General features: G+C 41.5%; 1 protein-coding gene across 2 annotated transcripts; it reads right to left on the reverse strand.

Moving 5' to 3' along the window:
- Positions 1–5,081: 5,081 nt before the first annotated feature.
- MMD (monocyte to macrophage differentiation associated) lies at positions 5,082–32,633 on the reverse strand. 2 transcript variants are annotated; one of them, XM_079905708.1, is made up of 7 exons: positions 32,230–32,633; positions 24,719–24,800; positions 20,468–20,628; positions 16,683–16,757; positions 14,956–15,057; positions 12,703–12,772; positions 5,082–6,986 (listed from the first exon to the last, which is right to left on the reverse strand). In XM_079905708.1, the coding sequence occupies exons 1-7, from the start codon at positions 32,253–32,255 to the stop codon at positions 6,786–6,788; spliced, it is 717 nt and encodes a 238-aa protein (XP_079761834.1). In that variant the 5' UTR covers positions 32,256–32,633; the 3' UTR covers positions 5,082–6,785. The 2 variants fall into 2 exon arrangements, with proteins under 2 accessions (XP_079761834.1, XP_079761835.1); XM_079905709.1 differs by lacking the exon at positions 16,683–16,757.
- Between the last annotated feature and the right edge of the window lie 39,456 nt (positions 32,634–72,089).

Here is a 72,089-nt window from a genome sequence, read left to right on the forward strand (position 1 = left end):
AGGCACCCTGACACACTTGAACTTATGAGCTTCTGGGGTGCAGGGTGGCTCGCTCCCGCTCAGGGATCACACATCTGAGGGCAGAGTTCACACAGGGTTCCTCTAAAGCATAAGCTGCTTTCAGTGCTCTTCCAAAGCAAGAACTGATTTTCAGACAGGGAATTCGAACCCGGCCCAGCAGATGCAAACCTATTGAACCAAGCAAGGCACCCCTGTTGAAAAGCTAGTTAAACCAGCATCACTTTCTACTTGCCTGTTCACACTGTCGTGTTCACTGGCTACATTCATCTGGAAAGTGCCAAAAACAGGTCAGCAAAACCTCACCAAGGCCTCGGAACCAGAGGAGGGAGTGGAGCCAGGGGATCATCTGGCCTGAGTGACAGGCAGGGGTTTTGTCTTTTTATAGCATCCCCAGTGGTGGATCAGTCCCTAGCATAGACTTGACACCCATTAAACATTTGATGAATGAATGTGCAACTTCACTGGGAAAGAAACAAGATGGAGGAGATATTGTACCACTGTAGTTAGAAGTAATTCTTTAACAAGCCAACAAAGGTGCACCTGGTAGGTAAGCCTACCAAGTGGCACGCTCAGGTAACAACAGACAGTGACCAAATTGCTGTCCAAGAGTGTGGGCCCAGTTAACTAGAGGCTTTGTGTTGACTAAGTGGAGGAAGCATCCTCTCTGTGCACAGAAGTAGAACTACCCAGCCTTCCTTGCCCATCCTTTGTCCACATAGCGCTCAGCGTCTGTTTCAAGAAATATTGAATATTGAAAGAACATTTGTTACAGAGGGCACACAATCATTAGAAAGCCAGGGGTGACCACATGCCTCCGTTTAGCTTTGGCCACACTTCCATATATTTTTAAGAGCTAAAAACTGCGCAAGACTTTTTAAGAGTGCCACTAACTGTTCCTTCAGGTTGCTTCTGCATGTAAATCTCTGCAGGGGGGCTACAATCATTTTAAAAGCTCAGCCATATGGGAAGGAAGCTAACATTTGTCTAGTGCCAGTCACATGCCAGAATACATGAACTAGACACTTTGGGGGTATTATTTCATCCTAGGGCTGCACCACGAGGGACGTGCTGGACCCCTTCTGCAGGTAGGAATGGAGGCTCCAAGGTCACGAGGGACTTGCCTAAGTTCACCGGCCAATCTGTCCCAGGCTGGCTGATTCCACGCCGACTCAACACACAGCTCGCAGATGAGATCAGAAAACACTCGTGATTTTAAGAGAACCAAATCTTTTTGATGGATAAAGTTTCCTGACCCTTTCGGTGGCTGACACATTCGTTTGGGTGTACTAAGTTTGGCCTGGCACAGAACAGCAAGGGGACCTGTGACCTCTCCCAGGAGATAAGGTAAGGCTGAAAGCATGTTTCCCAAGCCCGCCTGAAGCCTAGCCAGTGTTTTGACTTAGTCTGAGGGACAGTGAACTGTGTAGGAGAATGAGAATGTGCTGTTGTGTTGAACAGGCCCCTGAAGGGAATAAACTCTCTTTGCAAATGGCTACACTGCACAGTGGTACTGTTTCTTGAAAAAAATCACCCATCACTGGGATGTAGGAAGATGCACAGAATGTACGAACAGGTTGGCACTGTCTGTTCCAACCAGCAAAAGCAGCAGAAAGACATGAATGCAGTAATTCTAACCTTGTTAAACTAAAGACATTCCTTGTGTCCTCTTGGGCCACTTTATTTTGCTTCCCAAGGAGGGAGGTGAATCGGCTTCCTCGAGGTCAGTTTCATTTGGATATTTTCTTCTTCCACTCTCCATTTAATTGGCACATGAGAGGAGCAGACATAACCTGAAGATGCCAAGTAAAAATCTGGAGGTTTGGAATGAGTTTTATGTTTAAAAGGTCTTCCTTTGGGTAAACCCATTAATAAAACTTTGACCCAGGGATTACACGCCTGAGAATGAAAACACTAAGACTCCAGGCTTTCTGGGTTTTATCAGGCGCTAACACTTACCCTGGACAAGGAAATTCATTCATCTGTGCTTGTCTCCTAATCTGTAAAATGGAGATAATAAAATTATCTACCCTTAAGGTTTTCTGTAAAGAGTGAGATAATCCATGTAACTAGCACAGTACCAGTCCCCCAAACATAGGAAGCACTCAATTGTTTCTTATTATTAACTTAAAAATTGTTTCTTATTATTACCTTAAAGACCCAGTCACAAACATGGACAAAGCTTTATGCAAAGTTTTTCATGCAGCACTGTTTACAATAATGAAACATCTGAATCTAAAAACCCCAAATTAGGTGAATGACTAAGCAAAACTGGCTGCATGTCTGGTCTGGAAAGACGATGGAGCCATTAAAAATTCTGGCTATGGAAACTATATAATAGGGACTTCCCTGGTGGTGCAGTGGTTAAGAATCCACCTGCCAATGCAGGGGACACGGGTTCAATCCCTGATCCAGGAAGACCCCACAGGCTGTGTAGCAACTAACCCTGTGCTCCACAACTCTGAGCCTGCATGCCACAACTACTGAAGCCCGTGAGCCTAGAGCCCATGCTCCGCAACAAAAGAAGCTACCCCAATGAGAAGCCTGTGCACCGCAACGAACAGTAGCCCCCGCTCGCCGCAACTAGAGAAAGCCTTGTGTGCAGCAATGAAGACTCAATGCAGCCAAAAATAAAAAAAATTTAGAAAACTAAATAATAATTTTTAAAGTGTTTATAATGTAATAAGTGGGAAAAAGCAGTGTAATAATTGCAAATGCGGCATACTTACAACTGTATAAAACAAAAACCAAATCCCATAAATGGGGGGGAAAGAAAAATGGCAGGAAATACATGAACATGCATTAGGATGAGTGAACTCTATGTAATTTTTAGTTTTCTGAGATTAAAAATATACAAAATAATATGTAGAATTATGCTAAAGTTGTTGCTTTCTCAGTGCAGTCTGCACCGAGGTTCAAGGGTTGCAGAACTGAGTGCTATTTCAGTTTATTATTATGTTCAGAGAAGAGGACCAGAGGGATGCAGGGTAGGCAAAATCGTTTTTCAGACTTTTAAATGATGGATAGTTGGTCCTCTGGACTCTTCAGTAAACAAGCTTGGATTTTTCCTTATTTAGGACACACTGTCTAATGTTTCCACGCCAATTTCTCATCAACTCTGCTGTGGTTGCTACAAATGTTCTAGCTGGCCCTTGGTCAGGGAAGCCAGTGAGGCCAAGGAACTGAAAGTCAGGCTTCAGCCAGTCAGTGAGAGCCACCTTGACTTGCATGGACCAGATCAACAGGATGAAAATCAAGTCCACCCTAAAAACACTTTATTTTCAGTCTCTCTCTTCCGTGACACCATCCTCCAGCCCACCTCTCCCTCTCTTCTTTCATTCCCAAGCCCTCTTTCCACTCCTACTGTGAGCCCAGAGCTCTGCTGGGGACAGAGGTGGACGAGACTCAGCTCCTGCCATGAGAGAGGGCAATCCCCAGCCACAGAGGGAGCAGACAAGCAAATGCATCCCAGTGCAACATGACAGGGGCCACGAAGGAGCGTCAGTGCTGCAGCGTCAAAGAGGCCTGGGCCTGGCTGGCATCGGTGGAGGTTTGGACCCAGCAAATGTTTCAGGGTAGGGAAAGGGCTGGGGTAAAGGCATTCCAGGCCGAGGAACAGCAGGTACGAAAGCACGGTTACAAAAACACCATGAGGGCAAGGTGTTGTCGTGGTACTGGTCTGTGGGGTTCAGCAGGGAAGAGGTTCAGGACAAGTTAGCATGTGAAGAGGCCACGAGAAAGAGACTGGCTTGAGTCATATAGACTCATAGTCAACGGCAGTTTTGAAGCAGGGGAGAGACATGCTCAGATTCTTTCAGGAAGATAATGCTGGTAAGTGTGGAGGATGAGCCTGTCTGATAGGTGTGACCAGGGCAGGGGTACAAATGAGGTGGCTACAGTAGTCTGAAGACAGCTAACTAGGGCTTTTTAGGGCCCTGCAGTGGGAAGGGGGTGAGAAACCAGATCAGGGAGCTGGGCCTAAAGTGGAGGTGACAGTTCTGGCTGACTGGTTGGATGTGGGGGGTGAGAGAAATCAAGGATATAGATGGCGATGGCCATGCCATTAACCAGGATAGGACGCTTCAGATAAATGGGTTTGGTGGGGGAATAAAGAAAGATAATGCACTCAGTTTGGGACAGGGTGAGTAAAATGTTCCGGAGGTGGGGAAGGGGGGCATCTGGGAAGTTGATTAGAGAGGTCTGGCCTTCAGAAAAGTTTTAGGCTGGAGATACTGATAAGGAAGATGATAGCACAGAAGTGAGGGCAGATGCTCTAGAGAGAGATGAGGTTACCCTGGTGGACTAGAGGACAGAATTCTTGGGAATAATAGCGCTTCAAGACACTCAATCTTCAAAATTATGCTCGATGGAGGTTTCCCCGAGGGTTTTTTTAGGCTCTAGACTGCGTGACTATTTGTTTTCTTTTCCATGTGCATGCCTGATGAATTTTCAGTTCAATTTTTTTGATTCATTTGTTTTTGCTGACTTTGACGAATTTTCAGTTCAAATTTTTCGATTCACTTGTTTTTGCTGTGGTGTAAAGTGAATAGGAGGCTTCAGAGCTGGAGAGACCTGGGTTCCTGTCTCAGCTACCTAAGCATGAAGCAGTCAGAGCAGCTCTGACTCTGTTTCCCACACTGTAGAAGAGGGAGAATGAAATCTAACAAACACAGAGTTGTTACGTTTGCAATATGTGTGTCTGCTTGGTAACAAAAAAGCGTGTAACCTCAGTCCTACGGCATATTATATAAACTAAACCAAAAGTCTTCTCTGGGATGAAGATACATCATTTATAAAATTTATAATCTTTAGGCCCAGACTAGTATATTTTAAACTGAAAATGTGGTTTGATTTTAACGTTTGCACTGGTTCTGGCAATTCAATTATTAAAAAGTGGACTAGAAAATTCTAGATGTCAGGGTACATTTGTTTTTCTTCCCATCCTGACTTTTCAAAAAAAAAGGCTACTATACGTATTACATATGTTAGATGAGCTCAGGCTTTCAAAAATGCATTATCATTTTCACAGTCATCTAATTTAGAGACAGTGGAACAAATCCAAGTAACAATTTTATTTTAGTCTACAGCACAATTTTTTAACATACATTTTAGTGGTTTTGACAGTGGTACTTTTGAGCAGACTTTAAATGGATCCACAAAAGTTAATACATTTAAAATAAAATATACACAATAAAACGAGAGGCATCCAGATGTTCAGAATCATGCAGAAGGGGTGGTCTGGTCGGTGTTATCACTGGATACCTTGCCTATTTAAGAATTCACCAGCAAGAGGCCATTCTTCTGTTCTTCATTTCCACATAATTTAACAAAGTCAAAGAGTTCTAAACATACACACACAATATAAACCCTCATTTAAAAGCTACGTCAGTACAAAATTTCAATGAATTGAATTCAATGTATTGTCAAACCAACAATTCAATGATCAAACCCATCACTAGAAAACAGGCAATAACAGCACCTGATCTAAAGGCAAGGTTATCTCATTTATTAAAACACCAACAGGAGATTAACCAACAAAGCAACTAATATGTTAATATAAGACACTGAAGGAAAACCAAAAACAATATATTAAATACCACTCCACTGAGCCAGGATATAACCCATGGACGACAGACACATGAGTTTATCTGTCAATCAGTGCTTTAAATACTTTTCCATGAAAAAGAGGAAAGTGTATCAGAAGATGCAAAGAAAAGGTAGAAATGTGAATTTATGCATCTAGTTCCATAATTTAAAATGACTATCAAACTGATAATACAAAGCTAAGTGACAATGACTTAACCATTGGGCACCAAACAGGCATGACCACTATTCGCTGTAATCCATAACGCTCTTCAGGAGTTTTCAGTGGATGGCCAACCCAACAATACTCCCTTAGTACAGACTAGATACTCATCCGCTGTTGAAAAAGACCCTGAAGAAGACATGGCAAAGGCATAGAGAAAAAGTTGAACCTTTTGAAAAAGTTAATGATATCAAAATACTTTTCCATTGCTGGGAAACCAAACTAGGTCAAGTATACAGCCCAAAGCAACATGGAATTCAGAGTCAGAGGCTGGCAGAAGAGTTTTGGAAAACTTGTAGTTTTTAAAAATTGGCAATTTCTCCATGCTTAATAAAACTATCAGAAGAGGTATAATGTTTGTTCATTTGTGGAATGTTGACAGCTTGCTGCAAAAATTCACATGAATGAGGAACTGCAGAAATGCGCTTCAATGAAGTATTTTTTAAAAATTTACAAAAAACTGAAGTTTCTATTTAAAAAATAACCATGTTATGCCAAGATGAAACATGGTAAAAAGTAGTGTAAATTCTGTCCACGATTCTTCACACAGCTAATGGGAAAGTGATAGAAACCATTTTCTCTTAAAAAGGAAGTTTTGTTATTGCACTGACTTTTACAGCCTGACCTAGTAATTTAGAAAAATTATGTAGTAAAATCTGTAAAATTAAAATACAAAATTCTGGTTTGTAAACATCAGTTGGCCAAGTCTATCCAGAGTACTTAGTGATAGCGGAATGGAATGAATAATTAATTCACTACCTTATTTATCTGCTGTGAGGGGGAAAATTCCAGAACACAGCTTTTATACTTTCACAGTAATTATATTCAAAAGTTATAAAGTCAGTACAGCTGTCTTCTTCTTCTTTTTTTTTTTTTTCCCTCTGTGCAGTTTTCAGCTCTTACCCCGCTCCTAAGTGCCATAATTGAAATAATACTGGTTTGGAGACCTAGTAAAGATTGGTCATAAATGTCGCATAAAGTCTGTAGGACTTCGGTAAAGATATTTCCAAATGGCATAGTAATGCACTGCAGCTGCCGTGGCCACGAACAGGTGCCAGATGGCATGGGCAAATGGAATGATGCCATCGCTCTTGAAGAACACAACGCCCAGGCAATAAATTAAGCCCCCACAGGCAAGTTCCTGAAGTCCATCGGTGTTACTCTGTCAACAGAGGAAAAAAATTAAAGGGTTTGGATGTTATTCTGATATGACAAGCTAAAGAGATCACTGCAATTTCCCCTAAGTCTCCTGATTTTCTAGACAATGAAGGAGCTCTGAACAGATAGAATCCTCATCTGTAAACACGAATTACACTTAAATTGACCTGGGTTACCCTCTGAATCGGCCGTCTTGATTTGACCAAGCAGTCAGGTTACAGGTCCCATGGGAAAAAGAAGCACCTTCTGCTCGTTTATACCATGTTTAAGCAGACTGCAATCGCATCTAAAATGAACAACAGCTCATTTTAATAAAGCACAATCCTTGGCTTTCATCTTCCTCTTTAGGAGCTTTCTTCCCTACACCCATGCCACTCCATTTATAATCCACATCTCAGCCTGGTTTTCACTCCCTTTGTCCTCCTCAAACACTGTTCTACACTAATCGCTTTTCCCAGACTCTTCACCTGCTTCTGTGAGCTTATGGCTTCCTTATGGCTGACACGAGAAAATCATAGCTAGGAGTGACCTCTGAGATCTGAGACCATGTAGCACAATATATTTCCTAACATTCTAGATGTTGCCAGGCCTTTTTGTCTTTGTGCCTGGGAGTTTCTTAGCTTAGGAGGAAATTAACAGTCAGGTGTGCTTTAGCACAAAAAGGAATATTTATAGGCTACTCTTGGTTTTCAAAGACCTCGACCCATCTACAAGATTAGACTGGGCTGTATGAATGAGAGGGGAAGAGAACAGAGGCAGAGCTTAAGAAGCTGACAGAGAAACAAGTCAGGATTTCTGGGGACCAGGAATAGAAAGGTCTCAGGTTCTGCAAGGTGAGTGGAAACCTAAGTCAAGTCGTGGCAAGGCCTGGGAAGGGGACAGGTGTGTGGGTGTCCCAGAGGCCTGGGCACTGATGGCTGTAACCCTGTTAGCCTTGGAGCAGGTCCTGGTGGCCAAGTCCAACAAGGAACATGGGGAAGCTCCAGTGCAGCCACCTACTTGAATGGCCCCATTGGCCTCGGCCAGAGCAGTGGCAGCAACAGACACGAGCTAAGAACCAAGCATGAGGATCCAGGGCCAGGGGTGAGGATTAGCCCTATTTTCAAAGTTCACATAAGCACCGTGGTTTTCGTAAGATCAAAAGATGAGGAAGGAGCCAATCCAAACTGACTGATACTGGACTTCTTAACCTTGGTAAGATGGCACATCAGTCAGATTTTGTTTTATTTAAAAAGTAAAACATAGCAAAACAAAACACCAGCTACATTTATTAGTTCCTAGAGGTTATAAAGCAATTAGTATCCATTAATTATACAAAATTCTCTGTTGTATGTGTTATTAGAGGCATTTTCCTAGAGAGGATTGAGGTTTTCATGGGATTCTCACAGGGGCATCTGACTCCCTAGTGAAGACTCACTCATCCAACACAACCTCCTTAATTTAGAGATCAAGAGGCTAAGGCCAGAGAAATAAGTAGCCTGAACAAAGTAACACAGCTGGTTGCTGCCCCGAAAGACACCACTCCTTCTTCTTCCATTAAAACAATAAACAAGAGACCAAACCAAGCACACAGGTTGGTTTTGACATACATTCTGTTAATAGGTAGTTCCTCAAGATACCACATCTGCTTATCAACTTTCAAAGAACCAGAACATAGTTAATCCTAAAACAAACAAAACCAGGTATGTTTTCTTCATTATCAATGTTATTACTATGTTTCTATGTACCAGGACTTGTTTGAAGCACTCATTTAATCTTCACAACCCTAACTTAGGTACTATTTTTATCCAAACTTTACAGACGAGAAAACTAGAATACCTAGAGGTTAAATAATCTACCAAGGTCACGTAACTTTTAAGTGTCAGAATCAGGATTTGAACCAAGAACTGAACTTATATGCCTTTTTTGGGGGGAGGGGGATTTTTAAAAATTGATGATTAATTTACATAGTGTAATGCATAGATATTAAGTGAACAATAAGGTTTGCCCTTCCACTAAGGCAACCACTGTTCTTATTGCTATTACCACAGACTAAGCCTCTCTGTTCTAGAACCTCACATAAATGGAATTAAACTGTATGTACATTTTTGTGTCTGGCTTCCTTTTTGCTCAATATAATGTTTTTGAGATTCATGCATGTGCTACTGTATATCAGTTATTCATTCCTTTCTATTACTTAGCATTCCATTGAATTATTTAACATAATTTGTTTATCCTTTCCATTTTGGGGCTATCATGAATAAAATTAACATTTATATTGTTTTACAAGTCCTTTTGTAGATACATGTTTTCACTTTTGTTGTCATAAATTTATGCTTAATTTTATAATAAACTGCTAAACAAATTTCCAAAGTGGTTATACCATTTTATACTCTCCCCAACAATGAATTAGGGTTCTAGTTATTTCACATCCTTGCTGGATTTTGGTGGCATCAGTCTTTTTAATTTAACTTTAACTATTCTATAGGGTGTGTAGTGGTGGCATGTTGAGGTTTTAGTTTTCATTTCCCTGATTTCTCTGATGACTAGTTACACTGAGCAGTTTTTCAAGGGCTTACTGGATACTTGTATCTCTTTCTCTTTGTAAAGTGTCTGTTCAAGTGTTTTACCCATTTTTATAGGATTGGCTTTTTATTATTGACTTAGAGTGCTACAATATTTGATATACACCCTTTGTCAGATACTTATAGAGAAAGCAAATATTTTCTCCCAGTCTGAGGCCTGACTATTTATTTTCAAGTTCATTGATCTTTTCTTCTGCAGTATCCCATCTGTTGTTAAACCCCTCCAAATAAAATTTTTTCTTAACATATAGTTTTCAGATCTAGAATTTCCATTTGGCCCTTCTTGCTTGTCTAGTAGTATTTGTCTGGATAATGGATGCTGAGTTGTTAAAGAGGATAGATTTTGTTGCCTTCCTCGAAGGAATGTGGAGTTTGTTCCAGTAGGCAGTTTATTTACCAAAGGATCAATTTTATCCTTTCGAGGTTTCTGGGCTTTGTTATGGCAGTGCCAGAGCTGCCCTCACTCCAGGGCCAGAGTAGCTCTTATCCTGAGGTGTGGTCTTGCTAGGGTCAATGGAATAGCTAAGTTGTTCAGCATGGTATCCCCGCTCTGGCTGGCTGGAACTCTGGTATCTCCCAGTACTAGGCTCCTTCTGGAATCTCCATTGATCTCACAGCCTTCCAACAGCTATCCTCAGCCAGGGCACAAATGCAGCTTAGTATTCAGGCAAGGACTCAAGGAAACCCCTTGTAGATTTCTGGAGACTCTTCTCTGTGAAGTTCCCTCCTCTCCAGTACCCTGCCCCAAAACTGCAGCTGGCTCGGGAGGTGAAATGCTGATTTGTTTCCTCCACCCAGACTGCTGCTCTTGGACTCCATTTTCTTTCGCAGTTTGGAAAGCATTCCAGGGAGAAAACTGCAGTGCGTATGAAGTTCATCTTTTGGTTTCTCTCCCCGCAAGGATCATAGTCCTATATGTCTGTGTCCAACGCCAAAAAATAGTTGTTTCACATACTTTTCCCACTTTTATAAGTTCTTTATGGTAGAAGGGTAATTCCGATACCCATTATTCTGACCAGAACACCAAAGGTTTGAGTCTTCATCACTTGTACCGTTCCTTTGTTCCTTCAGATGGCCTGTGTGGTTCTTTTTGATCTGGTCTCTGTCTAGCTCACCAGTTTTATCACGAGACTTGTGCTACCTGCATAATTACACCCCCTCATGCATACATGCATATTCAGATGCTCGTGCTCTCCGCATCTCTGGGGCTTCCTTCATGCTGTATCCTTTTCCTGTACCACCTGCATCACTCCTTCCATCTCTTGGCTCCTATTTGTCTTTCTGAATCAGCTTAAATAGCATTTCCTCTGGTAAATCTATCATGTGCTCCCATAGCAGGCTGTACTTTCCCCAATCAAAGACACTGTAAAACTTTACGGTAATTTCTTATTTTATATGAATTGTATTTTTCTGCTTGATTCTAAGTTCTATCTGGGCAAGTGTGGGGATTTTCCTGTTTGATTAACATAAACATTAGTCACTTGCTATTGTTCTTGAAAATGTCAATGAAAGATATAGGCTAGTAAAAATACTGGATAAACTTGCTCTTATGGATACCCAGAGGGAATTTACTTGAATTTACACTCTAATGATTAGTGACCCATCAACACAGACCTTGCTCTGGGTGTCTTCAATCGCCCTCTACCTATATGGCCTTCAAGGAAGATCTTCTCATTTCTGACTTTCACCTCCCTCCCCTCACTATTCCCTGTTGCCTTTACCAACTAAAGTGTATGTATTTTTGCTACGAGGTAATTATTAAAGCTATTATAAATCTCATATCTCAAAGAACATATCTTGATACATTCTCATAAGACATACCCTCTAAAAAAACATAAGCAAACCTATAAATCCTAAACCTTTTACAGGTGTTTTTGTGACCAGGGCAAGAACTATACATGGCAAAATTACATTCTTATAACTTGCCTATGAGCTCAGGAGGAAATTATAGGTACAATTCTGACCCTTGTAGCCTGAGAAGAGAGTTCAAACTAAACACACAGTGGCTGGTGCCCCAAAATGCAGAGTGTAGGACTGGGAAAACATAAGCTAAAGGCACAAGTGACCAGTAGATGGGATCGTGAGGTTGTTATGTTATTGTTTTAAATTGACGGATAAACTGATGTCTCAACAGTAATCAGTCTGAATGGGAGTACAAAACACATAAGTGCAAATGCCTACTACAGGTAATGAATGCTACACTTTCACCCATCAAAGTCCCCAAAAGAAAATTTCAAGCAAAGTTTAAAAAAAAAGCACTTTCCTGAGAAAGAAATAATAGGACTTAAAACCAAGTGAAAGGAAAAGTAAGAGTGAAGAAATTTGACAAATATCCAATAAAATGTTGAGCCAAATGACCTTTTGAGGTCCTTCCAATTCTTAAGTTTTAAGAAGTCATGGGACTTCCCTGATGGCACAGTGGTTAAGAATATGCTTGCCAATGCAGGGGACATGGGTTCAAGCCATGGTCTGGGAAGATCCCACATGCTGTGGAGCAACTAAGCCTGTGCGCCACAACTACTGAGCCTGCGTGCCACAACTACTGAAGCCCGCACGCCTAGAGCCAGTGCTCTGCAACAAGAGAAGCCACCACAATGAGGAGCCCACACACTGCAATGAAGAGTAGCCCCCGCTCGCCGCAACTAGAGAAAGTCCGCTTGCAGCAACGAAGACCAACGCAGCCAGAAATAAATTAATTAAGAAAAAAAAATTTCTGCTCTAAAAAAAAGAAGTCACTAATTTATATTTTCTTCATTGTAAGAAACCTCAAAATTTACCCTCACCATGGATTTAGGGTTAAGACACTAAGTAATCCAAGTAGAAATTTCCACCTTCAAATAATCTCACAATTCTTTGGGAAAAGGGTGGGAGTGGAGGTGGGGTGAACAGAAGGGTTATCCCAAAGAACAAATGCAGCAGATTATCATATGGAAGGAGTCACACTTAGATGTATAGCTTTTCCAAACTACAGACAGTAGGTAGTACAAGTTGTGGCACTTTGTAATTTATATATTTTTTCTTTTGAATCTCTAGTTATTGGACATGTCATAACTTCAGAAAGAAAAGCTTCAGATCGTATCTATAGACATATTAAGAGTCACAGTGATTTAAAAGAAAATAAAGTGAAATAACTTAAATTATGAAGTAACTTCTTACCATTGATGTCACCACCAAGGCTGGAGAAAACCCCATTGTGAGATAGAAAAAGAGCTCAACCACCTTATACCTGCAGAATAGAAATGTGTTAATTTAATTTAAGTTAATTTAATATATCTATTCCTACAACACTCAGACTATTTCCTTACCAGTTTTTCCCTTTTTCTTTTGAAAAACAAATGTAAACTCTTGACTATTCAAATGAAATGTATTTTCCCTGTAGGAGACCATTAGGGCTCTAACTGAAATACTGTAGTTGAGTAACAATGAAATAGCATTTCTTTCAGGACTGATAAGGCATCAAATTCCACATACTACATGCAAAACGTTCTCTGCCAAAAGCTGTCATTGAATCCAATTCACATGCATTTTCCGTTTCTAATCCCAGAGTGTTTGCCTTCATCACCATTCCAATCCATGGTTATAAGACACTGAAATTATGAAGCTGCACAGGGAATAGCTTGGAGCAGTTTATCAGTGGCAAAGAGATGGGAGCCCTAAGGAACTAAGGGCATGTGTTTTTTGTTGTTATTGTTTTTTTTTTTTAACTTTTTTTTTGGTATTTTTTTATTTTTTGAGGGCATGTGTTTTTGATTGTCTCTTAATTTTGTATCTGTACAAACTCCAGTTTGTAAGGCTCATCACCTTAGGTGCAGAAGTCTGAAAATGCTAAAAAACATACTGTACTGAAATTCAACTTATATTTATGCCTAATCAAACTAGACTCTAAGTTCCTCGAAGGCAGGGACCAAGTTCTGTTTATGTTTGGGTCTGCAGGGTCTAGAACAGTATAGTGGCACCATTTAGGTTCTCTGTAACACCTGCCAAACCAAATGGCCAAGTGTGACTCGCATCTCATTCTTAGTGTTTTATACTCAAAGTCCACCATGAAGTAATCATATCAGGGAACTGGGGATGAATGTGGGTTTGGTTTATATTAGAAAGCCTTGAATAGGAGAAAAGATAGTTGTCTTACTTTACTTCCTAATTTATCCAAGGATATAAATTAGGGGTTTGAGCCTGAGAAGCAAACTGTTCCTTTGGATATATATATAACGCATAATACCACTCAGAATTGCTAATTATGGTCAAAAATGCATTTAAGTGAATTTCAAAGTCAGAGAGAAGTTAGTTAAAACTACCACTTTCTTCTGAAAAGAGAAAACAATTTATTACTTTGTGACAAACACAAGTTATGTTTAATTCTGAGGGCCATTCTGCCAAAAACAATAGATAAATAATTTAATAAACTGTATCCAATGACAATTATTTCATGGTTGTGAGTTTCTCAAGTTCAGGCATGTGAAATAATGAAAAGAGCCATGGAACAGGAACTAGGACACATGGGTCCTAATTCCAGATGAGTCACTATTTGATGCATGTACTAAACATTCTCATTTTTTTTTTTTTTTTTTTGTGGTACGTGGGCCTCTCACTATTGTGGACTGTCCCGTTGCGTAGCGCAGGCTCAGCGGCCATGGCTCATGGGGCCAGCCGCTCCGCGGCATGTGGGATCTTCCCGGACCGGGGCACGAACCCGTGTCCCCTGCATCGGCAGGCGGACTCTCAACCACTGCGCCACCAGGGAAGCCCAACATTCTCATTTTTTAAACATGAAGCACAAATAGGTGACCTTGAAGGTCTCCTCTAGAACTAAGCTGCTAAATTTCAATACGTTTTCTTTTTATATTGCTTCACACTTAAGACTAGGAGATATGAATAACGGGTTAAAAAAGGCGTGTCCCATGGTGAGGATACTAAGGGTTTAGATGCCCTTCCAAATGTCCCCTTTCTCAGGGAGTCCTAGGTTGGAACATCCTCTGGGTTTCTAACTAGGTGCTCTGTGGGGGCTTAATAGCTATTATCTTCAACCTTCAAAGAAACTTAGAAAAGCAGTTATTTTTCTCATGTGGTAACTGTAAGTCATAGAGGATAAGGCTAGTTTGCTAAGACTAGCCTGCCTGAGGATGTGAAATGAGGTCTGACTGACTCCAAAACTGTCGTTTTAGATGAGGGACAAGTGCACCTTGTCCTTCAACTATATCATATATCACACAGGCACCATTCATTTCTGTCTGAGTAATCTGTAGACCAATGATGAATATCAAATGGTTCTAAAGATTTGTTAAAACAATATATATTCTATTTATCTATTTCTACTATTTTGAACTGCAAATATAAATTATACTGTAATGTAGATAAAATTTAGGAAGTTAATTTTAAAGCTATCAAATGTAAATTATTTTCTCTTACTTTTCATGGTAGAGAAATACATAAATGGTTCCTCCAGCTGCCATGAGCCAGATAAACCAACGCATATGAGATGCCAGGGGTCCAAGTTCACGGAGATTTAACCTAAAAATGTAAACAAGATAAAAAAGAACGGAAGTGATAAATGAAGGGAATTCATACAACCTGTGTTTTCCTCTGCTCTTGAAAACTGGGAGAGAAGGTACCAGGACAAGACCAGAAAGAAAAAGCAGTCAACATGCGGTTGGAAGTATTTGGGCAACTGGGATAAAATTAATAACTCAAGGATAAAATTGTCATTCAAGCTTTAAGACTAAGAATTAGTTCCAATGTGGTTTAAAAATAGAACCAGCTAAAAGGAGACATGTAGAAGTAAGTCCCAGCACATCTGTGATGCCCGACTTTCCTTATTAGGCAGACTGCTGTAAAGGCTACTTGCCTTATTGTTCCTGACTACGTATTTGGGAGCAGATTGTTTACAAAGCTGACTGAGAATGCAACAAAACCCTGAACCAGGTCACATACACACAGTGGATACCTAATACACAGACCAAGTGTCTCCATTATCAATTTCTCCACCGAGAGAGAACATGAGAAGGTCTAGCCTAATACATGTTATGGAAGATACTCTGTAGGTTAGAATTTAACCATGGACTCTTGTGAGGCCTGAATTTAAAATGCTGCAAATTCATCTGTACTAAATTCAGATTAAGAATAGATATGAAAATAAAATGTTCTGAATGGCTATTACTACAAGATTAATATTTCCAAATGGAAAAGGTTCCACCTGCATATCGAAGACTACATGCGAACAAACTGCCTACTGTAATATTTGATTCCTCAGTCTACATTTAAAATTTTTATTTACTTATATTAAATTGAGGTATACTTCACAAAAGCCTTTAAGTATTCTCGTTCCAATATGATTCAGACCTATAATTTAGTAACAGTTACTGGGGAGAGACAGCACTTACTTTTTACTCCAACAGATAATTAGGTTTCTTTTGAATGATGGATGCTGCATTAGTCAGAATCTAGAGGCCTGCTGTTTCTAATGATATATAGTCGATGGCATAATATGAATTTCTGAGTGGTTAAAACTGGACCATATCTTGATAGAGGAAAATCAATGTTTCTTTAATTATGGGTTACAGAGCAGCAAAAGACACTATCTGATCTATACCAAAAAGGCAGGAAGAACAAGGACACTGAACTGAATAGTAGGTATTTTAAACAGCTAACTAATTAGGCTACTTCTCTTATTCATATAGCTAAAGAAATGAGAAATGCACTCCATACATAGTAGCTACTGTGCTGTGAAGACCAACAGTATAAATTTCAAAAGTGACCTTGTTTTCTTTGTACGTATTTACAGTATTTCTACTTAAACAATTAGGTGTCCAGGTATTCTGAGCAGCAGCAGAAGCATATAGAAAGAATATGGAAGGCAAAGGTAATATATTTCAAAGGTGAGCGTGCTGCCTACCTACAACTTAGCAGCACTTCTCTCAAACAATCCAGTGCCACATAGGTATTCTGAATGGCAGTAACATTCTCCCCTTCAAATCTGCAATCTGACCCAAGTAAATCAAAATGGGAAAGAAAAAAAAGCATGTATGTGTGTTGGGATGGGGGAACCGGGGAGCAGGGATAGGAAGGAGGAAGGGAAGGAGGACCGAGAATTCTCTCATAAAAACACTATCTTCAAAAATATAAAGACTGTATCTTACCATGGGGCGTAAGATGCAGCAATGAAGAAATAGATAACCATTCTATCACACATGTGAAAGCAATGCTCCACTGTCCTGTGGGGGGGGGGGGAACAAGTTAGAGTTTTCAGAAAATTTTACAACTGAAAGTAGGGGTTATCACTCCACTATGTCACAACTGCCACTCTTGTTCTTGGTTCTCATGGCATTTGTAACTTGGCCTTCAAAGTTGCACAGCTATTTTTAATAATATGGAGCCACAAGTAAAAGCTCTATATTATTTTTAAGATCGCATATACCATAGCTCCTCTCCATGTAAGAACCCCACAATAATCAGGAACTCAAAATCTGTCTTTTCTGATACTTTCTATTTTTTTTAGATCCTATCTAATAGGAAAATGAAATTCCTTGAGGGTAGACCACCTCTCAACCCCTATCATAGTGCAGGGCACAAAATCATGAAGGCTCAGTAAATACTCCCCAAAGCCACATTCTTTTTAGAATGTCTTAGAAGCAGCTTTTACTCCAAATCTTAGTGTAGACAGTAAGCTGCAATAAAGCAAATTTAGAAACTAATTTAGGAACAGCAATAACACAAACCAGAAAAAAAGAAAACAAAACGCTCATTTGCTGTCAAGAGGGTAGCCACCTGGGCTGCTGCTTCTTTTTTTGTTTTAACAAACTTATTTATTTCTGGCTGCACTGGGCTTTTGTTGCTGCATGCAGACTTTCTCTAGTTGCAGTGAGCGGGGGCTACTCTTCGTTGTGGTGCACAGGTTTCTCACTGCAGTGGCTTTTCGTTGTGGAGCACGGGCTCTAGGTGCACAAGGCTTAGTAGTTGTGGCTCACGGGCTCTAGAGCCCAGGCTCAGTAGTTGTGGCACACGGGCTTAGTTGCTCCGTGGCATGTGGGATCTTCCCGGACCAGGGATCGAACCCATGTCCCCTGCATTGGCAGGCGGATTCTTATCCACTGTGCCAACAGGGAAGCCCGCGACCTGGGCTTCTAACCAAGTTTTTCCTTCTAAAACTGAAGAGTCAGGAAATGTACAAAGATTTGGCTCATTGAGGTCTATTCACAAAACGGATTAGACAGAATCCGCCCTTTACTGAGGTTATTTATTTATTTATAAATTTTTGGCCACACCGTACAGCGTGTGGGATCTTAGCTCCCTGACCAGGGATCAAACCTGCGCCCCCTGCAGTGGAAGCGCAGAGTGTTAACCACTGGACTGCTAGGGAAGTTCCTGAGGTAATTTAAAAGTACAAATGCATTGCATTGTCTTGAATCCATTTTCAGTCCAAGGGGTAGTAGCTGTGGTTTGGTGGCGCACAAGTATTAGATTTTGCCTCATCACACACTCTGTGTCGACCAAAGCAGGCTGAGGATGTTTTAGTCACTGTTAGTGCTAGTCACATGTTAGTGAAGAAGTGAAAATAATTTAGGTGTAAAAAAGCAAACACTAGATTAATGTTTCTCAAACTTGACTGCCTTGCAGAATCGCCTGGGGAGCTTATAAAATACAGGCGCAAACTCCAGTCCAGAAGATCCTGATTTAAAAGGGCTAGAAGATGTGGTAGAAGATGCAGGGAAGAGAAGAATAACTCCTTGGATGACTGTGATTCCAAGCCAGGTCTGGGGTCTTTCTAATTCTGCTTTCTAGACTGTTATGCACTGTTGCAGCAGGTAAAGTCAAACGTGCAGTTTCATTCAAGACCCACCACCCATCTCTGACCCTCACTCTCCCCAAGGGTGAAGCAGTAGTAATATCATCTGTATCACAGAGTGCGTGTGAACATTAAATGAGACGATGTAGCCATGCATTTAGCACAGCACCTAGCACACAGTAGGTACTCAATAAATGCTTGTTCCCTTCCCTCTTTTACTTAAATTAAGGCTATACTTAGGATATTTTAAAGAATTAATGCAGAGCAAAAATCCACATGTGGCTTATGATTCTAGCAGTGCTATTTCAAGGTTCAAGAGAGACTGATTTCTATTACATCGTCTCAGGCCCTGGCAGGGAGGCCCTGAATAACGAAGCAGGCACCTACAACTCTTTGATTCAGATATCTAGACAGCAAAGCCAAGTCAGCCAAGGGAACCACAAGCACTGGATCGTGCCAAGAAGATAATGAAGTGCTCCTGCCTCTGGGCTCTGCAACAGTGCACCCTGAAGAGCCAGGACAAGTACTTCTGAGGCTTGCTTTTGAGTGTGTACCAGAGCTCCCTCGTGATTCAATGCTGTGGTTTTATGTTAAACCCTGGGAACTGTCAGCTTATAGGCAAAGGTAGCAAACTGCCAACTAGAAGCAATATTGTAAAGGGTGCAGTGGAAATAAACCTCGGGACTGGGAGTCAGAGATCCTGGGATGATGATCAGATTCTGCTGGAATCACTGAGTCTCAGTTTCCCCAGGAGAAAATTATGGGGTTTGGATCAGAGGTTCCCTAAGGATCCTTCTAGCTCTAAAAGTCTGATTTTACATATGAGGAAACCAGTAATCATCATATGAATCCCAAATCCTGCTCTTAAATAAAGCATATCTTTTTAATATTAGATTGTTTGAATAACGAGATTTTTTTGAACATTCTATCTATAAAACCAAAAGTTACCTTGTTTTTTAATTTTATTTATTTATTTTTTGTCTGTGTTGGGTCTTCGTTGCTGCGCACAGGCTTTTCTCTAGTTGCAGTGAGCGGGGGCTACTCTTCGTTGTGGTGCGTGGGCTTCTCATTGCGGTGGCTTCTCTTGTTGCGCAGCACGGGCTCTAGGCGCGTGGGCTTCAGTAGTTGTGGCTCATGGGCTCTAGAGCACAGGCTCAGTAGTTGTGGTGCACGGGCTTAGTTGCTCTGCGGCATGTGGGATCTTCCTGGACCAGGGCTCGAACCTGTGTCCCCTGCATTGGCAGGCAGGATTCTTAACCACTGCACCACCAGGGCAGCCCCCAGAAGTTATCTTCTAATATTACATTAAATCACTCTAAGTCTGTTCTGAGTCCTCCTTTTTGAGAAGAAACTTTGTCCTTTTGGGTTGTGCAGAATCCGTTTCATAAGCAACTAGATGGTGCACTGCTACCTTTGTATCACCCAAATTAACCCTTCACTCAAAGGATGAATGCTTTTAAGTCCTCACTGGGAGACTAGGGATCACAATATTGTTTGGAAAGTGCTTGACAGCTAACTGTAGCAACATATGTGAATTTTGTTTGAGTAGATGCACGGGACCTAATTCTGAAAGCTGAACTTTGCAAAACAGTAAACCCGAGCTGTGATATATCTGTAGTACAGCTGTAGTGATTTGTAATTTTCCAATCATTCTCACATGCATCATCTCATTCACCTATCACAACAGCCCGCCAGTCGGGCATTACCATTCTCATTTTAGTGATGAAGAAACTGAGGCTACACAAGACTAAGTGGCAGGGCTTGGACTCAAGGCCCAACTGGTGACTGCAAGTCCAGAGTACTGGTCATCACCCTGCAGCTTAGGATGAGCCATGCTCATCCTTAGTGTGCTGACACACTGGAAAACAGGTGTCAGGACTGTACATTGTAAGTCCTGGGGAAGCAATGTGGTTTTGTTCGGTTTCCGAGTAAAGACCTGCTTTCTTAAGACACAGATAGGGGTGCTCAAATTCTGTCCAATCCATAGGAAATTTCCTGAGTGTTGGGACAGCATTAGACTCTACCAGGCAGGAAAATGTGCACTCTTTGCCTCACCTGACCAAAGCATGCCAGCGTGAGAGGCTAACCCGAGCCAACTATTGTGAGTGACCTGTTGAAACAGCGTACCATCCACTGTACCTTAAGTGGCTCTTTTTCCATGATACGATGTGAAATACTGTGGAAACAATGAAGAGGGCACAGAGGCCCATTCCATAAATCCATGCTGTTATCTTTTCCCAGCAGTCATCAGACAGCCGGTGGAGGAGGGCACTGCCCACAATGGCTGGAACAATGAGGAACTGAGAGAAAGGGAAAGAAAAGTAAATATTCAGCAAAACACTGAATTGAGAACTTTATTAAATATACATAGGTTTACCAGGGGCAATTTTAGGAAGATCATTTTAAAACAAACATTTGCCTTTCCTGGATAATCATAACGAGAGCCAGATGAAGTTGTCCGTTTATGGCACTGAAAACAAGTACTGCTGTTTAGGGCCCAGGACCTGTGTCCACCAATGGGTACACAGTCAAGCAGTAAGAATGAAACATTACTCAATTGTTGCAAAACAAATGTCCTCTATCCTAATTTCGTTAGTTAAGAACATGTTTCATCCTATTCTCTAATGTGATTTAAGGTAGGCACTTAAAATATTCAAATGGCAAGCATGTACCCAGATTTCCCAGGGAGGTCTTGATCTTTAAATATTCTTTCCTGTTTCCCCCATGTGCTACTGAAATCCCAATATTTCAGCAAAGGGTAACTAAATGAATCAAGTCAGTAACTATTATGTACATACCACACTCAAATAAATCATTTGTTCAAATCATATGTCCTGATTTCTAGTTCGGATGTCTACATTCCACCAATTTCCGAGCTACTGCAGAGTGAAAGGGTTATTTCATTTTTAATAGCACCTTTCATGTAGGCAAGAGTAATACACTCCTACTTATTCAAATAATTTTAAGAGACTAGAATCTTAGAGAGAACTTTGCTTTCTGCACCACATTTTACACTACATATTGACACAAATTTCAATGTCTAGTCATATCAGTGTGACTAGTAAACATTTAATAATAACAGAAATCATCAGAAGAAATAAACTACTTTATTAGATAGTGGAATAAACATACCTGGCAAAGAACACAAACTTTAGCAATCTTATCTTTTTTTATCTCCAACACCTTCTATTTCCCTCTTGAAACAGAATATTAAATCTCCCAGATGAGATGAGCACTGAATTTCAAATGCTGAAGTATTCAATGGCCCAGAACAGAAAGAAAATTAAGGACAACAAAGTTTTTCATAAAACAATTTAATTTTGAGATTATGTCCTTTCTACTTTTTTCATGTTAAAGTATCTTCTCTTTAATGAAATATGACATTAGATGGAAGTTTCTTGTTTTGTCAGTTTTAGAAATTTTACTGCTCTCTGAAATCCAAAAATCAGGGATACAGTTTAGTAAGTTTAATAAGATAACATTTTCTGTTCTGAAAAATTAATGTGGATGTTTTGTCGGTTTTTCCTTAACTTTGGTTTCTATAAGTGTTCCTTGTGACAATCCAGAAGAGATAAACTAAGGGATTATTCAGGTCTATCTCAAGCAAATATTCTTCTTAAAGGTGAGCTGTGCATCTCAACAGCCAAACCATTATATTTAAATACTCAACATTATGCTAAGTAATAAGCATTTCATTGGTTGCTTTATTTATTTATTTTTATTTTAAATTTATTATTTATTTATTTATTTTGGCTGCGCTGGGTCTTCACTGCAGCGCGAAGACTTTAGTTGTGGTATATGGGATCTTAGTTCCCCGACCAGGGATTAAACCTGGGCCCCCTGCATTGGGAGTGTAGCGTCTTAACCAATGGACCACCAGGGAAGTCCCTCATTGGTTGCTTTTATTGGTCAGTATTACAAAAACTATCAGAGCACTATTTTCATAACTTTTACCAGTGTTCTGCAGTTGGTAAAGGCATATCCATAAAATGGTGGATGTACATTGGAACAATAAGTGAAGGAACAGGACATATAAACTGTTATTCAAACTTTTATATTCTTTATATCCTAATGCTGACCTAGATTTAAATACACACACCCCTACATTTTCTTAGGGGCCTGTGGACAATTAACTTCAGAAGTAACTTTAATCTCTGTTAAATTCATCAGACATTTAGTTAAGAATAAAAGATGGAAACAAACCAAATGCCCATCAACAGATGAATGGATATATATATTACACACACACACACACACACACACACACACACACACACACACACACAATGGACTATTACTCAGCCTAAAAAAGCATGAAATATTGACAATTTGCAGCAACGTGGATAGACCTAGAGATTATCATACTAAGTGAAGTAAGTCAGACAAAGACAAATACATGATATCACTTATACGTGAAATCTAAAAAATAATATAAATGAATCTATATACAAAACAGAAACAGACACAGATATAGAAACTTATGGTTCCCAAAGGGGAAAGGGAGTGGGGGATAAATGAGCAGTATGGGATTAACAAATACATACTACTATATATAAAATAGATAAGCAGCAAGCACTCACTGTATAGCACAGGGAACTATATTCAATATTTTGTAATAACCTATAATGGAAAACAAGCTGAAAAATGTGTGTGTGTGTGTAAATATATATATAAAAAACTGAATCACTTTGCTGTACACCTAAAACTGACATAATATTGTAAATATTATATTTATACTTCAATTAAAAAAAAAGAATAAAAGATGGATATCCAGGCAAGTATAGTTGACAATCAAATTAGGCTGTTTTTTCTTTAAAACCAAGTTTGGACTCTAAACATTTTGACCCTCTGGTGTTGTGAAGCTCACTTCACAAAGCGTTCACTAATGCAAAGACAGGGGTCAGCTCAAGGCTAGAGAATTCCACTAAATCCTTCCTGCCCTGAGAATCCAAACCATGGGTCCAGGGAGACTGTCCACTAGTGAGGTTACTCCAAATTTCATTATTGAAGCCCTTTTATGGAATCCAGGGCAGGCATGTCAGGTACAAACTTTCTTCTAAAGAAAAAACATTTAGTAAGATTTCAGCATATTAATTATTTAAATAAAAATCTTTTGAGCACCTAAAGAAAAAGGACAGTGATGAGAATAACGTTTCAGTATTACCAAGTAGTATTTGAATTCCACTATTACAATACATAAAACTGATACCTTATAAAGTTTGATTTCTGCTAAGTAATGACTAAACAGCATTGTTCTATTAGATTACAAAGAAATCCACCAAAAACTAGCTTATTTCAGGTTTATTTGGTATCATGACCTCTTTATAGAAATACTGACTATTCTTTGAAGAAGGGTTCAAGAAATGAAAAGGCACAACTTGAATTCAAGCAAGTTTTATTCTAATAACATATGTATATAACCTACACATTGTACTAACACTGTCTAAAATAATTAATTAGCCTGTTCTAACACTTCACTAAAGGAATAAATTGGTCTCCTTCTCTATTTCTTGTCTTCAGACTATATACCAGCCACCACTTTCCCCTCAAAAGTCTCACTAAATACAACTTTCAAAGGGAATAATGAAATCATAGATAAAAGGAAATTTATATGACACAAGAAAATGCCAATAAAATGAACTTAATAGGAAAACTATGAAAATACACACATATTTACAAACACCACAGACAAAAAGAAGAAATGCATCCAAGTGTTAGCAATTTATTTCTAGGTAGTTCTGTTTTTCTCATATATTCTTCAGTATTTTCTATGTTTCTTATAATGAATATGTTTTGTTTTTATAAGGAAGAAAAAAATTAGGAATTTAGGGATTAAATCAGCTTTTTCTTCTACTATCAAAAAAATTAAGAATTTAGGGATTAAATCGAACTTTTCTTCTACAATATGGACTAACATCTGCTCTGAGAAGCAAGGACCACAGTGGAGATGGAGAGGATGTGGCTACCTGTTTTAGGGGATCACTCAGGGAAAAAAACCACCTTTGTCAACAAATGGTGAATTCTTCTTGCCAATAAACACTCTGACTGTCTTGAAAAGGTGATTCATTTCATTCCAGGGGCGACAGTCTTCATAGTTTTCTTTGTCTTTTTTTTTTATAACTAAGGTACTTACTATTATTATTCTTTCAAAGACAATCTTGTCTGAGAAAGCAAGTCCAGGATAGACAGAGCTGACTGTAGTCGGAGCACTCAAAGTGTCTGACATGCTCACAGTTTCTGGTGACATGACCTAGCACTGACACTTTGGCAGGTAAGGTCACAGAGGTGGGTACACCCGACTAACGGGGCTGAGGTTAACAGAGATGATTGCCCCTTCCTCCCACCAAAGCCCTTTGGGAAGGATGGAAAAGGCAGAAAACTCATACTCACTGCATGTGTGTAACAGTTAGCAGCATGTTCATAACAAGTTGGTTTGTAGCGGCCATTGGCTGGGGCCCGGTGGTTCATGAACCTGTAGAGACAAAGACATCACGTGAGAAAAGCTCAGAGCGTGTAAAGAACAATGGTGAAGCTTGTCAGTGGTTGTTTGGTCTATTCTAACTGAAGAGGTGACTGCTGGAAATACCTAGTTACGGGATCAAAACCAAAGCCACTAAACAGGTGTAAACTGAACCAACAGCCATAATCCTAAAGCGAATGCCCTAGTTTACTGGATTAAGTATTCTTTCAGTTCATTTAGAAGAAAAACTTTCTACCTACCAAAAACAAACAAAAACCATATCCACAACTGGTACCCCCACAGTAAAAAAAATTAAAAATAAAAAAATGGTACAACCAAATCTTAAATCTTAACAGAAAAAAAAAAAAACAAGGTCATTTTTCTAAAGTTAACAAATACCAGAAACCACCATTTAATGCAAATTCAGTGTATTTGAAAGGTTTCTATTTCTTCTCTCAAAATGTATAAAGCTTATATATGTAGATCTTTAAAGCCTCCATCCCATGACTGGCAGGCCTGTTGAACTAGTTTCCGTCTATTGCATTACTTGTTCTGGCACCAGACAGCTTAAATAAATGATACCTGGCTGCCTCCTGGCACCTGAAACAAGAGGTACGTTTTCACCTGCATTCTTCCTGAACTAAAAGTTTCCTTCAAAATCTAAATATGTGACTAGCACCAGATACACTGGCTATAAAATTCATAAACACATGTGTATGTATCTGTTACACATATAGACATACACCCATATTCCATATCCCCTCTGGGCTAATTTTGTGGCAACCAGCAAAGCAGTGAAAAGCACAAATACCATCGGACATGAAGAGATAAACAGCCTTCTTCTATTTCAGTGTGTGGGTGAGGATCCCCCCAGCCCCAATTCATACCCATGCCATGTTTCATGAGGGATTCTGGTTTAGTCTGTGTGTTCTTTAGAAGGAGGGAGATGTAAACTCAGGAAGATAAAAAGGCAGCTGCCTGAAAGAAGCAGATGCAGAGAAATAATGGAGGTAAGACAGCCATGATGGCATTCAGGTCTCAGCATTCAAGCAGCATTCCTGTGCTTGGGGCATGCAAGATGTCAACAGGCTTTGCACAATAAAGTAGCTTTTTGCTTGAGCTAGGTTAAGGGGGTAGGGGGAGGAGATTCCGTCACTAGTCAGTAGTCACACCTTATTAATTAACATGATGAAAAAATGGTACCAGGCTAAACCAAATGGCACAGCCAGGTTGCCAAAAACTGACTAAAACACATGGTCAAGCGATTCCAAACAGTGCTCACTTTAAGAAAAGACTAGCCAACACTTTCTCCCTGAATTAAGAAGGGCCGGTTATCCCTAGAGCAAATAAATAAAGTGGCAGTCCCTGCTAACCCAACATAGAGAGTTCAAGTGGCAGATCCACTAGGAAATGGATTTGGGACCTTTAAGATACCTTACTTGGACCACCAATGGGTAGCTATCTAACTAGCATGCAAAATATACACATATGGAATGGAATTCACCAGATGGCTTGGAAACTGTTTAAGAGAAATGTGCAGTTAACAGCTTCAGAATTATTCCAAGCTATTCTCACACATAGATAAATAAATCTTTTCTCCCCTGACAATCCTTTAAATAATTTTACTAAATTTCCTAAGGAACGAGAGTGTTGCTATACGGCAGTTATTAGTAAAAAGGAAAATAATTACACTCTTGGGAAGGATGATTTAAAAGTGTCCCTAGCATTCAAGGATCTACCAAATCATTAGCCTGAGACATAACGACAGGGCTATAAGTAGCATATCCTATTAGGAATTGTAAAGGGTAAAGAGCAAGGCTCCGGGATGGTTGAAGGTAGATTAAACTGTGAGCACTCTGTGCAGGGTACAGTAGGTAGGGTTTGACTACCCACCACAGGCTGCAAACTAAAATAGCAATTTATATCTCTGGCAGCCCAATCTAAAAATAGTCAGGCTATTACACAGTGACAGGGATAGACTTTCAAATTTTCTCCTAAAAGCAGAGAAACTCGGTGGCCATGTTTGTGACAGCTTAGTTCCTGCCCACCTGGAATCACTCAGGTTAAAAATAAACTCAGAAGTTGCAGAGAAAAATATCCCACCCATGTGACTTAAGGTAGTTTCTCCTTAAGGGCAGGGCCAAGATTCCTGCAATACAGAAAGGGAAGAGCAAGTATTCCAGGCACAGATCACTGCCTGGGGCCCCATGGGACAGCACATGGTTCTGCCGGGAAATTTACAATGCATTTTTCCATTTCTCTCTGATCTGCCAGGGTACAATCAAGCCTCCAACAAGGCCTCCTGCAGAAATCACTATGAAGAAATTAGTCGCCCAAGACCTAAATGGAAAAGCAGATGTAAAATGCAAATAAACTCCCACACACTGAGCCTATTCTCTTCCCCCCAAAAAGAATGAGGAAGGTTATCAAGAGTTATGGGAAATAGCACCCACTTATGGAAGACACCTTTACTTAAAGCAAAGCCACCCTAATGGTTATCCAGTGCTAGAAGACAGCATCCAGCCAGCTTCAGAGGGTTTGAGGGAAGGCGATTAAAGTTTTTAGTTGACGAGGTTTTGTTCATTCATCCCCTCACTTTCTCTTTCAACACTCTCTCCACTTCCCCTGGCCCAGTGTCCTCATGCTCTCCCGGTGATAGAATTTCAAAACTATGGAGAGAGGGACCTGGGGACACTCCTTAGCACACTTTTAATTTAGCCCAAAGCAGTGGCCTTCGGAAGGTAAATCTGCAACCCGCCAGCAGATCTCAGAGGCCTAAGATCAAATCTCAGAAGTTGTCCTTGATTCCTCTGTGTTCCCCATACTCCACATGCAAGCGCCATCAATGTTACCTTCAAAATATATTCCAAATCAGTTCCGCTCTCTACAGTTCCAAAGACCCTACCTTAAATCCAGACACCGACACCTCTGGTCTGTAAACATACAAAGTCTCTGGTCTCCCTGCCTGCCCACACATGGGCTCTCTTCTTTACTCAGCAGCCACAAGTCTATCAGCACCAGATCACATCAAACACTAAGCAGAGCTTAAAATCTGTCTGGCTTCCCAAAGTGCTTGGGATAACACTGCATCCTCCGCAGGCCACAAGCCCTCACCCACTTCTCCAGCCCGGTGCTACCTTCCTCTCACTCTCTGCCTCCAACCAACCGCATCCTTTCTGCTCCTCAAACCACCCAGGTCTTATCTGCCTCAGGGTGTCTGTGTTTGCTGTTTACTTCTAACTAGAACATTCTTCTCCAGAATGCCCAGCTCTCCTCTCACCGGTCAAACTCATCTCAAATGTAACCTCCTTAGAGAGGTTTCCCTGACCATCCTACCTAAAGTATCACTTCAGCCCTCCTCACTCCACCAGAGCCCTTATCATAATTAGTAAGAATTGGACTTTTTGAACTTGTTTATTTTTTATTTCATTTTCTCCCACTGTAATGTGAATTCCATGAAGGCCATCTTGTCCACCATTTCATTTCCAGTTCCAAACACAAGGCCCAGCTTATTGCTGGAGCTTAATAAATAAGTGCTGAATGAATGAATAGAAAGACAGACATTCTGCCTGCTGCTGAAGTATTTTATCCTACCCGAGAAAGATCCACTCGTCAATTAGTTTCACTGGGGATTCTGTATGCAACAAAGAAAAACAGGCAGTCTTAGGGCAAAGAGAATCCTCAATCTCGTGAAAATAAAATTCTCAAAGGCCAATACCATGGACATTCCAAGGGCTCCTTCAACATCACTTGATGGGGCAACATAAGCTGACCCCTGTGCACAACCTTACTAATTAGCGTCCCTATATGAATAAGCATGATGTTTAGGAAAAGTGTCTGCTGCCAGAGGTAGTGATAGTGGTGGGATACATTTAACTTAAATAAGGGAAATGGCACATATAAGGAGACTACCCCATGCCTATGATTCAATGCTCTGAGAACACGCCAAAAAACAAACAAACAAACAAAAAAAGGCAATAGGCAGTCCTGGAAGACTTCTAATGCTTTAGAATTATATGCTTTGCCACATATTCAATTTGAAGCTAACCAGTGGTCATGAGGCTGGGGTTAAGGAAAGGAGCATCCTTTTCCTTGGATTTTTGGTTGCCAGGCTGGAGAAATGAGCATGCACCAGTAAGATACCAATAAGATACATTAGAAGCTCTGGGTCCTAGGCCTCTGCGCTGTCACACAGATGTTGTGATGTGGGCGGGGAGACAGAGGTGAATGGCTGCATGGGTGGTGGAGAGGGACATGATATTGAACCCTTCAGTGTGCCCCTTCCTTGCTGTGTGATGATGGCAAGCTCACTTTTATTCTCTAACCCTATTTGTTCTTCTATTAAATGGGTATAAAATTTGCCTCCTAGGGTTACAGTTGAGGATGAGATGAGTAATCTACAAATACCCAGCTACTGCCTGGCACCAGTAGGTACTTAATAAATGCCAGCAGGTATTCTAATCAGTCAGAGATGCTGTGAAAGGGAGAGAATGACTCTGTGTGGAGGGGTGGTGGAATCAAGTGTGGAAGGGTTAAAGCACAAAAGATAAAAGGTGTCCCACTGGGGTTTTTCACATCCTAAGCTTTTTGAGAAGCCATGCCTGCATAAAGCCCTCCACTTATTACACTGGGCTAGGCATCCCTACAGCCCTCCTCCACAGATACGTCAGAACTCTGGAAGTTGATCCAAAGCCACAGTGACCGCCAAGTTTCCATTATGAACAAACCAGCAAGGTGTTCAGGTTTTCTTATAATTTAGACATAGCCACAAACTATGGCCTAATGAAATGTTTTTATTGCAGTCAAATGCTCGTCAATGGAGTCCTGGTAAATCTACCAGAAGGAACACGTGGGTTCAAAGATAGTGTATTCCTCTTTCTAGTTCCTCTGTCATTTACCTACTTGTATCTCTCCTGAATGCTCAAAAGATGTATAATAAACACAGTTTTTAAGAGATGCAGAACAGTACTCTCAACATGTCAATGTATGAACCACAAAAACCATGATTTTTTTTGTTATATTACTTTTTATTGGCAGGCTTTATTTCTAAGTTCAAATTGACTCTTAGAAATATCTTTCCATTTTAGCCTATAATACAGAAAAACAAGAAATTATGGGATCATTCATTGTTCAAAGAAAATCGGGGTAGTTCTAGATGTCATCAAGAAAATAACTGTTAAATATCCATTGATATTGTGCAGCCGCTGAGAAAATTACAATGTCTATGCTGCACTAAAAGAAAACGCCTGTAGGTTTTCATTTTTAAATGAATGAAGTAGAGTGCAAAATCACCTTACAACTGTGATAATAAGGACTGGATAGATTAGCGTCCAGCAAAAAGAAAAGTTCAGGGCTTCCCTGGTGGCACAGTGGTTAAGAATCCACTTGCCAATGCAGGGGACACGGGCTGTAGCCCTGGTCCAGGAAGATCCCACATGCCACAGAGCAACAAAGCCCATGTGCCACAACTACTGAGCCTGTGCTCTAGAGCCCGTGAGCCACAACTACTGAGCTCACGTGCCACAACTACTGAAGCCCGCATGCCTAGAGCCCATGCTCTCCAACAAGAGAAGCCACCACAACGAGAAGCCCGTGCACCACAATGAAGAGTAGCCCCCGCTCGCTGCAACTAGAGAAAGCCCACGCGGATCAACGAAGACCCTACGCAGCCAAAAATAAATACACAAATAAATTTATTAAAAAAAAAAGTTCCATCAGCTGAAATGGTAGTGTCCTAAATAAGGTTTGTTTGTTTTTCATTTCTCTTAACACTTTTAATGTTTGTGCGACAACCAATAAAACGGGTTCCTTTTCTTTTTCTTCTTTCTAGAGAAGAACTGAAAGGATAGAAAAGAAATACAACTCTTAATCTAACAAAAACCAGTAATTTCACAGAATATTGCCACTGTTCTCTGAAAACAGGAAGAGCAGAGATGTGCAGAGAAGTAAGACCAAATCAAACAAACCACATGCACAGAGCTTTGCCAACCATTACTGAACCTGTGTTACATCCTCCCTTAAAGCCCCTCCAGTCCTCATGGCTGACTTCATGTTCTCAAGCCAGAACACCATGGTTTCGTTTTGCCTTTAGAAGTACTGATATGATATCCCACTAGGGGAATACTGCCAGGCATTCAACACCCTGAGTGATGAGCAATATTCGGAAGTTAATCCAAGTCTTCAAACTGATCACCCTTCTGATGGCACAATCCACCACAACCCTCCCTGTGAATATTTCACTCCTTACCCTGTGGGACTGGAGGAGGAATAAGATCAGAATGGGAGAGGGGGCGTCAAGGGATTAGGAAGTTGGAAAGAAAAAAAAAGTGCACTTTAAAATCTTGAAATAAAAAGCAGTGCCTAAAAACTCAACAATAACCTCCTTGGAAGACTTCATGCATTCTTTGTCTTTTTTCAAATTCCCCCTGTCACTGCACACTAAGCTAGCCTGCTCAGGGTGAAGGTCTGGGAATGGGGACGGCTGCCTGATTCAGACAAAGGGATGGAGAGTTACCACAACACAGGAGAGGTGAACTTTCACCCGCTTAAACGAAGGCGATTAGAAAAAAAAGCCCAGAGCTTCCTCTCGGAACTATCGCCAGCCTCCATCCATTGCTAGATGGCAGACACCCGGGGTCGGGATTAAGGCCACGGTACCTCCCCAGGCCGGCGTTACCATCGGCTCTCCAGCGAAAGGGCAGCCGGCCAGCCTTCCGGTGGTGCCTCCTCGGTTCCTCCTCCTCGTTTCCTAACACCGGCTCCTCAACAGCAGGTCTCACCACCCGGACGCTAACTTGCCCCTTCGCGGCGCCCCCAAATAGCACGCCCAGGGACTCTAAGCCTGAGTACCCTCAGGGCCCGGACTTGGCCAGGCAAGACTAAACCAGCAGAGCCTGCCTCAGTTTCCCCGTTGCTACGGCCGTTCAAAGACAAAGCACCTAAAACGGCCAGCACCCCCGCTTTACCACAACTCTCGCTGCAGGGCGCAGCAACGAATGGGCCCCGGTTCCGCCCGCACCGGGAGCCCTCCAAGCTCCCGGTAAGGGATGGAGGGCAAAGCTGGGGTCGGAAGACTCGGGGGCAGCGCCTGCGGCTGGGCTTCGGGTCCTCAGATCAACCAGGAGCCCCGCCTGGATGGGGTGAAGCCGGGTGAGCAATGGGATACCGCGGGAGAAGGGCAGGCTCGTGGTCCGAGGTCTGGGAATCCGAGGTTCGCAGATCGCGAGGGGGACCCGGGACAGGCACGAGATCCTGGTCTTTGGAGGAAGGGGATCACCCAGGGACAGCAGGGAGGGGAATCCCCCGGGAGCCGGTCCCCGGCCGAGGCGCGGGATCCACAGTGGATGGACCCAAGTGAGGAGCCGGGACCCACGCGGGAGGAGGCGGGATCCAGGACCCGGTCCCGGCACGGGCGGCGGGGCGGGGGCGCCATCCCTCTCACCGCTGGAATCGGTTCTGGAACCGCATTGATCCTCTGCTCCTCCTCGTGGGCCAGGAGCTCGGTATCGTCAGCGCCGGCGGCCGGGCGCGCGGCCCTCATGGGCTTGGGCTGCTCCGGAGGCCGCCGCGTGCCCGGCGGACCACTCGGCCAGGCAGGGTCGGAGTGGGCCAGGCCGGGGGTCGGGACAGGGCCGGAGCCAGACCTGGCGGCTGGGGGCGGGAGGGAAGCCGCTTAAACGGCCCCGGTGCCTCCCGCCTCCAGCCTCCCGGCTCCTCCACCCACTGTCGCCCGCGCCCCGCCCCGCAGCGGAGCCCGGCTCCGCCCCCGTCCGCCCCGCCCGCCTGCGTGCTCCCGCGGCCGTCGGCGCGTCACCGCGCCGGGCGGCCAATCAGCGCCCAGAGCGGAGCAGCGGCAACTCTGCCATTCATCCCGCAGCGCCCGGGCGGAGGGGAGGGGCCTCGCGGCGGAGGGGCGGAGCGCGGGGAGGGGCGGAGAGCTAGAAGGGCGGCTCACTTGTAGAAGGGGTGGAGTTGGAGCGAGAAAATAGAAGAGCCAGAGGACAGAGGAAGAAAAATTGTAAAGGAGGAGGTGAGACACGAATCTTGAAAGAAATTGTAATGAAAATAGCAGCAAACAAGGACCTCTGTCTGCGTTCTAGTCCTGGCTCTGTGTCATTTATTCCTTCCTCATCATTTCTCCATCCCTCCGTTCATTTATTCCTTCGTCATTTTCAAGGACAGCTACACCTGGGCTGTTGTGCGAGGTTCTGGGGAAGATTTTTTAAAAACCTTTCCTTGTCTGTCATATGACATGCATTGTCTAACTCAGATTCTATGAGAAACTCAAAGGAGGGAGTCCTCCGCAGGGATGCTTGTGTTATACTTTTATTTATTTATTTAATCCAAATCTACTTTACTTAAAATAGATTTGAATCAGGGTCCTGTGGGAAAAACCTAAACCCAGAGGGCTTGCTGTAAGAGAGGTTCAAAGGATAGTGAATGAATCGCTGATTTTTTTTGGGGGGTGGGGGGTTAGGGTTCTTGGGATGAACTAAGCTATGTACAACTTTTAATCATCTTCAAAGTCGTAAATGATAATGTTTGTTTTTATTTTTGTTTTTTTAATTTTTTATGGTGGTGTCACATCACGTGGCATGTGGGATCCTAGTTCCCTGACCAGGGATCGAACCTGTGCCCCCTGCAGTGTAAGCATGGAGTCCTAACCCCTAGATGGCCAGGGAAGTCCCAAATGGCTGATTTCTTTGTTAAAATAATTAATTAATTAATTTTTTGTTCTGTTGGGTCTTCGTTGCTGTGCGCAGGCTTCCTCTAGTTGCGGTGAGCGGGGGCTGCTATTCGTTGTGGTGCATGGGCTTCTCATTGTCGTGGCTTCTCGTTGCAAAGCGCAGGCTCTAGGCGCGCAGGCTTCAGTAGTTGTGGCACGTAGGCTCAGCAGTTGTGGCGCACGGGCTTAGTTGGTCTGCGGCATGTGGGATCTTCCCGGGCCAGTGCTCGAACCCGTGTCCCTTGCATTGGCAGGTAGATTCTTAACCACTGTGCCACCAGGGAAGCCCTATGGCTGATTTCTTGATCCTTTCCCTTATGACCCCTAGAATGTAGATGTGGCCCCCTCCAGGTAGCCTGTCCACACCATCCCCCACACCCTAAACTTCAGACTCTCAAGGGGACATTAGGCCAGCCTGTTAGGAGTGTTTACTTTTCATGCAGTGAGAGCTTTGGAAAGCTGGGAATTCTTTCCCCCATAATTCTAGTTTCCTTTCCTTTAACACCTGCCAAGTTGGTGAGCTCTAGAAGGGTGCTTTCCGAGGTTATTTCATTAATTTCCCCAAGAACTCCAGGAGATAAATATTATCTTACTCACTTCACAGATAAGGAGGCTAAGAGGTTTAGAAACTTGCCAAAAGCAAAACTAGGATTTGTACCTAGTCTAACATTAAAGACTCAGATGCTTTCAGTGGGCCAGACTGCCTCTCGCTAAGTTTTTATTTATTTATTTATTTTCCTAAGTTTTAAAGTAGTATATTTCTTTAAATTTTTTTTTTCTAAAAGTCAGAAAAATGAGCATGGATTGAAGGTTTACTGAACTGCTCTGTCCAGCCCCTGGGCTCAATGAATTGGTGGGAGAGGGAAAGGTCACAAAGGAAATAACTAATAAAAATAGGTAAAAAATAATGATATGAAATAACATAGGAAGGATTAAGAAAACAATGAACCAGCAGATGTCAGGTCACATCCTAGCAATGACTTAGGAACATGCAGAAGACTGCAAGGAGCTAGCAAATTGTGATGAGGCTAATTAGGTAATGGGAAGCAGGAGAGAAGGAAGTCTGGATATGGATTTTGAAAGAGATGATGGGCATGACGACACACAGCCTTTCATACAGTACAACAGCTTGGACAAAGAGGGGATGTGGTCAGTATGGGGAAAATTTGTGAATGGCCACCTAGGTTTAGAAACATCAATGTGAATGGCATTTACCCAAGGGAAAAAAAATGAGTGAGAGAAAAATTAGATCAAATCAGAATAAAATACCTTGACCTACAGTGGTGTCTTCCATAGAAATGTTGAAGGAATATAATATGCAGGAGTATTAACTGAAAGTGGCTTGTTTAAACAATATGATCACAAATTTAAATCAACCTCATTTTTGGTGACTCTCCCCCAGAAGTGAAAGCAATTCTCAAAAGATAAAAATAAAAACTATGAAGCAGCTTAAGATTATTTACATAAACACCTGCCACATTTTTTTTTTTTTTTTTTTTTTTTTTTTTGGTGAGGTGTCCATTTGAATCTTTTTTAGGAGAAATCCTGAGTATGTTTGCAGAAAAAAGGTACTAGATTCGACTTAGAGATTAGCGTTTTGGAGTGGAAGAAAATGGAAAGTTTTTCACATTAGTAGGATGTGACATTTTTGTTTAGCTCAAAAATATACAAGTTCTTCTTTCTGCAGAACTGCAGAAAATTATTTGCGTAGCCTCTGCCTAGAATAAAGGATTTGTGAAGGAGCAGATACCAGCTGCAGAGGAATCTCTTGGGAGAACACCTGCCCTGCTTGTTGAGGGACACAGAGTTCCTGGACTGGATGCTGACCATACTAGGAAGCACCTGGAACCTAGTCCTTCGGCTGCCATCATCCAATCAGAAAGTAGCAGCTCTGCCCCAGACTGTGACTCCAGATGCCCAGGAAGGTTGCCTGAACCTCTGATTGCAAGTCTTGCTCTGTGACTGGCTTTCAATATGTCTCTTTACGAATATGACAAAGTAAAGCTCTGTGACTGGCTTTCAATATGTCTCTTTACGAATATGACAAAGTAAATACTCCCATCCTTTCCCCTTTTCTGAAGAGAGGAACGCTATCTTAGTCTTAGTGTTTTGCCTACATTCCCTGATTGTCTATGCCCTCATCCCAAAATGCATATGTTGAAATACTAATGCTCAATGTGATGGTATTGGTGGGGGGGATGTTGAGAGGTGATTAGGTCAACCACCACCCTCATGAATGAGTTTAATGCCCTCATAAAAGAGGCATGAGAGAGCTCGCTGGCCTCTTTCACCATGTGAGGACACAAGAAGTCAGTCTGCAACCCAGAAGAGGGCCTTCATCAGAACCTGATCATGCTGGCACTCTGAACTTGGACTTCCAGCCTCCAGAACTGTGAAAAATAAATTTCTGTGTTTGATAAGCCACCCAGCCTTTTTTTTTGTTTTTCAATAGTGGCTCAAGTAGATTAAGACACCTGACCTTCGAGGAGTACCTGTCTCTTTCATGCCCAGTTCCTAGACTTTCATGATGAAAACAATTGGGGAAACCAATGGGAAGAGAGATCCAGGGAGAAAAACAGAGGCCTTGGCAGATAGGCTGTTTTGGTTTACATGGTGAAGATGAGTGAGAAAAAAACATTCCATAATCTGGGGCATATTGACCTTTTTTGACCCTCCTGCCTTCAGTCAACTAAAGCTTGGACTCTGTTGACCTAAGCTCCAATTCTATTCTGGATTCCCCTCTGCTTAAGCCATGAATATGAATGTATATGCATGTACCCTTAGCTTAAAACTTCCCCAATTTTGCTGTTTGGGGAGACATTGCTTTGGGAGAGATCCTGGTGTTTTCCTTACTTGCTGCAAGTAATAAATCCTTCCTTCTCCTGCTCTTTGTCTTGGTTGTGTCTTTTGGCTTGACACCCACCAAGAGGTGAACCCAGTTTTCCAGTAACAAATTTTGGCCCAGATGGGATATCTCGCCTAACCCCTTTGGATTCCTCCAGCTCCCAATAGGCTGTGCAGTGGGCTGTGGCAGCTCACCCAGGTGAATTTATCTATGTTGCTGGGGGACCTGTGGGGAAGGGCATAGGAGAATCCCTCTTGGCACCTGACTTGTTAGTCTGTGCACCTCAACTCACTGAACAGGCTCAATGGCCACTCTGGACATCTTGATTTAAGGAGTCCCTTTGGAGAGGTGAGTGACATTTATCCCACAAATGGGATTCAGGGCTCTGTCCCCATCTCAAGGGGGGAGAAGGATGCCTGATTGTGAAAGCCTTCAGTGAGACAATCTGTGTCTCTCCTGGTACTGGCCCTTGCTAGGGGGTCCTGGTAACTTGAATCATTTCTAGAGGGCTGCCAGTTTGGTATACCTGAACAACCTGCATATATACTTTTAAACTATTGATTAGAAGAAATTATTACTAACTCTCTAGAGAAGAAAATTTTCAGTGGGCTAAGAATGGCTGAATCTGTGTCTCCATCAGCCCTCATTATAGACCTCTTGGTAGTTGAACACAAATCCTCAACCAAGATCTGAGGATATGGGGAAACAGATATTTGTTCCCTCAGACAGCCAATTAGCGTGCATTCTGAGTCATCAGAAACTCTGTAGATATACCCCAATGACAAAAAACAACTTATTTTCTTTTGTAATACTGTTTGGCCACAATATCAACTAGGCAACTAGGAGAAATGGCCAGAGAGTGGTTCATTAAATTATAACACCATCTTTCAACTTGAACTGTTTTATAAAAGGAAAGGATAAAAACCCCTCCACCTTTTTGGAGAAGATTAGAGAATGACTTAGGCAACACCCCACCCTGGACTCTGAGGATCCAAGAAGTGCAGTAGGAATAAACACCTAGTTCATATCTTAGAGTGTTCCAGATATTTGCTGCAAAGTTCAAAATATTGCAGTGAGACCTAACACCCCCACCTCCCAACTAGTTGAAGTGGCCTTTAGAGTTTTCAGTAACTGGAACATGGTGAAAGAAGAAAATGAAGACAAAATATGGACCACCCCAGTATGGATGAATGGCCCCTGCCCCAAACGTGAGACATGCAGGCAGGCCTCCAGCAAAACTGGGACCCAGTCAATGCACTTACTGCAAGATAGAGGGACATTGGAAGAGGGAATGCTCTGACTCTCCCCAGAGAGGGAAGGCCTGAGCTCACCACCCTTCCTTTCAGCTCCCAGTAGCCAAAGAAAAGGACTGATGGGGCCTGGGGACCCCCCAACTGGATCTTCAAAACACCATCCCAATCTCCCCTGAGGAGCCCTGGATTACCTTAGAAGTAAGGGAAGAGCCAGTTTAATTTTTGTTTGATACCAGAGCCACACTTTCGGTGTTGACAACCTGAGGGTGTTCCCCTCTCCAAGAGGGAATACATCATCAAAGTGTCATCAAGAAAGAAAGATACTAGGAAATCTCACCCTGGAAATGGCCAAAATGGGGCTCCTCTGACATTCTAAAACTGGTTTTGCTATGCAGTTAATAACAGCTGGCTTTCTAAAAGTAACCTGAATTTCTCTCCCTGTGCCTTTGAGATGTAAATGTTCTACCCAGGCTCTCAGGAGCTTTTATCTAGACCATTCTTAATTCCTGAGACTGAAAGAAGAAAAAAAAAGAGGACTTTTTAAACTCAAGCAGGAAAACTATGAGATCTCTGTGTCTGTGTGGACGTAAGTATGTCTTTGTTCATTACAGATATGAAATGTCTTTACCTCTGGATGGTATTATCAAAATTAATTTGTTTTTTATTTTTTGGCCTCACCGCACGGCATGTGGGATCCTAGTTCCCCTTCCAGGGATCAAACCCATGCCCCCTGCAGTAGAAGCATGGAGTCTTAACCACTAGACCACCAGAGAAGCCCAAAATTTGTGAATGAGCTCTATTTAGTTGTCTTAAAGCAAATTAAGTGCTTATATAAATTCTCAGAGACATAAAAAGAAACCGACTAGAATGAATTCTGGGTTCATGAGGTCTGGAAAATATTTAATATTAAACTGATATCTGGTTTTGAGGCTAGCTTAAACTTGTTGGTTTAATTAATATAGACATGTCTTTAGAGTCATCAACATTAAGTATAATACTTTTATTGTACCTAGGTTTTCTAGAAGTTAAATAAGATTGTATTATATCTGTTGCAAATTTGTCAGCAAGGAAAATAACCTTATACAATTATACTTTTAAGTAAATTAGATGTGAGATAAGAGTTTTGTTTTTTTTTTTTTTTTTAAGGTGAGCTTGTTAGGAGCAATTATGTTTTATGAATTTCTACTTTAAAAATACTCTTTACAGATTTTGGTAGCTTGAAACTAAATTAAGTTAAATGAATTCATTGACTAGGTCATTTCAAATGAAAATAAATACTGGAACATTAATTGCTAAATAGGTCTAAGCTTACCTACTTTTGTCTTCTTATGAGAGGGAAACTAAAGATGTTTGGGTTTATTAAATGCATGTCTTATACCGCATTAAAGAAAGATATTCTGCTATGAGAAAATGTATTTTTCTAGAGGTTATAAAATATGTTCATAAGTTTGCCAATTGGGAAGTGCTGGTGTGACAAACAGTTTACAATTTCTTATTTCTTGGTTTTTGTTAGAGATTAAGGTTTTTAAGGGTTAAAATTATATGTAATTAAAGTTACTAAAATCATAGGGGAAATATTTCAGTATGTGAGGAAAATAGGAAGCAAAGAAGGTATGAGGAATAGAAATTCATTTGCTAAAGGAACAAAAAGGTATTTTGTTCTAGAACTAGTTGTTTCTGAATGGAAAAGAAAATAAGGGGCAAAATATATGGATACAAAAAGTTATAGAAGGTTTGTGGAAAAGGAACACCGAGAAAAGAGTTTTGTAAATGGTTAGGATTGGCTAAGATTAGATTGAATTTAGTTAAGTAAATGAACTTCGTTATTAAGAGTAGGCTGATGCAAGACTGGAGTTTGGTTTTCTCTCTCTGCTGGGAAAACAGTTTTCTTAGAGTGTTGAGCTGCTTTTGATAGTAGATTATAAGTTTCTTTGCCTTTTGAGAGATCTGATTGGAACTTTCTGTATTTGCCTATGAGATCTTTTATTATCACTTTGGTTAAGTGAATGGGTATTTCACAGTGACCTCTGATCCCATTTGACCAGGTGTTTTGAAACTTTTTGATATTTTTTACAATCTTCCCAAATATCAAATACTAATTGAAGTTCTTTTGACCAGCTAACTTTGGGATGCTTTGGAGGAACCCTGAGGCATCTCACAGAGAGACTAAATTAACTAGGATTATTTGGTATGTTAACTTATGTGGGAAGTATTGTAAAATGACTGGTGTTAAGCCTTCTTAGGTTATCCTGTATGGGTAAATTTTATTAATATAGGTATTCTAAAAATCATATAAATTTCTAAAAATCTGTATGCGTGTATGGGTAAATTTTATTAATACAGGTATTCTAAAAATCATATAAATTCCTAAAACTCTGGTATGTCCTGATAAAATATTATCAGTCATAATTCTAGTTACTATAACCAAGTTTCTTTGTCAACTGCATTGTGATCAGGTGTTTCATTATGCATTTAGAGTCTTCTGTCATTTGTAGGCAACTTTTGCTTTACTCCAATGTTTTTGCAAAAAACATTGCTTTATCTTCAAGAAGATTCACAGGAAGGAATTTTTGACAATTACAGGTTTCTGATAAATTTCAGATCATACTGCTGAACTGGGTAAGAAATTAAAGAATCTTAATGAAAACCCTGATGGCTTCATAAAACTGTTAACAGAAAGGATTAATTACATTATGAAAAGTTTCAGCACAGTCAATTTAAAAGAACCTATGTGGTGCATTAACCAGACTTATTTTGCAAGCAAATTAGTCTTAATCTGGCTATATTTGGTGGAAATGAGGGGAATTTTAGAAAGAAAAAAATTATGTTTCTGTGGATATTAAATTCTAGTTTGTTAACTGAGGTCTGTGTTTACTGCCTAAGACTCACTTCCCAGATAGCTCCTTGCCGCTATGTTATATTATTGTAAAGTTTAATTGAATTATTAAAATGACTTTTGTCAGAAGGGACTTTGAATTGGACTGGTCTATACAAAGGACTGCTGACCCCAGAGGACACCCACACCAGAAAGGGAAAAAGACAACAGCAGTGGTAGGCAGCTGACCCGAAAATCTGGACCAGGTCTGTAAGACCCATCCTACTAATTTAATTGAGCTGTTTACAAAACATTTGTCTCCTTATCAACATTGAAAGTTCCCCCAATGTTTAGGATGGGAAGGAAATTCTGTAGTGAAATTGTCACAACTACTCATGGCATGTATCATGGCTTGCTTTAAGTCTACTGCTAAAAGCACGTGTAAAATGTTAGTGTGACAATTCAGTATAATAACATGTATAGCCTATAAAATGTTTCCCCATTAACTTAACTCTGAGCTTTTTCACTATATCTGATTAGTTTTCCCAAAATGTGGGTAACTAGGCAAATATATGAACAAGAAGAAGGCTTAGCATTGATGGACATGATGGACCCATGGCAGGCAGCAACCACCCTGTCATGTAGGGACAGATATTTTGATCTATCAAAAGATTTGCAATCAAAAGGGGAAATGATAAAAGAAATTTTCCAATTGAGGAAGTCATTCTGATGAACACATAATTTAACTCCAACTTTATACTGACCAGAGTGGCCTGTTTTGTGGCCTATAAACATGCATTGTACATCTGCTTTGGCTGTTGAGGAGGGGAATGCATTTAGAAATAAAAAATAGAGAATATTATCACTCACATAGAGGCCTTAATGAATTTTACCCAGCAAGTCTTAAAATGATAGTAATCGGGTTGTCAATCTGCTGAACTCAAATGTTTCTATGATAAAAAAAAAAAAAAAGTGGTCCTACAAAAACGCATGGCCCTTGATATTTTAACAGTCTCTCTAGGAGGAACTTATGCTATAATGTATACCAAATACTGTTTTTTATACCTGATTAGTCTTCTAATGTGATTCAACTTATGATGCACATGAAAAATCAAATCTCCTCTCTGAATGATCCCCTTCCTAGTTTAGGGAAAACATTAGAAAAACGGTTTGATTTAGGGGGCTCTTGGCTCATATCTCTGCTAATAATGATTGCAAAATTGCTGTTCATTGTCCCTCTTGCTGTGCCTCTCCTACAACTGCTAGAATAATGCTCTTTAAGCGAGGTTCAGACTCTGCTTCAGTGGACTCCAAAATTTATCTAGCTCTAGCAGCAAGAGAGTTTCACTCCTCTAACTAGGGAGACTACATCACCCATTCTCAGCAGGAAGCAATTACAGAAGACTGACCTTTGGCCCTGTAGCACTCGAGATTGAGGAGTGAAGTATCTCAAGGGGAGATTTTGTAAGCAGTTAAGGTAGGGAGTCTTTTGGCTTGACACCCACCAAGAGGTGAACTCAGTTTTGGGGTAACAGAGCACAGCATATGCAAAAGCATGATGTGATTCAAGACCTGCAATTCCACATGCTATAAGTAAAAGGCATTTGTGGAGAATTGTAGTAGATGAAGATGGAGTCATAAGAAGGGTTCAGATTAAACAAAGGACTGATGTGGTAAACTAAGGAGATTTGGAGTTTATACTGAAAGCAGTAGAGACCTGTTGAAAAACTTTAAACACACAAGTGAGGTGATCAGTTATATATGCTGAAATTTATATGAAGAATTGGAGGGGTGTGGACAAGATTGTTAGTTGTCTATATCAGCTCTATCCAGTGGAACTTTCAATGATGATAGAAATGTTCTATATCTGTGCTGGCCAGTATCATGGTATGTAGCCACTTACACTACTGAGCACTTGAAACATGGCTAGTGCATCTGAAAAACTGAATTTATGCTGTTACTTAATTTTAATAAATTTAAATGTAAATAGTCACCTGTGGCTAGTGGCTACCATATTGGACATCACTATTATATATCCTTCTCCTTTTTATCTGTCCTAATAGAGGCCCAATTTTTTAGCTGGGCACATGGCTGTCCAAAATAAAGACTGCATTTTCTAGCTTGCCTTATAGCTAAGTGTGGGCCATATGACTAAGTTCTGGGCAATGGGATATGTGAACTGAAGTGCAATTCCTGGGTTATGCCTTTAAAGGTAATGCCCCCTCATCCATGTCCCTTCCTCCATAGACTGAACTGCAACATGGGAAGTATGTGGTAGAGCAGAGCAGAGCAGCAAGATAGGAGTCAGGTCCCCATGGTTCAGAGCTGCCACGCCAGCCAGACTTTTGAGCCCCAGAGAAGTTCTATCTCATTTATACCACTCTTAGTCTGTGCTTCGCTCACATGCAAGTTATTCTAACAGATACTGTGACTGAAACTGGAAGTAGAGTGACCAGGTGAAACATGATTAGAATAATCCAGCCAAGAAGTGATGAAGGTCAGGACTAGGGTAATGCCATTGGAGTGGAGAGAAAGGAGCTCATCTGAGAAGGATAAAAGGGCTATTTATACAAAGCCTGAATCTGTGAAAACTCAGGGAGGAATACAGTTCCATCCATGACTGCTTCTGTGAGCATTAAGTGAAACTCACAATTCAGTACCATTTAAAAATAGAAATCTAATGAGTAAAGGGAAACAAAAATAGGACATATGCTCTTCCCCAGACCCAGCTCAGATTGCCAGCAATATAGATATGATTAAATCAATGTAGTACCCTGACCTATTCAGAAACTGAGAAATCTTTGTACTTGGACTAAGGGAGGGCAAGCTGAGAACTAACGTACAGTACAAATTCTAGAATAATTTAAGTATCTGTATTTTGTGCCTGTAAATCACCAATTCCATGTCAACAAGAACATTGATGGCAAGTCTTAAGAGATGTCTTAATGGAAAATAAGATTCACTTTAAACTGCAGCATGTCCATTACTTGCCGACAATTTCTTAAGACAATGATATTTTAAGCAAGTTAAGCAAATTTTCTATTCCCCTTTTTACACTAAAACTTTGCACCAAGCTCTTTCTTCACACTGTAAAAAATTCTGGTTGGATACAGTTTGATTATGAAAGATCTCACAGTGTTTTGAATGAATAAAGGAATTGTCACCCTTGCTATGCAGGCCAAGCCCCAGGCCCCAAAACTGTTTTTAACCGTACAGGCTAGTTGTTGTTTATTTTTTATTTTTTTATTTTTTTGCAGTACGCGGACCTCTCACTGTTGTGGCCTCTCCCGTTGTGGAGCACAGGCTCCGGACAGGCAGACTCAGTGGCCATGGCTCACGAGCCCAGCCGCTCCGCGGCATGTGGGATCCTCCTGGACCAGGGCACGAACCCGCGTCCCCTGCATCGGCAGGCGGACTCTGCGCCACCAGGGAAGCCCTAGTTGTGTTTTATCAACAGGATGCCACAAAGACCCCCCCACAAAACCAGACTTAACCAGCTAGATCCAAGATAGTGGGCAAAATAGGCTAAAAGTCACCACTTTCATTGCCTCGATTTATCTCTGTGTTTGTTTCAAAAGCTCCTGGTGTTTGGCAGAGATGCTTTGCAGCTGTACTTTGAGAGATATATGCTTTGAGAGATTTACAGTGGTCAACTACCTCAAACTGGCTCTGATTTGACCACAGGAATGTACCTGTGCAGGTGAAATCTGGAGGTGTTTGAAAGTTACCTTAGCTTCATTACCACACTAAGATCTCCACCCAAAGGGGAGATCTGTACTCTGCTAGGCACAATTTGTGCCAGGTGCAAGGGAGCCTGAGGGACTGCATGTGCCATCTGTTTCTGGAAGTCTCTGTCCTTCTCCCCAGTTTCTGATGATGCACCTTCCTCTTACCCCTTGAAAGTTCCCCACTTTCCTCCCTTCGGGAACATGAGCTCCTCTTCTACATTCTCTGGCCATTGAATAAAAGCCTGTCTTGCTTGTACCAAACTCAGTTTTCTTATTGACAGCGTGAATGTGAGCAGGAAAGGTATTCCCTGACCAAGGCAGGGGACTTCGGTTCAGATAGGGCCCCGGGAGGGAGGCCTCACATCTAATGTGATAACAGGAGTGTTATTTGTTAAGCACAAGTTCCTGTGCCAGGCACTTTTGAAGCTGAGAAGTGCAAAGAGATCTGGGCACAAGAGGACTCCATTCAAACCCCTGTATTAGAGACCAATGGTCTGTGGCTTCCAGCGCCTAAGGCCATGTTCCTGGGATGACCCAGCCCCCTTTTGAGCTCCTGCTAGAAAAGCTCAGGGCTGTCAAAATAACTTACTCCCAGTTCTAGCCAATCCTTGACAATAGGCCCCTGATCTCCCTTTCTTAGAGCATTTACTAAAAAAAACCCTTACAAGTGTAAATTCTTCCTCTGTCACTTTGAGATGTATATTGTATCTCCTACAACTCAGGGAACTTGGGCCCTCCTCAGTGAGAGCACAGAGTCCTAACCACTGGAACACCAGGGAATTCCCCTAAAAGTTATTCCTTTGAAATGGAATCCAGAGCCTCAGTCTCCCAGTCTTGGTGGGAGGATAGATTCCTTGTTTCAGTAATTGCCAACTAGCTGACACAGCTGGCTAGTCAATTTACACTAACCGTTTGTAATTTTTCACTTCCTCTATTTGAGCCCCCAATTGCCCCCTCAACCTCCCCTAGCTCATCCTCCCTTTAAATGCCCGGTCAGCTCTGCACAGATCAGAGTGGAGTTCAGCTCTTTCCCTTACTGTCAGTACTTATTGAATAAAATGTTTTCACCACGTTAATGTCTGGCTTTGTCTCTCTTTGACAAAGGTCCACTCATCTAACAATTCTGTGATGTTGGCTTTATCATCCTTACTTTGAAGATGGGAACACTGATCCTTTCATAGATTAAATCACTCACCCAATATCACATTTGTTGTTCACTAGTATTTGAGTCACAGAATTATGTAATTATGGAGCTGTAGGAAACTTTAGGGTTCATCTTGTTCAGACTTCTCATTTTATAGAGGATTCTGAGGAATGCAGAATTTAAATGTTATCTGTTAATAAGAGTCAGAATGGGATAGTGTTGCCACATTTAGCAAATAAAAATATAGGACGCCCAGTTAAATTAGAATTTCAGTTAACAACAAATAATTTCTTAGTATAAGTTCATCCCATGGAGAGTTGGTTGTGTCGGCTGAAAAAAAAAGGCACAGCCTAAAAGTTGAGAATTATGTTTTTAAAAAAATTAATTTATTTTATTTTTGGCTGCATTGGGTCTTTGTTGCTGCGTGCGGGCTTTTCTAGTTGTGGTGAGCAGGGGCTACTCTTCGTTGAGGTGTGCAGCCTTCTCATTGCGGGGGCTTTTCTTGTTGCAGAGCACGGGCTCTAGGTGCATGGGCTTCAGTAGTTGTGGCTCGCGGGCTCAGTAGCTGTGGCTCGCGGGCTCTAGAGCACGGGCTCTAGAGCACAGGCTCAGTAGTTGTGGCACATGGGCTTAGTTGCTCTGTGGCATGTGGGATCTTCCCGGACCAGGGCTCGAACCCGTGTCCCCTGCATTGGCCACCAGGGAAGCCTGAGAATTATATTTTATTTGGTGCACATATTGAGGGCTTAAGCCCGGGAGACAGCCTCTCAGGTATTTCTTAGGCACTTTTCTGAAAAGGTAAGGGGGAAAAAAAAAGAAAAAAGGTAAGGGAGGAGCCAGGATATATAGGAGTTTTTGCAAAACAAACAAGCAAACAAAACCAAAACCAAAAACACAAACAAAGGGGGGTTTCCCTGGTGGCGCAGTGGTTGAGAGTCCGCCTGCCGATGGAGGGGACGCGGGTTTGTGCCCCGGTCCGGGAGGATCCCACATGCCACGGACTGGCTGGGCCCGTGAGCCATGGCCGCTGGGCCTGCGTGTCTGGAGTCTGTGCTCCGCAACGGGAGAGGCCACAACAGTGAGAGGCCTGTGTACCGCAAAAAGAACCCCAAAAAAACAAAGAAAAACACAAACAAAGAAAAGATAGTTAAAACAAAAGATTACTGCTAATTAAAGAAAAAACAGACACCTCTAATTAATGAATTTAGCGCTTTTCTATGTATGGGAAGATGCAAGAGTCTGGGCTCATTGAAATCATTTCTTTGATATTCACCTTAACGATCTAGGGCCAGTATCCTGTTTTTCTCTGTCCTGAATCCTCTCAGGGTGCACATTGTACCTCTCAGGTGGGTGGCTGCAATGACTGATGGCTTAATGGCTGCCACATTCTTTGTCTACTGATATGGCAGGAGACATTTTCCATCTGCAGTTGTTTATTCATTATTTATCTGAAATTCAAATTTAACTTGAGGGTCCTGTGTTTTATCTGCCAGCCTACCTCAGGGCTCCTATGTCTCAGGATCCTCCCTACTCTCTAACTTAAGAAAGCAAGCATAAACTATCTCATCATTTATTTATGGGAAATTTGGGTTATGTCTGCATGAGTTACAAAATAGGAAGACTGTGATTTAGTGACTTTTGTAGTTTTGCTGAGATGATAAACATTTCTGAAGTTGGGAAAAACCCACAAAATAATATTTATAAGGAAGGTTCATTTACTAACAAACCCGCCAAAGAAATTAAACTAGATTTAAAACCCCTCTGTCTTGTATCACAAGATACAATTGATCTTAATTATATCAGAGAATCACACAATTGGCCTGACTCTCAAGTTAATATCTGTCTCTGCCATCTCTTTGTTGTCAAGTAACTTTCTTCCCAGTCAGTTAAGGGTTCCCTGGACAGCAATCACAACTCTTTTTGGGGGTGAGGAGGGGGCCATATAGGCCCAGTTTGGCAGAGTAGGTAAGGTCTGCTGAAGCAGAGAAATGGGAACACTCAGAACCAAGACTAGGGAGAACCAGCCCAGGAGTGTGTTTCCACTCATGAGTACACAGAGCAGAAGAAAAATAGATGTCTTACTGATAGAGACTGGTGCTTCCAGAGTTGACTCATTAGTGAGAAGAAAGGAATGTGAGTATTTTCTGGCAATACCTGTGACCTTGTAAACAGAGACAGGAGTAAGGGAATGCGGTGGTGATAACATTACCTTTTTCTTTACTGACTGTCCCAGCACCACTGATAAAAGCCGCGGTTTACAAACAATCCCTAAGGAATGCTATGCTTAAAAGAGTGCTCCATATTTTGCACAGCCTCTTCACCTACTCTGTTAACTTAGTTAAACTGCAACCACAACTTTTGGCTGGAGGCAGGAGGCAGGACAAATGTTTTGTTATTGGCCATCCCCTCCCCGACACCCACTTTATAAATGAAGCGGTTAAGGTTTAGACACGTCGAGGACCAGTTCAAGGACACACAGTTAATAAGATGGCTGAGCTAGAACTACAAGGTCCTGTGACTCCGAGTAAGGAATTTTTCCCTGAGCTAGAGGGTCTGCAGAGTTGGAGCAGGGCTGAGTTGGGGACCATGCAATGAGTGGGGCCTCTGAGTCCACAGGCTGAACATGCAATATGGAAACACAGGCTTTGAACAAGTGCACACGGGTTCTTTTCATTGCAAAGAAGCCCCACTCAATTTAACTCATACAAAAGTCAGTTTATCATAAGCAGTTGGGTTACAAAATTCTATGGCAGGAAACACAATACTGCCAAGCCCCTGGGAATTTTACAGCTGACGGGAAATGAGGTCTTTCTGCCACTGTGTAATCTTTCATTTACTTTTCTCTCTTCGACCCTCCTTTTGTTGTTGTTTTGTTTTCCTACAAAGACTGGCTTCCTCCACTTACTCCTTGGCTTGTCCGTGACCTTCAAAAGGTCGTCTCATCTCTCAGTCTTCAGACATTTCACCCTGCCCTGCCCTGTCCTGGGGAAACAAACATTTCCGCCCAGAGGTTAAGGGCATAGACTCTAGAGACAGATTGCTTGAGTTTGACTCCTGATTTATCACTTAACTTCTCTGTGTTCCAGTTTCCTCATCTATAAAATGGAGCTAATAACAGCCTCAATCTCACAGAATATTGTGAGGAGTAATTAAGGTAATGTCCTTAAATACTCAACATAGTCATGACACATAGTACATGCTCAATAAATACAGCTGTGTTGTCGTTATTATTACAGAAGCTCTGGTGTTTATAGCTCTTGGTTGAATACTCCAAGTCCCAATTTGACATTCTCAGTGGGAGAGCCATTGGCTGAGCTCATCTTGTCTTGCGAGGCTATGGGTAACCAGGCTTTCTGTGAATTGGCTGCCCTGATCCAATCTTCGCAGGCTGGAGGGTGAACTATGGTAGAACAACAAAGTTGACTCATCCACCACTTCATCAGGATGTCTGAGTATGGGGGACAGTCCTTTTAGAAGGGTGTGTGAGTGTGGCTAGCACCTAAAAATTGCCTAATACTACATGTGTGCAAGAATTTGTTCTCAGATGTTGAGTATCAAATTTTAATAAGTGGTTAAGCCCCTGGGTTATAGTCATACGGTTTCTCTTTTCTTACTTGGGCTACATAGGAAATTCTCCCCCATCTCCACACTTATGTTCTCCTATATCCCAGAGATTCACAGACCCAGCCTATATTTGTCAAATGCCTACAGTGTAGAAGGCACCATGGCCTGCATTGTGAAGGTGGTGATGGTGGGGTCAGGTCAGAGGATGGGATGTAAAGATGAATAAGGGGCAATTTCTGTCTTTCAAGGTATTTAAAACCTAGTGGACTTCACAAAATAACTCTAAACCAAGGGAGTATATGATAAATATGGTAACGGTGGCATAAAGTGTTGACGTCACAGAGAAGGATAAATACGTTCTGTCTGCTGGGGTTATAAAGAAAGTCTTCATGGAGAAAGTCATTTGGCCTAGATAGTGAAGGGTGGGGAGATACTGACCAGTAAAGGTGAGTAAAAAGTATATTACACACAGGTTTAAGTTTTTAGAGATAAGAAGATATAGAGCCCATTAGATCACAGTTAATGGTCCAGTTAGGTTCTAGTATAGGTTATTTACTTAATGGGGAAGAATGTGTCATGTGTGTAGAAATGTTGGCATCAGATCATAATGGACTTTGATGCCAAGCTGAAGAGTTGGTGCTTAATTTTAAAAACAAGTAGAATCTATAAAAGAAAAGTAATAAAATACCCACTGTCTAATTTTGTTTTTGTTTTATGCTCTTATTTTGTTGGCTGCATGTGCTGTAGAAGTGTGTCCTTTAAGTGTATCTTTCTCTCAGCTCCTACAAGGCAGGAATTATATAATAACTAATGTAGCCTGAATACTTACCTTTGTACCTGCCAGTTGCTAATCTAATCGCTGAACCTGTATTATGTCCTCATACTAACCCTCTGACATAGGTACCATTATCCTCATTTTACTGATGATGAGGCTGGCATTGAGCAGAAAGCAACCCATCTAAGGTAACTGCCCGGAAAGTGGCAAAGCTGATACGTGAATGCAGGCACGCTGCTGTGTCACACTGCATCTTGCTAGCAGTGAAATCCCTTTGCAGCAACACCTAATCTAGGCCAAACAACAATTCTGGGCTTTAAGGAAAATAATTTATTGCAAGTTATGCACAAGGTGATGCTTTTGATAATCATAAAAATATGAGGTCAAGGAGGCCTAGTTACCTATGGCCTAACTATCTATGTGTGGCCTTTCTCTGCATCTGAAAAATAAATGCAGGTCTGACCCAGACTTGGGCTGTAAGAGAAGATCCCTGCCTCAAAGACCAGAGAGCAATTCTCTAAAGGACTTCAAGCCCTGAATAATTTATGTAGTGATTCATTCTCCCTCTTAATAGGAAGCTTTTACTTTCAAACCAAAAGAACAAACAGAAGCACAGGTGTTTTCTTAGAATCACCAAGTATCAGAATTGGAAGGAATTTTAACTGCTGCTGGTTCGACATCTCTCCAAATTCAATTCTTGGATCCCCCTCTACCACGGTACCATCTGTCTCAGCAGTTCAAAGTCCTTTTGTTCCACTACTCCACACGTGATGGATGATGCTACCTGTGAGATACAACACCTCTGCTGATGAGATTAAGTGAGTTAGTGGGTTGTGTGCAATTCCTGGCATTAACTTTGTGCCACGCTTTTTTTTTTTCCACTCAAAGTGAATCAATAATGCAAATAGTTAAGAGGGATGCTGTTACAGAAACAGGCTTGACTGTATTCTAAAGTATATTTTTAAAGTCATTCATTTGCAAAGGTTGGCAGTTTAACTCCTAATAGCCAAAATTACTAGTAACACCCTGCTAGGCTGTTCTTGATACCTAGGTTTCGTGCATGAAAAGTGCCGATTTCACCAGTGGTTGAAATCATCCAGTGACAGAGGTTCACCATTTCCGATGGGAGCCCATGACAACTTTGGACAGTTTTACTGTCAGCAAATTCTTCCTTTTATTCAGTTGAAAATGTCTCTAATTGTAACGGGCCCTTTACAGCACTGGGAAATCCCTTTGTCCGCTGCTCTGCATCTTCTCTTAGTGTTCTGAGTACCTGTTCTGAATTTTCACCATTTTCTTCAAGTCCTTCACTCCACCTGCATTTCCCGCACTCAATAGATGACCTTCCCTCGGACATGCTAATTGCTCAGGAAGTGTTTGTTGGGGGAATATCCCTTCCTCTACCAAACAGTTGACATGAATGCCCCAACTTCCAGATTCTATCCTGACAATGATTTTTAATTTCAGCTGCGTATCAGAATTACCTGCAGAGCTTTAAACAAAGCTAAAAAAAAAAAAAAAAAAAAACCCAAAGCTGATATTCAGGTCACAACCAGACCAGTGAAATAAGAACTTCAGAGGGTAAGGGTAGGGACCAGGCATTGTTGTCATTCCTCTTGGGTAATGGTATTTTTAAAGCTCTCCAGGTGATTCCAGGGTACATCCAAGGTTGAGAACTTCTGGTCTAAACTCAATCCTTGCTGCTCAAAACATGTTTCTAGACCACCACCATCATCACCATATGGGAGCTGGTTAAAAATGTAGAATCTCGGGCTTCCCTGGTGGCACAGTGGTTAAGAATCCGCCTGCCAATGCAGGGGACACGGGTTCGAGCCCTGGTCCGCGAAGATCCCACATGCCGCGGAGCAACTAAGCCCGTGCGCCACAACTACTGAGACTGCGCTCTAGAGCCCGTGAGCCACAACTACTGAAGCCCACATGCCTAAAGCCCGTACTCCGCAACAAGAGCAGCCACCGCAATGAGAAGCCTGCGCGCCACAACAAAAGAGTAGCCCCCACTCTCAGCACCTAGAGAAAACCCACATGCAGCAGCGAAGACCCAATGCAGCCAAAAATTAAATAAATGGATAAAAAAAAATGTAGAATCTCAGGCCTCACCTACTGAATAAGAATCTGCATTTTAACAAGACACTCTGCTGATTTCTATGCACATTACAGTTTGAGAAGCAGTGGTTTAAACCACACTAGAGCAGGAGCCAGCAGACTAAAATCCATAGGTCAAATCCAGCTCACTGCCTGCTTTTGTAAATGAAGTTTTATTAAAGAAGTCCTCCTCATTCCTTTACTCACTGTCTCTGGCTGCTTTTGTACTACAGTGCAGAGCTGAGTGGTTGTAACAGAGACCTTATAGCTGACAAAGCCTAAAATATTTACTCTCTGGCCCTTTACAGAAAAAGTTTGCCAATCACTGCTTTAGAAGATGGAGTACTTAAGTCCAACCAAGAAAGCATCTCTGGGCTTTTGTCAGGGCATGAGTGGAGGGCGGGACAAGATGTATCTGCCCTTATGCCGGTGATGCCCATGCCCCTTGTGAGGACAGTTCTAGCATATAGGCCTTTTATACACACTTACCAGGGTCATCCTGTCAAAATGAGCCTGTTTTTTTCTAATATAATTAATTCTGGATCTATTCTCCAGAGAAACAGATGGGCTGGCACAAGTCTTCCCTCAGAATCATGCTCAGACACAAGCAGACATTTTATGTCATTTAAATGATGTTGCAGAATCACTTGACTAATGCAATATTGCAAATATTCTCTGCCAGAAAAACAGGATTGAATGAGTTAGGAAGATGAGCTCTTGTGCCTGGCAATCCAGATGGTCTCTTCCACTCTACTTCCCCACAAGGATTAAAAGGTTTCTTTGACTCCCACCTGGCTCCCGTATCAGCTTGATTATATCCTTTTACAAATGTGTGTCTTTCGCATTAATTAACCACCGGCCTCCAGTTAGAAAGTCAGAATTTACTTGGTTTGCCCAGGAAAGGGGCACTTGAGCTGACCTGCTCTACGTGGCACACTTTTGCGAGATACCCAGCACAGGTTGGGAAAGTTCCAATCTTTCCTCTAATCATGGAACAGAGAGAAGCTTAACTAGGTCACGGCGATACAAATCTATGACCTTGCTCCAATGGACACTATACAGCATTGCTTCTCAAACTCAAACATAGTAGAAATCACCTGATCAGCCTGTTAAATTACAGATTCTGATTCAGTACTTCCGGGCCTGGGCCTGAGAACCAGCCTTTTATAGCAGGGTCCAAGGTGAAGTTGATGATTCTAGGATCATGCCTTGAAAAATAAGAGTCTAGGGTGGGGGTTGCCAAAGCATGGCCTACGGACTCCTGTGGCCTGCGGTCTGTTTCTGTAAATGAAGTTTTATTGGACTCCAGCCCTCTGTTTCGTCTCACATTTTGTCTGTGGCTGCTTTCACGCTACAACGAATGCAGAGTTGAGCAGTTATGGCACAGGCTATCTGACCTGCCACACCTAAAAACGAAAAAGTTTGCAGCCCTGATTCTCTAACAGTGGTCCAAGAGTAGCCCACACCAGCATCATTCGGAGGGTTTGTTACAAATATTGCTTCTCAGTGTCATCCCAAAGTGCCTCCTAAGACAGTCTGGGATGGGCCTGACAGGCCCCATGGTTTTCAAGCTGCTCAGGTGATACCATAACCTACTACTGAGAGAACCTGTCAGAGACATGGTTGGGGAGGACATTTGCCTAGCATAAGATGCATTTCTTTAAGGAACTCCTACTTCATTAGATGCATAAATCTGGGTCTTGCTGAGGCTGTTTGAGCCCTATGCCTTTCCTTCCTGCCATCAAAGTCCTGATGGAAGGTGGACTATTAAAATCACAGTGGTGCTGGCTGGGTTCTCAGGAAGCTGACTCTGAAGTGGAAATTGATGTGCTGGAGGATTTTAGGGAGTGCTCTTGGATTGACACCTGTAGAAGGGAGGGAAGGGGGGAAAGAAGTGGGGAGGGGAGCAGAGGGAAGTGGGATTGGGGGAGGAGGACAGCCTTAGCCGACCCCACAGGAAGCTCTGAAGCTGAGATGACCCTTCAGACAGGCCCCCGTATTGGGTGAGAGGGTCAGACCTTTGTAACCCCGGGCCCCTCCACAGCTGCTGGAAGGATGGGGTATGTCATTGACATGCGGTCTCCAGCCAAGACAATTCCTGAAGAGGGCTGAGAGTTGAGCCCTCCCGGGCAGCATTCTCAGCATCTGGGGAAATAATTCCTTCCTTTATTCTGGAAGGGGGGATCTGGAACGTGCCTCACAACTGCCTTTCCACAAGGTGTCATTTTTATAAATGGCAATTACCATTCATTGGACTCCCATCAGGTGTCAAGCGATACCTTCACTTATTTCATTCTCACAGTACCCTCATGAGGTTGGAATTATTAGCTTACTTTTAAAGATGGCAGGATGGAGACTCAGAGAGATTAAGTAAATTTCCCAGGGCCCCACAGCAAGTAAACGATACAATGGTGACTCCAATCTAGATTTAGTAACACCAAAGGTCACGATTTTCCATTAAACCTGCATTTCCCAGTTTGTGTTCTTCAGAAGAGATGTTTATAAGTGTTGAATAAAAGAGAAAAAAAAGACAGTATGGTCAGATAGCTTTGGGAAATCTTGCACTAAACTTAAACAGCTTTCTGGACTTCCCTGGTGGCACAATTGTTAAGTATCTGCCCGCCAATGCAGGGGACATGGGTTCAAGCCCTGATCCGGGAAGATCCCACATGCTGCAGAGCAACTAAGCCCGTGTGCCACAACTACTGAGCCTGCATCTAGAGCCCGCGAGCCACAGTTACTGAGCCCACACACCACAACTACTGAACCCGCATGCTTAGAGCCCGTGCTCTGCAACAAGAGAAGCCCCTGTAATGAGAAGCCCACGCACCACAACGAAGAGTAGCCCCTGCTCGCTGTAACTAGAGAGAGCCCGCGTGCAGTAACAAAGACCCAATGCAGCCAAAAATAAATAAATAAATAATTTAAAAAATAAATTATAAAAGCAAACAAACAGCTTTTTTTCTTTCTCAGAACCTTTAACACGTCAGTGTGAATCTCTGAGAGTCAGTAACATGCATTATTCCCCAGCCTTATTTTAAAATGAAATTGTTTGGTAGCAGAATGTACATGGACCACCTTTGGGGCATGATGCATCACCTTAACCAGTCTCCTCCTTTCAAAGTCTCCTTCTATGGGGAGATGGAAGGATTTACCCTGAAAGCAGGCAGCCAGTGGTAGCTCCCCCCATCCCCACCCCCTTTTCAAGAAGAGAACTTTAACAGGACTCTCTTACAGAAGGAATGGAATGTAGAGTTTACACTTTGCTGTGTTAGGTCCTGATTTAGAAATACTGGTGCTGTGTCCTGGGCAGAGGGAGGGAGGTCAGCCTCTGAGCAAGGATGGCAGAGTCAAAGTGGGGCAAGGCCTTTCCACGTTCCCACCCAAGTCTGGCAACCAGAAAGCTCTAGTTCCCACAGCTGCTGGGGGAGTGGTAAAGGGACTCCCCCCGACTCTGCGGGGCTCTGGGTTTAGGGCTACATCTTGAAGTTGACAATATACATATCTTTGAAACTAACAATGGCAACAAACAGTAGAGGCAACCTTAAATCCCTTCCAAAAGAAGTTTGAAATGCCTCCATTTCATATATATATATTTTTAGTGTTTGTGTGAAATAAAGGTGAAAAATCAATCACAATGCAAAGTTACTTTTGCTAAAAACCTTTCTTTAAGTAAGAAAATGCTGAGGAAGCACTCCAGGAGGGAGCTGGAGCTGGGGCGGGGCTGGTGGCAGCAAGATGGATGGAAGGGGCTTCCCTGGTGGCGCAGTGGTTGAGAGTCCGCCTGCTGATGCTGGGGACACAGGTTCATGCCCCGGTCCGGGAAGATCCCACATGCCGTGGAGTGGCTGGGCCTGTGAGCCATGGTCGCTGAGCCTGCGTGTCCGGAGTCTGTGCTCTGCAATGGGAGAGTCCACAACAGTGAGAGGCCCACTTACCGGAAAAAAAAAAAAGATGGATGGAAGGTTGGCAGGTGGGTGGAGTTTGGGAGCAGTCATCTGAATGGCAGTTTGCTTCAAGAGTTCCAGCTGAAATATGGGGGTAACTGCAGACCTGCCTGCAACTTGTAGAAATCAAACCCGTTTGATGATTCTGTAAGAGGATTAGAATCCATAGCGCCTCTAACCACTTAGAGAAGTTGGCCTTGGCCACACTCACTGACCTTAAGATGGAACGGCCCTTTGGCTGGACAATTTTGGAGACTATACAGATTTGAGCAGAATTCTTGTGCTATTTCTTCATCTGATGGTTCCTGGCCTGTGGGTAGTTTAAGGTGTACGTAGTGCATTTCCTACTATTAGGGACATGAAATTGAGGTGAGGAAGTTTGGGACTGAGCTTAGCATTTCAGATGATTTCTGTTCCGAGATGCAGGCTTGCAATTTAAAGTCCCCCTACCATGCCCGCATGTTTGAACCTTGAATCTCTTGCCTCAGGTCACAAGGGGTCTCTACACTTGGTTACCAGATAAACAGACTCATGGACCATAAAAGGGGCCAGGGAGCAGCTGTGGAGGACACTTTTAAAATAGAACCATAAAACTTCCCATAGAAGGGAAGGATTTGCTCAGCTCTGAGAAACTTTGTTTAAAAAATTCCATAATTGAACAAAATAGAACAGATTGGTTGTGAAACTGACTATTCTAAGTTCCGGTTACAACAAGGCCAAGTTGGAAAGAATCTTATACTTTTTTGGCCAAACTCTTCATTTCACAAGAGAGCGGCCCAGGAAGGTAAAATTATGTCCTCCACATCCAAGCCCCACAACTGTTAGTTGCAGAGGTGCCATAAATGCAGTGCTTCCCCTTCTTGCTATCAAGATGGAAAGAGTTGACCCTTAAGTTAAAAATTGAACAATATTCTGGTAGGATAGAGGTCATTTTATTTTACAGCTTCCTAATAGATGGAACTTTAGTGATATCAGTAGCTGCATTAATGAATATTTAAGGAGTATAAATGGAAGACATGAGTTTCCTGGGTCAGGAGAGCACTAAATAATCTGGAATTCAGGTAGCTTTCATTCCAAGCTTGCATCTTGTCTGTTTTTGGCATTTACTGTGAGTGGAATCATTCACCATCAGGAACTGGCCTTGAAACATCCCCATATTCTTTCCTTGAGAGATCTGTACTATATAACTGAATATGTTCCTCATCACTAAAGTGAGAAGAATATTAGAATCTGTCTCATAGAGGTGTTATGGAAATTAAATAAGCTGCTAATATAAAGTCTTAGACCATTGGCTGGCACATAGCACACAGTCAGTAAACATTAGCTATTTTTTGCTGTTGTAATTTTGATTTTTATTTTTTAAAATAATTTTTAATTTGGAAAATGTTCTAATATATAGAAAAGTCGAGAAAATAGTACAATGATCACCCAAATGCCCAACATCCAAATTTAACAACAGTTAAGGTTTTGCCATATTTGCTTTCCCTACTCCTAGGCACATGTGTGTGAGCATGTGTACTTTTTTTTGCTAAACCTTTTGAAAGTAAGTATTAGACATTGTGACACTTCAGCCTCACATACCTCAGCATGCATGCCCTAAAAAGAAGGACAATTTCCTTCATATCATATCATTATAATAATAAAAACATGAAAAATAATTCCCTAATAACTAATTTTTAGTCCATAGTCAGATTTTCTTAATTGCCCATTTTATAGCTTTTTTTGAGCCAGAATCTAATTAAGGTTCATATAATGTATTTTGGCCTTATATTTCTTTAATTTCCTCTAATCTAGACCAGGGGCCTCCTCCTGCTCCCATGGAATTGACGTCTTGCAGTAGGAAGGTCAATTGTCTTGAGGAATGTCTTACATTCTGTCATTATCTAATTGTGGTGTGATTTGACTTATGTCTCTGCCTTGTATATTTCCTATAAGGTGGAAGCGAGGTCTAAAGGCCTCCTTATGTTCAGGATAAATATTTGGGGAAGAATACAGTGCTTCACAGGTTCTGTTGGCCCTTCATGTTTTGTCACTTCTGTAGGCACATCGTGTCAGGCATTCCTTAGCTATTCTTACCAAGAAGTGATACAGTACTTAAACCTTCCTCAGTGGTCCTTTGATTAACACACCCAGGACATGGTACCAAAAAGCAGAGTTAACCTCTGTGTGTCATATGGTGGTAGTAAAGGGGTGAGAGACCACAACCACCACCACCAGCAACAACAGAATCACTGATTGCCACTAGAATCTTTGGATTATTCAGTATCTAGGCTGGTCATATAGAGTATCTCCTGTGAGTTTTGGGGTTAAGTTTTCAAAATTTAATTCAATTAATTAAACCTTTCCAAATATTGCTTTTGGCCAGATATTTTGCCGAATACCTGGGATGAGAGACAAAGTTGGGCCTGAGCATTACAGTCTAGTGACTTCCCAAAATTCTCTCAACAGTGGCTAAAGGGGATTACTAAGTTTACTCTCATTAAGGCCACTATTTGCAGCCTTTAGGAGCCAGGTTAATGTATTTATCTTTAGTTCTTCAATTATTCTCAAAGTTCAAACAGAGCTGAACCAGGGGATAACATAGCAGACGAGGCCATCTACAGAAGAGACTTAGGAAGATGCGGTTAGATAATATTCAATGAGTGATGAGTTGACATTCTTTCCACTCACCCAGCTGTCATCTGACAACCAACCTCAGGTCAGGAAATTAGCTTGGGGTAGACATGAGAAGCTAAAGTTTACTCAGTTGCAGTTTCTGCTTTGTCTGGAGATTAGTAGTATTCTTATCTATGGATTTTTTTCTCCACATAATAATTATCATATGTCAGTTAAGTGGGTTCAGACTCTGGGTTTCCCTTTAATGGCAGTGTGATTTGGGACAATTAACCTCATAGGTTCCATATCCTATTTTTTTAGTTCTCTTAAAATACACATAACACAAATTTTTACAATTTTAACGATTTTAAAGTATACAGTCCAGCAGCATTAAGTACATTCACAATGTTGTGCAACCCATCACCACTCTCTATTTACAGAGTTTTTCATCATCTCGAACAGAAGGTCTGTACCCATCAAAAAATAACTCCTGTTCTCCCCTCCCCTCACCCTTTGGTAACATCTATACTGCTTTCTGTCTCTATGGATTTGTCTATTCTAGGTACATAAGTGGAATCATGTAATATGTGTCTGACTCATTTCACTTAGCACACATCTTAAAAAAATTTTTTATTGCAGTATGGTTGATGTACAATATTATATAAATTATAGGTATACAGTACAGTGATTCACAATTTTAAAGGTTATACTCCATTTATAGTTATTGTAAAATATTGACTACCTTCCCCATGTGGTACAATATATCCTTGTGGCTTATTTTATATATAATTGTTTGTACCTCTTAATCCCCTACACTTGTAATACCCCTCCCCCCTTCCCTCTCCCCACTGGTATCCACTCGTTTGTTCCCTATATCTGTGAGTCTTAAGCATAATGTTTTAATGTCTCATCCAAGTTGTAGCATTTACTAGAATTTCCTTCCTTTTTAAGGCTGGATGATATTCCAGTGTATATACATACCACATTTTGTTTATCCTTTCATCCAGTCGTGGATATTTGGGCTGTTCCCATATCTTTTAAAGGGAATGATGATAACTACTTCACAGGATTGTTGTGAGGCTAAGATAACCAGGAAAAGGCCTGGTACATAGTAGGTGTTCAGTTAATGTTATTTTCTTCCTTTCTCTCTGGTACAAAAGTTCATGTATTTCTTCTAGCACTTAAGTAAGGGAGTGTGATGAGAAGGACAGGATAATTATTTTCCTTTTCCTGTGCCTTTCTCACCCTCTGTTATAAGTCCTCCAATTAATAGCTTGGCTCTTTAAATTATTTATGGGAGGAAGTTTTCGTGGGGATATGCTGGGTGTGGGAGGGGGGATGGAGAGGGCAGGATGAGGCTGGAAGACAGAAGCAGGCATCCAGCGGGCTATATGTTGCTGGGCTGAAGAATACTTGTTAGCTGAAGGATTTGCTGGCTTTTTCCAAAACAGCAATAGAGCTCATGGTAGAGATAGAGATCTTTGAAACTTGACCCTCCTTATTGCAAAAGCCTCAAGTGTTCAGATCTGGGCCAGCAGAACTGGAAAATGAAGATTTTTATCTCGCTTCAATGCTTTTCTTCTTTCTAGGGCAGGAGCTTCCCCCAAGATTGCAGTAGAAGAGGGCAAAAGGCTATGTTTTCCTTCTGTAACTTAGAGGAAATACGTGTTTCAAAGGATCCTCAGAAAGAACATATTTAATTTTGAGTTCGAAGGGGTTCAGAGCATGCCACCCCTTAAGATATGCCACTCTGACATAGGATTATTTTCAGCCAAAGGCAATTGAGAAAAAGCAGACACGAGAAAAACTCCCTGCCCTCCCCCTCTCTACTTGGAAAGGCAGGATGATTCTTAATCATTGGAGACAACTCCGGTCTCTTATCAGCCCCAAAATGGCACCAGAGGAACCTAGGTAACAAACTTTGCTAACTAGCCCTTATTTTCCACTGGTTTTCCCCATGTATTTACCTTCTCACAATTTGCTGCCCCTAAAAACTTAAAGTCCTCTTCCTTTGTCTTGTCACATCTCTAGAAATGTATTGTTCTTTTGCTAAGATGCTATATAAACCTAAATTCTAAGCTCCCTTTGAGATATTTATCACTGAATTCTCTCATGTGTATGCATGATACACATGTTAACGAACTTCTGTTTCACTCTTGTTAATCTGTCTTTTGCCAGTCCAATTTGCAGGGCCCATGAACCTAAGATGGGTAGAGTAAAATATTTTTTTTTCTCCCTTACAAATTCTTCTTGTGCAATATAAGTGGTGTAAGAGCTTCTAGAAGCCAATCACAGTAGGCTTCTCTTTTAGACACCAGTGCCCAGACAGCCAGAGAGACTTTCCTGCTGGGTCACAAAACAGACTGGTGCAGAGTAGGGACTAAAACCTAAATCTCTTATGCCTAGCTGAGTGCATTCTTTTGCTGCTTTACAAATCAGCTGATGTCTAGCCGATTTTCCAATCTTTGAGTTGTAAGGGAAGTACCTGGGATACTCTTACTTAAAGGTTTCCTGAGGTTTCTGTTTGAGAGCAGTGCTCATTGAATAACTACCTACTGTATGCAGAGTCTTTTACTGGGCACTACGAAGGAGAAGTGAAAGAGATGAAAGTTACGGTGGAATGGGAATCCTGGAAAGGAAGAATGAATACCCGAAAACAGTGTGAGGGCATATTAGTGAGGCAGTAATTGATATCTGTAGTGGGCTTAGTGATTGGCCCCCCAGAAAGATATGTCCACGTTCTAATCTCTAGAAACTCTTTTATGAGGTAAAAGATTGCATATTACTTTCTTTATATGGCAAAAGACATGATTAAGTCAAAGATCTCGCGAGTAGGCGCTTATCCTAGATTATCTGGATGGGCCCTAAATGCAATATCAAGTATCTTTACTTATTTAAAAAATTTTTGGGTGCACCGTGCAGCATGTGGGATCTTAGTTCCCCGACCAGGGATCGAACCCCAGCCGCCTGCAGTGGAAGCGTGGAGTCTTAACCGCTGGACCGCCAGGGAAGTCCCAATATCAAGTATCTTTAAAAAAAACAGATGGCGGGAGGTTGAGACAGAAAAGTAAGAGGCAACAGAGACTGGAGTGATACAGCCCAAAGCCAGAATTCCTGGAGCCACCAGAACCTGGAAGAGACAAGGAATGGATTCTCCTCTAGAGTCTTTGGAGAGAATTTGGCCCTACCAACTCCTTGATTTTGGCCTCCAGGATGTAAGAGAATAAATTTCTGTTGTTCTGAGACCCTCAATTTGTGGAGATTGTTACAGCAGCCACAGGAAACTGATGTCTAACCTTTGACTTAAAAAAAAAATTGCATATATTTAATGTATATATTTTGTGGGTTTGAACATATTTTGGGTAAATACCCAGAAGTGGTATTGTTGGATCATATCGTAGTTCTATTTTCAATTTTTTGAGGAAACTTCATGGTGTTTTACACAGCAGCTGTACCATTTTGCATTTCCACCAAGAGTGTACAAGGTGGGGCTTCCCTGGTGGTGCAGTGGTTAAGAATCCGCCTGCCCATGCAGGGGACACAGGTTCAAGCCCTAGTCCGGGAAGATCCCACATGCCATGGAGTAGCTAAGCCCATGTGCCACAACTACTGAGCCTGTGCTCTAGAGCCCGGTAGCCACAACTACCGAGTCTGTGTACTGCAACTACTGAAGCCCACGTGCCTAAAGCCCATGCTCCGCAACAAGAGAATCCACCACAATGAGAAGCCCGCGCACCACAACAAAGAGTAGCTCCCGCTCACCACAACTGGAGAAAGCCTGCGCACAGCAACCAAGACCCAACACAGCCAAAAATAAAATAAATACATTAAAAAAAAGAGTGTACAAGGGTTGCAATTTTTCCACAACCTTGCCAACACTTATCTTTTTAAAATTATTATTATTTAATAAAACCCATTCTAACAGATGTGAGAGGATACCTCACTGTAGTTTTGATTTGTATTTCCCTGACAATTAGTGATGTTGACCATTTTTTCATATATCTGTTAGCCATTTATATGTCTTCTTTGGAGAAATGCCTGTTCAAGTCCTTTGCTCATTTTTAAATTGGGTAATTTTTTTTTCTGTTGAATTGGAGGAGTTCCTAGTATATTTTGGATATTAAGTCCTTATCAGATATAAGGTTTGCAAATATTTTTTCCCATACTCCAGGTTGCCTCTTCAGTCTGCTGATTATTTCCTTTATTGTGCTGAAACTTTTTAGTTTGATGTAGTTCCTGTTTGTCTAATTTTGCTTCTGTTGCTTGTGCTTTTGGTGTCATATCCAAGAAAGCATTACCAAGCTCGATGTTATGGGGTTAATCTTTAACCTTTGTTTTTCTTCCTTGTCATCTCTCAAGGGATGTGGAGCAAATCCCTAGTTCCCTTCTCTCTGTTTGCCTAGTTATGTCTCTCCCTGCCTTAAGAGGTGTAGAATGTAGATCTCAGAATCATAGAAGTAGATCACTTAGTCCTTTGGTTTCACTTTACAGATGAAGTGAGTGAGGCCCAGAGAGGTGAAGTGACTGGTCCACACTCTCACAGCTGCTTACTGTGAGCCCAGGATTGGAACCCAGGTCTTTTGATACCTGGATTTTACTCTTTGTTTTCTGCTTAGCGCCTAGAGAGAGGGAACTCGCAATTGAGTTAGAAAACAGAGGTTCACAACCACAGAAAGATAATGTGAGCAAAGCACAGATAAAGTGCCGAAGCATAAGTAGAGTCTAGACAGTAACCGGGGAGTTCCATAGGCTTTCCTACCAGGACACATTTCTTATTAACCCGCTTCTCTCCATCTCCCTTGGCAGCACCTTACTACTTAAAGCCCCCTAGGGGCTTCTTACCCTTCTTAGACGAAGACCCAAATTCCTGATTGTTGCCACCAGGCCTTACGTGATCCAATACCTGCCTCTTCCCCAACCTCATTTTCCACCACTGTCTTCATCCCTCACTGCCCTCCAGCAACCCCAACCTGGTCAGAACTTGATCTGATCCTGGAGCAGCCCAAGATCTTTCCTGCCTTTGGGCTTTTGCACTTACTCTCTTGTATGTCTAGAATGTTTTCCTCCTGGCTCTTCCTGTGGCTGACTCATGCTTATCTTCAAGTTTCAGCTCAAGTGTCTCCCCAAAGAGACCTTAAAGTGGGCCCTGGCTGTTTCCTCCATATGTTTCTTATCACATGCAGAATCTGTCTTGTTTACTGGTTTATTGTCTCCTCTCCCCACTGGAATAAAAATGCTTTGAAAAGGACCTTGAGAAAGATATATTCTCCAGGCACCTGGAACAGTGCCTGACACATAGTAGGTACTTGGTAAATATTTGTTGAATGAAGGCATTTACCAGTTTTCCTAAACTAGGTTGCCTGAGGAATTACTATTCCTACAAAAAAGATTTAAGAGTTTTTGTATCTTCTGGAACATCCATAATGCATATCAAAATCTCTGAAAAGTTCTAAAGTAAACACTTAAAAAAACTCAGCAATCCCCAAGTGTATTTAATCACATATCCTTTTGTCAGGGAATTAGTATGAATATCCCTGAGTATAGTTGCTCCACAGAACACAGTTTGGGAATTTCTGGTATAAAAATCCTGCTGCATTCTGTTAAACTACCAGTTTGTTTGAAAATAGCTGGTTGACTCCAGACTATACACATGTGTGTGTAAACACAGTATTGTGTATGGAAACAGCAGAGTAAAGTTGGTAACAGAGCTGGCTTAGTGACGGTGAAGGTTGGCCCATGGATCACTAACGCTGAATGGAGGGAAAATGGGTGGGACAAGTTCTCAGCTTCTCAGTGGGACTTTGACCATGGCCTGGACAAACCAAGAAGTTGCTGTGAACAGCCCACTGAAAGCTCCAGCTCTGCTGTTCCAAGTGCTTCACTTCCACAGTGGCTGTCCTGTTCTGGAGAATGGGCTTTGTCATCACATCCTGTCTGGGTGACCTGAGAGCCACCTAAAAATGTTTAACTTTGCTTTCTAATAAGAAAAATGATCTGTCAGTCATTGCTGCATTTTTTTTAGTACTCCCCCCAACAAATTATGTCTTAAACACCCCAGTGAGAACAAAGCCCTTAGCTCATGGTTAATAAGATCAAATATTTTCCTTTTCTAGCTGGCCAACCTGAAGTTCAGAGAGGAAAAGTGAGATGCTCAGCGATCTCCGTGGCAAAGGCTAGAATAGGAGGCTTAGTTCCCACATGGTCACCTACCCTTTTCTCTGAAGCGCACCACCTGGGCAATTCCTCAGAATACGAGGCCACACAACTTGGTTTCCAAGCATACAGGTCTCTCTTATTTTCCACTCTCCTTCTCCCTTCCCTTCACTCTCAAGTGAAAATGCAAACCATATATACATTATCCTACACGTCTCTCGGTAAGTTCAGCACTGGTCCAACTGAGGATCCTTGCTCTGGGGATGATAATAGTGGTCTCCAGGTAGGTTTTTCTTTTAAACTTTTTATTGAAATGTATCATATATACTGAAAAAGTCATATATGTAGACTGAATGACTCTTTAGAAGCTGAATACACCCTTATAACCAGCACTGAGAACAAGAAACAGAATATCACCAGCTCCCCAGGAGCCCCCATCACTCTCTTCTCCAGCAGCAGGTGTGGAGACATATACCACAGTGTATTAATCCAGTCTACTGTTAATGGCAGGTCCCTAGGTTTTTGTAGTAAATTCCACAGATGTTCAGTGTAGTTGATCAAGACTATTTAAGTATGGCAGTGGGATGGGTCTTCATTGGGTGATATCTGGAATAACCTATAGTTTTTTTCCCTTTTGAGGGTCAATAGCAGAGCCCTTGTTTTCTAAGAAATATCTACCAGCTTGGCATTGTGGGAATTTGCCTTCTGATGTGACCCCATCAGTTCCCTGTGCAAAGACATGTCAGGCTGGAAGGACATCAGGGCAAGTTAGAGTCAAACCTACTTCCACTTCTCTCTCATTACCAGCTGATCAGTCAGTGTCAACTGTTCAGCAATGGAACTTTTGACAAAAGTAACAAAAAAGTAACTTTCTTAGGAAGTAGGTTTTGAATGTGTGTTTGGTGGGAATCTTCAGAATCTTCATATTCAAAATAAGCTGTTTTATAGATAAGCTAAGAGGTAAATGAAGCCCCTAAATAAATTATCCCAGGCAAAATAAGTCTTCAAAATAAGATAGGAAGGGATGAGAAAGAGAAGTGTCCTGTGACATTTGGATATGCATTACAAAAGAGAAGGAACTGCTGAGAGGTTCAAAATCATCCCGGCTAGGTTAACTTCCTCACTCAGAAATAACAACACTTCGGGGATCACCGTCTTTTAAAAAATAACATCTGTATTGTTTTGCTTTTAAAATGATCACTTGTTACCCCAGTAAAATTTTTTTTTAAAAATGATCACTTTTTATTTTTTTCAACCTAGAAAACATAGAAAAACAGAGCAAAATTTTTTAAATGCTAATTTCGCAATTGGGGATTACCATTATTAACTTTTTGATGAATATCCTTTTAATCTATATACATCTATTCATATGCCTTTTTATAAGGATAATAGTATACGTACTGCTCTGCAACTTGCTTTATTTCTCTAAATGTGTGTCATAGGCTTTCTATGCAGATAAAGCACAGAGGCAAGTTAAAAACCTCTGGTTTCTCATTTGAGAAAAACACAATAGGGAAGGTAAAATGTAAACAAATGTAAAATGTTCACAATTTATCATGAACATTTCCCCATTAACTACTCTTCTACAGTATGATATTTAATGATCATATTTTTTCCATCTTGAAGCGGTGTCATAATTTATTTAACGTCCTCTATGTGAGGAGATGAGGCAGTTTCTAATTATTCATTACTAGAACGAACACTGCAGTGGATAGTCTTAGGAATCTCTATGCATGTTCACTATTGTTTACTTAGAATAAATTCCTAGAAGAGGAATTGCCCAGTCCAAAGCTATGCACTGTTCAATTAATTTTGATACTGCTTCCCAAATTGCCCTCTAGAGAGGTTGTACCAGTTTACAGTCCCACCAGCAGCTTTTATGAGTGTTTACCAGTGCTGAGAAAGTGTGAGCATTCAAAGAAATCTCTGGAAATGTGACAGGGGATATATGGTACTTTGTGGATTTTTTTTTTTTTTTTTTTTTTTTGCGGTACACGGGCCTCTCACTGTTGTGGCCTCTCCCGTTGCGGAGCACAGGCTCCGGACGCACAGGCTCAGCGGCCATGGCTCACGGGCCCAGCCACTCCGTGGCATGTGGGATCTTTCCGGACCGGGGCACGAGCCCGTGTCCCCTGCATCAGCAGGCAGACTCTCAACCACTGCACCACCAGGGAAGCCCCTTTGTGGATTTTTAAACTTGTGTTGTACATGGCGTGTCTGTTCTCATCCTACATCTGACACCTTTCACAATAGGGCCACTGCCTATTTTTCCACTCCTGTCTCCTATTCTTACACACACACACACACACACACACACACACACACACTCACACACACACACACATTCATGTATTCCTAACTTTATTTTTCTTGCTTCTTTTCCCCAGATGACACTCATACTCCATCTACTCTCACCTTAGCCTTCCCAATAATATGTCTCAAAATCCATCATTTGAGACTCTTTCAAAGGCCACGTCCCTCATCAGGTCTTTTTTGACACTCTCAAGCAAATGTGATCTTTCCCATTTCTCCTGTAGTTCTTTTCTGTTACTTATCTTACTCTACCCCAGTCATAGCCATAGTTAGCTCCAGAATGAGGGCTGTGGCCCACGTCTTAGTGCTATCTGGCACTAGGGGCAAGTCATAGTTCCCTGCTGCACCTCAGTTTTCTCATTTGTAAACTGAAGAAGACTAATTCAGTTTAGATGGCTTTAAAATACCATTTCACCTTTAATAATTTATCATTCAGTCTTTATATATGACTTATCCCATGACTAGGCCAGAGATGCTTAAATTTCCTGAAGCCACAGATGCCTTTGAGAATCTGATGAAAGTTCTGAGCCCTATTTTTTTCCCAATGGATTTAGAAGTATGAATATTTAATAACAATATGGTTATTAAAGCATCACTAGAAGCCCACATAAGGCCCTGCGGTTAAGAACTGTGGCTCTTTAAGTCTGTGTTTTGTTAACTTTTGTTTCTCTCTTGAATATAGTAGGAAAGCTCAAAAAATATTTGTTACAATGAATCATTCAAACAGGAAGGTGGTGAGACTAAAACATGATGATGTGAGTTTACTTTTCGGGGTTTAAGGATAAATTTCATTCCTTTCTAGTCACCTTGGTGTTAAATCTCTACCCATGTCAACACATAAAAAAGGCAAATTGAGAGGCTTTCAAAATACATTTGAAATAGACCATGACCTTTAGTCTTTTAGACCCTCTTAAACGTCAAGCATTTTGGTGAACCCTACATAGCAGTTTGCAGTTTCAAATTTCCTGTCAGAGGACTGCAGATCAGCAAGGAGTTAAAATGTGATGGTTTTCCTCTAACACGAGGACACAGATTTTTAAGAGTTCATAGGGTAGGAGTAGATTGGGAGAGGATAAACCAGGCATTTTTCACATAAGTCTGCATTACTAGAAAATACAAAAATGCTCTCTAAATGAAGACCAGTATTTACACAGGCTTGCATTAAAAACAAAATCCTGTTGACAGCTCCCAAGACCTTTATCTGGCTCTATCACTAAAGGGAAAACATTGTGAGTGCCGTTAACCCACTAGCAGATCTTGCTCTTGAGAGTAATGGGAGTGGAGAGTTGGGATCCGCCTGCTGCCTGAACTAACTGATCTACACGCTTGTATGTGCTCCCTGTTTTTAGACTGTTTCCCGTTGGTTCCTCCTTCTTACTTCATATTAAATTGAAATTAATGCAATATAAAGTGCTTAGTCAGTTTGGGGGCATTAATCCTTCATTCTGAACTTGGGTGCAATTCAGTGCTAGAACTGAGAGCAGTGACGTGATCCTGTGTCCTGGGGTTGTGTTACTTACTTTCCCTAATTTCACCTCCATCCAAGCAAACAAACAGGCCCGCACTCTGACCCACCATGCATGGCAGTAGGAGCTTAATATTTCTTTTGATGATGTTGGCATGTTGTGACAACATGCACTTGCACAGAATGAGAAGGTGACGCACATTATTGATGATTCCAGTTTTCAATCATCTGTGTTCCTCTGTCATCTGAATCACCCGGCTTTGACTCATCTCCCCACAGTAGTCATTGGACCCAATTTTCTGCAGCTCAGTCCTAGATTACTTTTGTTCAAACTTACCCTTCTGAAAAAAATGCAAAACCATCTGGTATATGAACAATATATGTGGCTTATATGTGTAGGAGCCCTAGCTTAAGGGGCAAAAATTGGCTGAAGTGCCCCTGCCTTAGAGAAACAGCCCCTGAGCCTCAAGATGAGGTTAGGCCCTCTGTTAGAAACTCTCATACTAGAGAATAGGAGACTCTCACATTTCTCCATGAGGAATTGTGTCTTTTTTTTTAAAAAAAAAAGATTTCTCTATACCTAGGGTTGAACAAAGTAGATACTCAAAAAGATTTCTTGAATAAATTATTATTACTACAACCACTACTACTATTAAAAGTAGTAGTAGAAAATATTTGTAGAGTTATTCACAGCTTACAAAGTACTATGCATTACCTCGATAGATCTTAAAAACATAGTGCTGAGTGAAAAAGAAGTCGTTCAAGCTCTATATCACAATACCCTTTACTTATATTTAAAACACATAAGTAGGGACTTCCCTGGTGGCACAGTGGTTAAGAATCAGCCAGCCAATGCAGGGGACATGGGTTCGAGCCCTGGTCTGGGAAGATCCCACATGCCGCGGAGCAACTAAGCCTGTGCGCCACAATCACTGAGCCTGCGCTCTAGAGTCCGCGAGCCACAACTACTGAAGCCTTCATGCCTAGAGCCCGTGCTCCACAACAAGAGAAGCCACCACAATGAGAAGCCAGCGCACAGCAACGAAGAGTAGCCCCTGCTCCACCGCAGCTAGAGAAAGCCCATGTGCCACAATGAAAACCCAATGCAGCCCAAAATAAAAATAAATTAATTAAATTTAAAAAATAAATAAAACACATAAGAATACAAATCAGCACTATATAGGTTTTAAAGATTCTCATACACCTAAGCATGTATAATAAACATGTTAGAAAGAGAGAGAGAGTCTGAGGGGAGAAGAGCAGTGGTGTAGAGAATAAATTGAGAAACATATAAAATTAAGCAGGAGTGAATCCTCACACAGACTAAGGATAGTAGGAAATTGGGGACTGAGAATCCCAGAGTTGAGAGTGATTATCTCAACTCTGACCTAAGGCCAAGGAGAGAGAGATGGGAGAGATTCAACTAGATTAGATTTGGGGAAAATCTAGAGTAATTATTTGTACTATATTTCGAGTACATTCAATTTCTCAAATCCTGATTTTTTTTAAAGGATAGTTACCTTTTTAAAAAAAATTAAATTAATTAATTTAATTTTGGCTGCGTTGGTCTTCGTTGCTGCATGCAGGCTTTCTCTCCTTGGGGCGAGCGGGGGCTACTCTTCCTTGTGGTGCGCAGGCTTCTCATTGCAGTGGCTTCTCTTGTTACGGAGCACAGGCTCTAGGCATGTGGGCTTCAGTAGTTGTGGCACGTGGGCTCAGTAGTTGTGGCTCACAGGGTCTAGAGCGCAGGCTCAGTAGTTGTGGCGCATGGGCTTAGTTGCTCCGAGGCATGTGGGATCTTCCCAGACCAAGGCTTGAACCCGTGTCCCCTGCATTGGCAGGCAGATTCTTAACCGCTGAGCCACCAGGGAAGCCCTCAAATACCTGATTCTTGACTCAACATCCCCTTACTCCTCAAAACAAATGTCCTATTCCTCTTCCTTCTCTCTCTCTTTTCTCTTGCTCATATACTCTCAAAACATCTTCATCAAAAATAAACGATTATCCATACAGCAACATGGATGAATCTCAAAGCATCATGCTAAGTGAAAAAAAGCCAGATTCAAAAGGCTCTATACCGTATGATTCCATTCATATGACATTCTGGAAAACGTGAAACTATAGCAACAGAAACAGGTCAATGGCTGCCAGAGACTGAAGGTGGGGAAAGAGGATTGACTACAAAGAGAGAAATTTTTGGAATGATGGAAGTATTCTATATCTTGATTATGGTGGAAGTTACACAACTATATTAGTCAGCTAGGGCTGCTCTGATAAAATACCACAGATGGGGTGGTTTAAACAAATAATTTCTGTGAGTATCCAGAACAATACAATTTGTTCATGATCTATTGATCTATTTCTTTAATGAGGAAAAAACCCCTAGACATCTCCCCTGCAGTGGTAATATTGAATGAGTTAAGTGTATCCTTGACGTCATATTGTTTTTGATTCTGTAATATGGTTAATAGAACAATTCAGGGCAGAGAGTTCTTGCAGGAGAAAGTTGCAAATGTAGGCTACGTTAGGAATCCATTGGGAGATTGGTCTGGAGGAGCAGATTGGAAAGGCTATAGATAGTCTTTGGTGGTAGCCAAATTCCTATTTTTCTGGGTAACTTGTTTGGGGGTTAGTTGAGGTTAAACTTAAAATAATTGAGGACAGATTTTGGGGCAAGCAGGCTGGTACTGTGGAAAGCGTATGGCCTTGAAATAAATCTTGGATTTAGATTGATAGACATGGGTTTCAGTACTGGCTTCTCCACTTATTACCTTGGAAAAGTTATTTAACCTCTCTGGATCTTTATTTCCTTATCTGGAAAATGAGCAAATGAAAGCTAGCATGCAGTGTTGTCATGAAGATTTGAAATAAAGAATGTAAAACCCCAGCATGGGGAGCTCAGTACTCAACAATCTATAGCATTTACTCTTCATTGTGATTTGGACAGCAGAATTCAGACTAGGTCAGGCCCAGAGGTAGAATGAACACCTGGGCCTATGGGGTCATGGACCTCTGATGTGGTTTAATACTCTGGAGAAATCCCTTGGAGGCCGGTTTATGTGTCTAAGGAATGATAGAAGACTTTTTTTTTTCTCCTCTAGAACCCCATAGCTACTTTCTGGAACTCTCTGTTAAGAGTCTTTCCCTTATTATGACAAATATAGTGCCTAAAGAGGTGGGGGCTTATTTTTATCTACCCAGGAGAATTTGGTCTCAGAGTCAAAAGGAAAAGGTCTTTCTTCTGCCCTAATTGGGGTTTCCAAGGGTCCCTCCAGGCTTGATAGTAGTATAATTATGGGGGTGAACACATAATAGGAGAGTGTTGATTGGTAAGTCCGCTGCTCAGTGTGGTAGGAGGTGTTCTGAATTAGAAAATAGGAAGGCTGGATCATTGAGCTTTTTTTTTCCCCGAAGTAGGTGATTTCAGGTAAATAATTGTTCCTCTTTGGGTTTCATTTTCTGACTATATGAAGAAAGGACATTGAGTTAAATGATTTTTAAGGTCCTTTCCAACTAAGATATTCTAATATTCTATGGTTTGATACTGGAGAAGGACCTTGATTGATTTATAGAAGGTTTGACAGCATCCACCTGTGTGGAGCTCTGTGCTGTGGTTTTGACAGACGGACGAACAAACCAGACATAGCCCACTCCCAGCCTGAGCTTGTGTCTCTGTCACACTGCTGTCTGTCCAAGGTCGATTCCTATTTAGCACTTTTATTAGAGACATATAAGGCATGTTCATTCCATTTGCGGGAAGTTCAGAGCTGGGCGTGTTGACATTGTAGAATTTGATTCTTGCAGTATCAGGGTAAACAACAAAACAAAACACTTTTAAAATTTAAAAAGACGGACCAAAACTCACAAGATAAATGC

The sequence above is a fragment of the Stenella coeruleoalba genome (assembly GCF_951394435.1).
Source record: "Stenella coeruleoalba genome assembly, chromosome: 19".
NCBI lineage: Eukaryota > Metazoa > Chordata > Mammalia > Artiodactyla > Delphinidae > Stenella > Stenella coeruleoalba.

Bases quoted from the DNA above. Each gene is read 5' to 3' on its own strand.
- MMD (XM_079905708.1), bottom strand. From the start codon at position 32,255: ATGCGGTTCCAGAACCGATTCCAGCG. The intron at 20,629-24,718 runs GTGAGTATGAGT...CCTTTCTCTCAG, and splicing joins CTAACTGTTACACACATGCA to TTCCTCATTGTTCCAGCCAT. The intron at 16,758-20,467 runs GTACAGTGGATG...CCCCCCCCACAG, and splicing joins TGGAAAAAGAGCCACTTAAG to GACAGTGGAGCATTGCTTTC.